Genomic DNA, 72,089 nt, shown 5'->3' with positions numbered 1-72,089 from the left:
GTAAAAGCAGGTTATATACAGTGTGTCCCACAAAAATGCTACCACACTCTAGATGCGTATCACATTAAAATGACAATATAAGCTTTACATATTAACAGCCGTCAATTCCAGTTCATTTTCTACAAATGGATATTATTTGTTTGATATGGTCCAAAGATAACAAAGATAAAAGGTGGTTCATGAACCACAAGTCTCGCCTGATTTTGCGATCAATAAAATATGAAATGTGATCTTTTGACTCTAGATGACCTTTGACCCCATCTTCCTAAACAACATGGTATTACCCAAGGATCATTTGTACCAAGTGTGAACATGACTTACGCAGAAAAACATTGTAAATCAAATCGAGAGCAATTTGAATAGAAACTTGACCTTTTGATCCCTAGATGACCTTTGACCCCATCATCCCAACAACACACATCTGCTTTTATCCAAGGATCATTTGTACCAAGTGTGAACATAACTGATCCAGAAAAAAATGAGAACAATTTGAACAAAACTAGACTTTTTTTTACCCTTAGATGATCTTTGATCCAATCATCCTCAACAACAAACATGTGGTGCTTATAATCATTTGAACCAAGTGTGATCCAAATTTGTGCAGAAATAAAGAATGGGAATTAGTGGCACAAAAATTTCAAAAAGGATGGACATGACCTTATATCATTTGACCTGTTGACCTCGAGATGACCTTTGTCCCCATTATCCTCATGGATGTGCTGTATTACCCAAGGATCATCTAAGTTAGAGCATAACTGATGCAAAAATAAATATCATCAAATTGAAGAAAAACTTGACCTTTTGATCCCTAGATGACATTTGATGCCATCTTCATCAACAAGACAAGCACTTGCTCAGCCAAGAACGACACCTCTCACCAACAGACCAGTCGACTCCACAAGTTTTGTCCACACACCATCAAAATGCTCCGTCAGCGAGCTTCGTGAACAAGCTTCTCATCCACAGACCAATCACAATCTCTGACGACCAGCTCGCTCAATGCTATGTTACCGACACCTCCTGTATATTCAAGCCAATGGTGGAACCTTCAAATACACTGCCAGGTCGATTACTGTTTTCTTAATAAATCCACCATTTTGTGGACTGTTGAAATTTGTTTTACATTATGGAAGCTGTGATCAATCCTTGTACATAAAGTACAAACGTACATGTATAAGGTGCAATATTTGTTGAAAAACAAGATAAAAGGAAGGCTCCAATGAAATGTCTGCAAGCCCCACGGAGCCAGCCCGCTACACTCCCGGTCAAATTGTTTGGGTTTTTGCGGGTGTTCAAAGAGTAGCTTTAGCTTAATTTCAAGTGATTTACGAGTCAGATTGCATGTAATATGGCTTGTGGGTTTAATCCTAGTACATCTTGACTCATACCAATATTCAAATTAATTGCATCATGTGTTCATTATTATTCACATACAGTGTATTAGATTAGTTTGTCCTTAAGGCCATATGTACACCTGGCCCTTCATGTAAATGTTAGTAGTGATACATTTGTGTGTGTTTTTACATGTATTTATCGAAAAACAGGCCGAGCCCAAGTCTGCGCAATGTTGCAAAAGTTTGGTATCCGGTCGAACCTCAACAGACACCTTAGAATTCATCAGGAGAAGGCTTTTAAGTGTGAGGAAAGCAAGGACTCGAAAGGCATGCAAAATCCCATAACTACCCTGTAATCCCACTGTACAAACAAGGAGAAGCTCATCTGGCAAATACTCCAGAGGGTGAACGTATCTGGAACATTCCAGTGAAAGAGAAGACAGCAGCAGTTAATTACTTGAGGAGGTCCCCTTTGACTGCATAGAATGAGGAAAAATAAAAGTGCAGGACTCAATGGAGATCTAGGTATCACAGGCCTAATTCATTCCCCATAGACTCGTGTGTTAAATTGGCACTTTAAAATATTCATAAAAAATAAGGATGAAATTCGGGGGTCAAATGTTTACTACCAGTGGATAGGATATATATCTGGCAATCCATATCTGACCAGAAAAGGGTCCCTCGACCAGCTCATTTTTAAAATAAATTGGCGTGTTTGAAGACATCGTCGGGGGGAGCAGATTCATCACCTCAAACAGCAAAATAGCCCTAATCCTTCCGCCAGTCAAAATATAGTCCAAAATTGGTGATATTTCTTCCCAATTTGGGAAAAGGAAGTTCAGTAATTACCAAAAATAGAATCAGTGTTAGATGGACAATCATATGCATACACTTTGTCAATCAGCCATATCAAAAAAAAATAAAATAGAAATTGGGTTGGCTCGAATGAATATCTATGGCCTGCCACTAGTGATTAGGCCCGTGCAGCCTGTAGGTATCACAGGCCTAATTCATTCCCCATAGACTCGTGTGTTAAATTGGCACTTTAAAAAATTCATAGAAAATAAGGATGAAATTCGGGGGTCGAATGTTTACTACCAGTGGATAGGATATATATCTGGCAATCCATATCTGACCAGAAAAGGGTCCCTCGACCAGCTCATTTTAAAAATAAATTGGCGTGTTTGAAGACATCGTCGGGGGGAGCAGATTCATCACCTCAAACAGCAAAATAGACCTAATCCTTCCGCCAGTCAAAATATAGTCCAAAATTGGTGATATTTCTTCCCAATTTGGGAAAAGGAAGTTCAGTAATTACCAAAAATAGAATCAGTGTTAGATGGACAATCATATGCATACACTTTGTCAATCAGCCTTATCAAAATAAAAAAAATAGCAATGGGTTGGCTAGAATGAATATATATGGCCTGCCACTAGTGATTAGGCCCGTGCAGCCTCTATGGAGATTGCAGCAAGTAACAACATTTGGAAAGCTTACAGGTCAAACATTTTAAGTGGATGCTCGAGAACAGTGTACATGTAGGTTATGCCATCTGGCTTGTCGACCAATTCATCCAGCATGGAGAGCACATTAATCAGTCAGACCTCCGCTGGCAAAGGAACAGCTGTTGATGCTCATCAATAGTTTTCCCCTCCTTGTCAAGGAACTTGAGACGGAAAAAATAAGGCTCTGTGTTTTTTATAAATACATGTATAAAATTATGTATCAGCTATTTACTCTAAACTTAAGACTTTTATTTTCAAGTTCTATGCATTGTAGATAATGTGATCCAGGAATCAGATATCTCTGCATCATTATCCTCCCAGCTGACCACTGCGGATCTTGGGGGGGGGGGTATTCTGAAAAGTCTCATAACTTTCCACATAAGTTCCCCATTTAATGGAGCGCTAATGGACCTCCAATTTTGTATTCTGAAAACTCTATTAGCGTTCAATTAACTCCCTTTAGAGCATACAACTACTGAACAGAATTGGCCAGTCAGATGCGCTCTTACGACATATAATTTACACGCAGTGTTTCTTCACTTGCTTTCATCGCTGCGCTCTGCTGCAGCTGCTAGCTGAACTGCACCGCAAGTTTGATACAAAGAATTTTTATTGAAAATAATGCTTAAAATTAGAATTTGACGTGTCCAAAGGACACACATGCCCCCGCTTAACGCAATCAGAAATTCATTCAATGTGATTGAACTTAATATCGTGCAGAAACCAATATGCATATATATAATGAATAAATTTAGACCTTTGACCTAAAGACTCAACCTTTCAATAATAATCTCTGACAGAAGATATGACAGTCAGGTCATTTGATGTGACCTGACTGTATTTTGGTGTCAGCTACCCAGACACCAATCATTTTTAATAGCCGGTAAATATTTTTTGAGTTATTGCACGGAAACCAAATGGGGGAACGGACAGACGGAAGAACGGACGGGGGCAACTCTGGACTTCGTCTGCGGGGGCATAAAAAGAGATGCTTAGAGGTTAATGTTGTTATAGTTCTATTGTCTTGTCACTTTCTCATTTTTCTTGTAGCCAGGGGTGTGAGTGGTCACAAATAAAAAGATCTGAAAAAAGCTGAAACTTGTAGAAAAAGTCTAAAATAGAAAGAGCTCCCATACTTTTTGTACAGAGGAAAGCCAAAAATAAGCTGAAATTAAGCTGAAAATCAAAACGAAAAAAATCTGAAATCAGATAAAAATCTGAACTCTCACACCCCTGCTTGTAGCCTACCTATGTTGCTTTTTATTCCTTTTTTTTAACATGTTCTAATTTTCTCATCCACCTGTTTGAATCTATAATTTTGTAGCTTTCGTTTTTTTATATTTGCCTTGAGGAAGACTCTTCTCAATATGACATTAATTTTTACCTTAACAGGCTCCAAGACCATATTCAGGCCATGCATTGAGTTCTACCCCCCCCCCCCCCCCACCTTCCTCCTCCAATTTCTGGTACAGGGATACCACCGATGCTCCCATTCTATGCTACCAAGTTTTTCTTCAGGCGATCAGTGGGTGTACTCCACCTGAAGATTCCATGCCCTAATGCCAAGTGCCCTGCTTCCCCTGACACCTTCCTCACCAAGAGTGGTTTCAGCACCATCGCAAGACAGGTTTTTCTATGCTTAATTCTTTGTATATTTGTACATACATGTATATAAACTTTAAGTCTTTCAATGTGTTCAATATTTTTGTGGGCGACATGCCAGACATCTTTATTGTTTTTTACAGGTGTGTTCATTGAGCAGAGAGACTGCAGTGCTTCAACTGCATAAAGGAGCACCACAAGACAGGGAGAAGCAAGCTTCAATACAGATGGATTGTGTACAATCCTGATGAACCTTTCAGGAAGTGAGCCGTAGACAAGGAACTCGCCCTTTTTCTTTGGGACAGGTGACATGCCCTGTCCATGATCAAGATTCATCGTATCAAGGAGGGGCATGATGCCTGGTATGCCACGAGGAGAGGAGTTAACCAGACAGTGCTCCAGAGTATGCAGCCAAGTGCATCCACCTCTCAGAAGGGTATCATGGACTTCTTGCAGCCAGAAGGCACCTACACTCCACCCATCCCCCAGTCCCTTTTGGCCCAGTTCAAGAGGGCAAATGCACCTGCGCCAAAGATCATGTACATCAACTGTTGCAAGTGAGTTCTGTTTCCTAGTTATTACATTGACAATCGTAATAATAATAATGACAAAGTACAAGCATTACATTTGTACAGGCACAAATATGTGAAATCTCCATACACTTTTCAAACTTTCAAATGATATACAATGTATATGTATGTGAACGTGTGCTATTCTCATTCAAATACAAAGAAGTTACTTGTTTCTACATATTATGTTTCCAAGATGGTGGCGGGAATGGACGGATGAGGGAATGCTGTTGAGGCTGGATATATGCCATTGTTGGGACTGTGTGGTGCAGAGCCATGCCAAATACTCTCCCTTTATGTGGGCTTTGGCTGGTGCCATTTTAGCCTATATTTATGACCTGACCAAGCTCATCAATGCTCAGGAGAAGGACCCTCTATTCGCTGGTCTATCTCATGATCAGATGATAAGCCACCTCAAGGTGGTGTTGAGGTGACTTCTTCTTCACACAATTTTCAATTAAAGCATGATATACCATTTGAGTATAATTAAACAAGGTGATGAAGAAAAGAAAAAGAACTGCAAAGAAAAATAAACCTCTTAAAAGTGGAGCATTGTGGCCCAGTGGATACGTCTTCTGACTTTGAAACAGAGGGTCGTGGGTTCGATTCCTAGCAATGGCATAATTTCCTTCGGCAAGAAATTTATCCATATTCATTCCAATGTCCCAATGAACAAGTGCAGGTCATATGTCATTGTTATTGTAGCTCAAAAAGTATATTATTATAATTGAAGTATTGTTAATGCTGATATTGTTTCATTGTTATGTTAAAATATGTTGACTTAGAGCTAAGGCTGTATTGTATTTAACAATTAATATTAATCTTATTATTGCATTGCATAACTTTACCATGTAAAGCATATTGAAATGTATATAATGCACTATGTAAATTATCATAATTTTTATTATTATTTATTTACCCCTCCTTTTTTCATTTTTCAGTGAAGGAAGGGCAGCAGCTTGCTGATGAGGAGGAAGACTACCCGGAGGTTACTTCTGTCGATGACAAAGATGATGAGGGCATCAAGGATGATGCAAAAGTCGATTCCATAGATGAGATGTATTTGAAATATTCGTCTCCGGTCAAGAGCGATGAGTGACATGCACCCCTACACAGGCAGATGTTCTAATGGGGCGCAAGCACCTGCATCTTCCAGGATACGAGGAAGTGGAGCAGCTTGCTCTCCTTCTTATCAAACTTGCAGACCATGACCACATATCATCCCAACCGAACTCTTGTCTTCAGATAGCCAATGCTGTTGATGAACACAACAAACCTGCTTGATCTTTTGTCAAGAAGTACGAGTCGAATTTGGGCTACACGTACATGTATACCCTGTTCAGTAGATGTCTGGGTGAGGAATCTCCTGAGAAAAGCAATGCCCAAAAAACTAAATTTGGGTGGATGAGGTATGCCCAAGCTGCCACCATTACAGATGAGTCCCATCTCCTGTAAGTTGTAATTAAGATGCTAAGGAATCGACCCACAGTCAGCACTAAACCTGTATGTCATCCCCGTCAAAGACTGCCCTGAAGATCAAGAAAAAGTACAAACACATTGTTGATCAGGTTAGGGATGAGAGTTTGTTGGCTGATGCTAAGCTTTCTCTCCTCAACATCAATAGCAAGTCAATAACAAAATTTCTGAACATTGAAGACAAGAGGTCCAACTACATGTACCTTGCGGTCGTCCCCAAGTCAGCATTATGTCATCCCCGTCAAAGATTGCCCTGAAGATCAAGGGACAGTACAAACGCATTGTTGATCAGGGGCCCATAACAAAAAGCTTAGCAATGATCGTAGAAAATTTTTCTACGATTGATTGCATTGACTACATTGTACAATCAATCGAGAAAATCAAGTGTACAATTAATCGCTGACCTTTGTGTTAAGGGACCCAGGTTAGGGATGACAGTTTGTTGGCTGATGCTCACATTCTTCTTCCCAATATCAAGTCAATAACAACATTGCTGAACATTAAAGACAAGACGTCCAACTACCTTACCGTCGTCCCCAAGGCACAGAGTCATCTTAGTATAGTAGCCACCAATCATCTTCTAGATGCAATCACTCTCCCTTCTACCCTAACAGATTCCGTACTCCAGAGTACCCCTGCAGTGTGATATGCGTAAAACACAGAACAAGCGTCAATTAGACTTTGATGTAGTTGATACTGCAGAGCAGCCTGGCACATCGACGCCATTGCCCACACTGCGACCAAAACCCTTGAATTTACAGGTGTATGCATATCTTGGTAGTCATGCCATCCCAGCCTTCTGCAGCAACAATTTCCTTTCCTTCCACCTCTGCACCATTCACCACACCTCCTCCCCCACCTCCACCAAGGCCCATCCGTATCAACCTCATCAGATCAAAGAAACCGTTTACAGCATGTGGTGTGTTTAATTGTGGTGGTAAAAGGAAACGCTACATGCCTTCAAAAGAAAAATTGTGTGATAACTCTCAGAAGATATTTACCTTTTTTCCGGTGACCCGTAGATCAGTAATGATGGGATTCTTCAAAGAAGTTGTTGATGCTTAACAAGCAAAAAAGCAAACTAGAAATTTGACGTTTCCAAAGGACACAGATGCTCCCCCCCCCCTTAACGCGACCAGAAATTCATTCAATGATTGAACTTAATATCATGCAGAAAACAATATGCATATATATAATGAACAAATTTAGACCTTTGAACCAACTCGCATATATAATGAGCTGTGACATTTGGACTCCGAATTCGAACTTAGCCTGTATTTTGGTGTCATCTACCTACACACCCAATTTTTTTTAATCTGTTGAATATTTCATAAGTTATCATGCGAGAACCAAATTCCATATTTAATGAGATGTGACCTGCGGACTCCGAATACGAACTTAGCCTGTATATTGGTGTCATCTACCTACACACCCAAATGTTTTTTAAATCTGTTGAATATTTGATAATTTATCATGCGGAAATGAACTTGCATATTCAATGAACTGTGACCTTTGACCTGTGGACTCCAAATTCGAACTTAGCCTATATTTTAGTGTCATCTACCTACACATCCAATTTTTTTTATAAATCTGTTGAAGTTATCATGCGGAAACCTGACTTCAGAGGGGAGATGAAAACATGTCAGTGTGACCTTGAACTTTTGACCTCAAACTCAATAGGCTTCCTGGGATCCATGCTAGTATCATACACCTGGGGTGGTATTCTGAAAATTGTCTTAGATTTTCTTGTAAGTCAGCAAGATAACAGCTCGCTAAAATTCTCTTTAATCGGTATTCTGAAAATTGTCTTAATAATAATAATAATAAACAGTTCTTGTATAGCGCATATCACGATTATGAATAATGTCTCTATGCGCTTCCAAAGGACTTGGATATTATTACCCCAGCTGTAGCTTGGCAGCCGTAATTACTAAGATTACAGCGCACACGCATTTCAAGGAATAAATTCCTGCCAGGTACCCATTCACCTCACCTGGGTTGAGTGCAGCACAATGTGGATAAATTTCTTGCCGAAGGAAATTACGCCATGGCTGGGATTCGAACCCACAACCCTCTGTTTCAAAGTCCGGAGACTAATCCACTGGGCCACAACGCTCCACATTATCTCTCTAAGGACGTCCCCTATTATATCTCTGACACGCCCAATATTTAATCATTAAGCTTGTTATATGCTTAGGTCAACCAATAGAAGCGTCTCTTCTGAAAAAATAATGAAGCGCATTGTTGACATGAGGCGTAATTTCCTTGCGCCCCCGACGCTTATGCCTGTACGCTTCTGTGTCAAAAATACACGAGGCTCTTCTCAAAGACATATTTTCTCTAAAAAGATTCATCGTCTCGAACACCAATTTTTAATTGCTGAAAAGTCTACCAATCCGTCGTTATGTCTTTGGAATGTCTCCTTTTAAAAAACATGATGTTCTTGCGGGATGCAGCAAGAAATAATCATTGCAGACGGACAAATATCGCATGTAACAATAAGTTACAATAGCCCCCTACCTCTTGTAAATTTTCTTGTATTTTGCAAGGAAGTTAACAGAATGCAAAGATAAGAGAATTTTCAGAATACCTTTTATCTAGTATTATCTTATCTTGCGCAAAGGGATATTTATGCGCCGTTTTTAACTTTACACATAATTCTAGCTCTGACATCATACGCGCTCAGCGAAAGTTACAAGAATATTTACAAAAGATACAAGAATATTTCTCTTAAGACAATTTTCAGAATACGGCCCCAGTGTTGTAGTGCCTTGATGTTCGGCCTTGGCCTTAAGGCCTCCTTTTTCAAAGCCTTGGCCTTGAACATTCAAGCCTTTGCCTTGAGAGGGCCTTGGCCTTGAGGATTTTGAGTCTTGAAATTTCAAGGCATTTTCAAGGCTTTTTCAAGGCATTTTGAATTTTGTACTTTCATTTGTTTTTATATAAGTAATTACAAATGTTTAAATTTTTCTGTATATTTAATGACACGAGTGGTCAATTCTACCAGTCAACAATGGCAGTAGCAGCAGCAGTAGTAAGTGTTATACAAATGCATATTATTATTATTATTACATGCTTGTGTGTTTGATTGTTCATGAAAGCGTCGTGACTGTGGTACTCCGTTCTAGCATTCATTGACTCGGTGTTTAAGACGCAAATTAACATACGAGAAGACACACTGGCAGACAACACTTTCCTGTCTATAGGCCGGAAAGGGCGCCTGACCAATCTACATTTCAAATATGAGTGCTCAACTGGGCCCGGTTAGTACTCCCGGGGGCATCTCACCCAACACAAAAATTGATGCAGATATAACGAAATGAGAGCATTTGAACAAAATATTACCTGGGATTGAGAGGATTTCTGATGAGAGCTGAAAGAAAGGTTATATCTCTGTTTGATGGACCTTATCGCATAATAGCCGGTTGTGTTAAATAAAGTTAGTCTACAATTATAAACAATATTATTGGGTAATTTTCACATTATACTCATTATAGACGGGTCAATATACGACCAAAAATAGCCTTACCCGGAACAAATTGCAACAAATGATTTTTCAACGGTATTTTGTACTATTTGACCCCATGAATAACATACTAAAAATCTACCAAAATCCGCATCCGGGAAAGTGGTTATTTTCATGATGGCATCCAAGATGGCCGCCATTAACTGAAAATGGATACAAATCATCATACAACTGACACATTATCCACCCTAGAATACTATTTCGGTTCATATTCCATGGTCTGGGGGTACACAAATTGATTTAGGCTAAAATGCATTATAAGCCCCCAGTGTACCAGGCAAATCCAAGATGGCGCACGAAATGGCTGCCGTAGACTGAAAATCCACAATTCATCTAAATTTGTTTTCTATTCAATGGTTTTAAGGGTTAAATAGTACATTGAAACAAGTTACAAGGATAGCCAGTGGTCTGGTGTGTCCAAAAATCCAAGATGGCTTCCAAAAATGGAGTTTAAAATGGCTGTTGATAATTAAAATGGACATAGTTCATTTCATATCCGCCTGGGACATAATGATTTTGGTGTCTCGACCATGATTTCAATGGTCAAATAAGACATTGGGATAAGTTACAAGGACAGGTAGTGGTCCAGTATGTTAAAAAATCCAAGATGGCTTCCAAAAATGGAGTCGAAAATTGCTGTTGCTACTTAAAAAAACCCGACATAGTTTGCTCAATGTCCAGAAATATGATTTTTGTGTCTATACAATGGTTAAATGGGTCAAATAATTTGGGACAAGTTACAAGGAAAGTCATTGGTCTGGTATGAGCAAAAATCCTCGATGGATTCTAAAAATTGATTCTGAAATGGCTGCTAATACTTAAAGCGGACAAAGCTCATTTCATTCTGGCCTGGGATATGTGATTTTGATGTGTAAACCACTGGTTTCAAGGGTCAAATAATATATTAGGATAAGTTACAAGGACAGTTAATGGTCTGGTTTGTCCAAAAATCGAAGATGGCGTCCAAAAATTGGTTTTAAAAATATGCTGCTGATACTTAAAGCGGACAAAGCTCCTTTCATATCGGCCTGGAAATTTGATTTTGGTGTCTAAACCACTAGTTTCAAGGATCAATTAATACATTAGGGCAAGTTACAAGGACAGTCAGTGGCCTGGTCGGTCAAAAAATCTAAGTTGGCTTCCAAAAATTGATTCTAAATTGACTGCTGCTACTTAAAGCGGACATAGCTTATTTCATATCGGCATGGGAGATGCGATTTGGGTGTCTAAACCACTGGTGTAAGGGCCAAAATAATACATTAGGACAGGTTTTAAGGCCAGTCAGTGGTCTGGTATGACCAAAAATCCAGTATGGCTTCCAAAACTTGATTCTAAAATGGCTGTTGATACTTAAAAGTGGCATAGCTCATTTTAAATCCGCTGTGAGATATGATTTCGGTGTCTAAACTATGGTTTCAAGGGTCAAATTATATATTAGGACAAGACAATGGCAGTCAGTGGTCTAGTATGTCCAAAATTACAAGATGGCTTCCAAAAATGGAGTAAAGATATGTATGATGTTACTTATAAAAGGACATAGTCTGTTTAATATCTGTCTTGGGAATATGAGTTTGGTGTTAAGAGCATGGTTTAAAAGGGTCAAGTAATACACTAGGGTAAGTTACAAGACCAGTCAGTTGTCTGTATGTTAAAAAACCCAAGATTACTTCAAAAAAATGGGGTGTAAATTGACTGTTGCTACTTAAAAGTATGCATAGTGTATTATAAATACACCTTGGAGGTATGATTTTGCTGTCTATACTAGAGTTTACAGGGTCAAGCAATACATTCGGTTAACTCTTGACATGCCATACACACTACTAACCCAACGCCACAGTGCTAATCCGATGCTAATCCCCTGTGCCAGCCACAAACCCCCCCCCCCCCCCGTGCCACATTGATTTTGGGATCGCGATTCGTATTCACTCCTTTCAATAGTCATGATTACAATTGCTTGTAACTCTCTAACGATTAGTTTATCCACAAAATATTGTGTAGTAAAGTTGTAGGAAATTTCATACCTCTTATAATTAGGGTGTCTGAAGCCACACTGAAAAGTGTCAGCATAAGACAGGCTGATTTAGGGGAAAATGTGGCACATTTTTTTCGGGAAGTTCAGGCTACTAGAAAAATGTGATCTGAATTGATTATTAACTTGTGTTTGGCATGTATGGAAAGAGAAAATTCAGGGGCTTCTTTTGACAGTAAGGACAAGTTTATATGATCATTTGAATTAAGGATTTAGAGATAAATTGCAAACCCTTATTTTTGTGTGTGTTGAGATTGCCATTTCCCCATGCGTTTTCTATGGGAAAATGAAATGTCTGTTTTGCACAATTTGTTCACTTTGTCGCAATTTTTCATTGTGATCTGGTTTCCAAATCTTTATAAAAATCATACCATCAGAAAGAGCATAAAAACCCTATTGGACTCTTTATGGACAAGTTTTTGGCATTAATAATAAATTCATAACAGCTCTCGGAAGCCCAAAATTTGGATTTGTGTGTGTCCATTTCTTAACTACACAGTCTATGGCAGAGAAATGCTGAAAATTGACCTAATTTCATTCTTCTTTTTAGTAGCCAATAATCAGATTTTTTTCTAAAATGTTACATTTTTGTCAGTCTGAAGGTCATTTCTCTTCAAATTCACAAAGAAAATGTGATATTTTCTTGAAATAAGAAAAATAATATTTTTCTCCAGACACCCTATTATAATGGTGTCCTCATTATATGGATTGGTTATTATCTTTACCGCTAAAATATGAGTTGTATCAAGTAGTTCCATTTTGTGGAGTGTTTTGTATGGATAAAAAAACCTAGGTCTCTTCCCTCTCGGAGGCGGAGCCATATCTTGTAAAAAATGTAGAAATACTCAAAAAAGTCGAATGTAAACCGCATGAGTAAGTTGATCTGTCAGAAAGCAGAGTTCGCACTGCACACAATAGTGCTAATTACGGCGTGCATGCGATGCGCAATACAATGCAAAACGGCGTAACAATGATTGTAATTCCGAATGTGCGCAGTCATGCACGAAGCAGGCGAGGGTAGGAAACAATGCAAGCACAAAGCAATCAATAGTAGGCGTGCGAGCATGAGTGTGGCATGTTATAGTAGGATACGTAACGTGCACGAAGCACTCAATGAGTTAAGTTGAAAGGACAGTCAGGTGTCAGGTATGTCCAAAAATCAAATATGGCTTTAAAAATGGGGGTCTTAAATGACTGCTGTTACTTAAAAGTGGACGTAGAACATTATGAATACACCTTGGGGATATTATTTTGGTGTCTACACTAGGGTTTCAAGGGCCAAACAATACTTTGGGACTGGTTACCATGATATGCAGCTATCCATTTTGCCTTAAAATCCAAGTTGGCTTAAAAAATGGGTTCTAAAGTGACTACTGTTACATAAAATATCTACCTGTTAGAAATAATCTTGGTGCCTACACTTAAATGCATGGGGACAAGTTATCATATTGTTTCATGAGTTGGTAACAGCACCCATTTTGATGAAATTTTAGAATCCATCATGGATTATTTGACAAAATGGAGTACTAACCATCCTTGTTACTTGTTTGAATGTATTATTTGACCCTTCATACCACAATTTGGACACCAACATTATTTCTTGCAGATGAATATTGTAGAACTCTGACCACTATTGAATGATATAAGTCGTTTCAGATTCCTTTTTAAAAAACCCTCTTGTGTTTTAGGCGAACTGGACAACTGCATATCAATGTAACCAGTCCAAACGTATTATTTTAACCATGAAACCATAGTGTGGACACCGAAATCATATCTCCTAGGTGGATTTTAAATGAACTATGTCCATTTTTAAAGTAACTGCAGTCATTTTAGACTCCGATTTTTTGAAGTTTTCTTAGATTTTCGACATACTGGACCACTGACTGTCCTTGTAACTAATTTTCTGCCTTTTGAAACCATGATATAGGCAACAAAATCATATGCCCTGGGGCCCGGCGGCTGCCCCTTGACGAATAAAACATGAACTATGTCCATTTTTAAATACCATCGCAGCTAAATGATACTATTTTTTAAGCCACCGTGGACTTTTGGACATACTTGACCACCAATCGTCCTTGTAACTTATCCCAATTTATTATTTGACCAATTTAACCATGGTATAGGCACAAAAATCATATTCCTGGATATTGAACAAACTATATTGGGTTTTTTTTTAAGTGACAACAGCATATTTTACTCCATTTTTGGAAGCCATCTTGGATTTTTGAACAGGTGGATGTGATAGGAGCTATGTCCATTTTAAGGATTAACAGCCATTTTAAACTCAATTTTTGGAAGCCATCTTGAATTTTTGGACACACCAGACCACTGGCTGTCCTTGTAACTTGTCTGACGTACTACTTCATCATTAAAACAATCGGATGGACACCAAATTAAAGCCACTTAAGTAAGTAATAGATGAATTGTGGATTTTTTAGACTACGGCAGCAATTTTGGGCGACATCTTGGATTTTCCTGGTACCCTGGAGTGCTAATATTCACTCTAATTTGTATGAATAAATTCTTTTACCCATTGGACCATGGAATATGAACCCAAATAGGATTCTAGGGTGGATAATGAGTGAGTTATATCCATTTTTAGTGAATGGCGGCCATCTTGGACGCCATCTTGAAAATAACCACTTTCCCGGATGCGGATTTTGGTAGATTTTTAGTATGTTATTCCTCAGGTCAAATAGTACAAAATACCGTTGAAAAATCATTTGTTGCAATTTATTCCGGGTCAAACCATATATTGACCCGTCTATTAAAGAGTTTTTTAAATTTGTGGGACACACTGCATACTCTGTCTGTCACATTGAAAATGCATTTTATTTTAATTATTTATTTTTCTGTTTTAGCCCAAACAATTTAACCCTGTACTTGAGCCAAAGGAGCAAAGAGACAGGAATCTTATCTTTTTATTCTCTAATGAGCAGTGCTTCTTTAATTCAGGTTACCATCGATGACTATAGGTAATTCAAATAGTTTTTCCAGGGCAGTGATCTTTCTCTGTTATGCCTGAATAGGTCCCTTTTGTTCCCCTTTTGTCCAAGGCAGGGATCCAATCTTTTTGACCAGCTGCTTGGGATTTTTCTGGGCAAGACTATGTGTTCAGTAGCTTTCCATTAGCTTATTGACACACACCATTTCCAGACTTTGGTGAGCACACATATCTGTGCAGTTTTTCTCGAGCCAGCCAGAAGAGAATTTATTACAGTATACTTACCTGTCAAAAGCTTAATTTACTTCCGAGCAACTATATTTTTCGTGATATTTGAGCTGCTAAACTTTACTACCTGCATGAGGTAAGAATACAGGTCATTAAAACCAATTTTAAGCCCGTTTTGCTGAAGTCATCGGTTAGTGTAAAAAATGACTTTTCACTTTCTTTTTTTTTTAGAAAAATGACATGACATGTCAGATATATTGTGAAAGTTTTGTGAAAGATGAACATGTATTTTCCTACATTGGTATAAACTTATATAATTCTGAAAAGATATTTTGAAGCTGATGCTAGTAGGTAGTCATCAAATGTTTGAACAGTGGAATGAATAAATGTTTGTAATCATGATAGTAAAGTCAGAGAAGTTTGAATTTGGATGTTTGTGTTATTGAATATTGATAAGATATTTGCAAGTGAAAAAAGAAAATATTGTTTTAGATTTAAGAATACATTGTAAAAAAGTTATCGGTTTATTTCAATTTATAGATGGTACAGAGGTGGGACATGTTTCCCTGCAGACTAATGGCCACTGGAGCCGAGAGTAGCCGAAAGTCACCGAAGGACGTCGAGATTCGCCGCTAGTCACCGAGAGTAACCGAACCCAAGTTCGCAAGTCATACGGTCGGCTATGGTGACATATACAATATGATTGTTTGATGTTGAATTGAAGACATGTTTGATAGAACAATGAACGCTGAAAAGACTTATATATTTTCTGATGGACAAAAAGTTCAGCGATTTGGATACTGATTTTTTTGTATATAGTAAGAGTTTTAAATTGATATTGTTCATTTTGTTTTAGTCCTTGACTGATGTTGAATATTGAAGTTTATTTTTTTTTTCATGATGGATCAGTATAGGATCCTACGGTGATGTTTGTTCTGAGATGAGTTAAATGATGAGACAGATAAACAAGGCAAAAGCGATTTTGTGTCTCGCCCACTTCTGAAAAAACCCAGAAATATTGTGATTTGCGAGGGCAAGCAACAGAATTGTATCAAAACTTCATTGTTAAAAGACTGGGATAGAGTAACACTTGTCACAAGAGTCTTGCACATAAACTTTAATGTTGACCTCAAAATGAACTTTGACTATACCATGTGACCTCCCAACACAATAGCATGCAGGTCCCCCAATTCCATCAACCATCCAAGTTTGGTTGAAAAGTGACTTACGGTTGTGGAGTTAGGTGTCATAAGAGAGTCTTGCATGTAAACATTAACGTTGACCTGAAAATGACCTTTGACCTTACCATGTGACCTCAGACTGCAGCATAACATGCAGGTCCCCCAAGTCCATCTACCATCCAAGTATGGTTGAAAAGTGACTTACGGTTGTGGAGTTATGTGTCATAAGGTTTGTGACGGACGGACAATATTTGGATCCCTAAGTCTCGCCTTCACCTCTGGTGGGCGAGACAATGATGATAATAAAGATAAGAAAATAGTTTTAGGAAGACGTTGATGATACAAGAAACGAAGTTGATGTTATATTTAAAGTTATGATGTTCGATTGTAAAAAGGTAAACTGGATTATGCGGAGTTAAGTAAAAATGAAATTATATATACATGTACATGTATATATCGATATGTGGTTAGTGTCTAAGTTATTCTGAATATTGAGTATATTATATTTCAATGTGATTTAGTTGGTTATGAGTGGATCAGTACAGGATCCTGTACTGATTGTGATATGGAAGAGATTGTGATATGGAAAAACAAACAAAGATCTTTTATATGACGTAGTGGAAATAGCAAAATTAAACATTGAAATAGGTCGATCAAAGGATTATGTAGTTGTGAAGAATTATATTTATTTTGGGTGTCTCGAGACAGGATTAATTTGAAGTGGGAACAATATTGTTGAGAACTTACAATGTATTTTGTTTTCTCATGGTCTTCATTGGAAAGAAACATTTCTAATTTTGTAAACAAATTAAATTCCACTGAAATAAATTGTAAATAGTTTGATGTTGAATGGCACAAGTTTGGCTGAGTTTTATTTGAGTATATCCATGTGACACTGTCAAGGTGCCATAAATGCCATTTCAAAAACTTAAACTTAGTTTAAGATTTGATGTTGATGCCACCACCGCCGTCGCCACCACCGCCGTCGCCACCACCGAGGCCGCCGTCGGCGCCTATAGTCCTGCTTTGCTATGCAGGCAACAACAAAAAACAGGAAAAAGAAAAAAAAAGGAAGAAAGGGAAAGACAGTAAAGAAAAGGAGGAAAAGGGGAAAAGGGAAAGAGGAAAACAAAAATAACAAGTGGAATGCCTCTGGCTGTCTCACCTGCATCACGTGATTCAATATAGCAGCAGTGCTGACTTTGAAATCTACTATAAAATAATTATTCACAAAAAAACACCATTCATATAATGATACAATACTACGTTCATTGACATTTGACCTTGATCATGTGACCTCAATTTGTCAGTCAGTGATACACTATATCACTTTGAAAGTGATATGACAGCAATCTAATAATTACCTCTAAAATGGCCAAAGTTCAATGACCATAAATGACCTTTGACTTTGGTCATGTGACCTGAAACTCGCACAAGATGTTCAGTGATACTTGGTTACTCTTATGTCCACGTTTTATGAACTAGACCAATACACTTACAGAGATATGATGGTAATTCAACAAATACCCCAACATGGCCAAAGTTCATTGAGCTTAAATGACCTTTGACCTTGGTCATGTGACCTGAAACTCGGACGGGATGTTCAAAGATACTTGATTACTCTTATGGCCAAGTTTCATGAATCAGATCCATGAACTCTCAAAGTTATGGTAATTCAACAGATACCCCATTATGGCCAAAGTTCATTGACCTTTGACGTTGGTCATGTGACCTGAAACTCACACACAGGATGTTCAGTGATACGTGATTACTATGTCCAAGTTTCATGAATCAAATTCATAAACTTTCAAAGTTATGATGGTAATTCAACAGATACCCCCAATTTGGCCAAAGTTCATTGACCCTAAATAACCTTTGACCTTGGTCATGTGACGTGAAACTCAAATAGGATGTTCAGTAATACTTGATTAACCTTATGTCCAAGTTTCATGAACTAGGTCCATATATTTTATAAGTTATGATATTTCAAAAACTTAACCTTAGGTTAAGATTTTGATGTTGATTCCCCCAACATGGTCTAAGTTCATTGACCCTAAATGACCTTTGACCTTGGTCAAGTGACCTGAAACTCAGGCAGGATGTTCAGTAATACTTGATTAACCTTATGGCCAAGTTTCATGAACTAGGTTCATAAACTTTCTAAGTTATGCTGTCATTTGTACAGAGAAAATCTAGGCCCCTAAAACCGAAATTACAAGCATGTAGCTCTTTTGCGATCTTCTCCGATCCTTAGTAAAATATATTTAAGGATACCAATGTCAAGCAATTGTGTTGGTCTTTCCAACCATGTATTTTTCTAGCAATGAATATGTTGTAAGGCTGGGGAACTAAGCGTGAAAATTATAGTAAACTTTTATGTCAATTTTCTCTGAAATGGGTTTGCACCTTCGTGTGTGAGATATGACGGTGAACAGATGACTGCTGATGAAATTAATGAGATGTGTAAAAACTTTATTATATACCAGCAATTCGATTAAAATTAGCGCCATCTAGCGGCCATCTGTAAGGTTTAAAATGGCTTTAGAATCACAAGGTTCTGAGAGATGGAAAGGTTTGGGCCATTGCCCCCAAAAGTTTACATCCAAAAACAAAAAAGAAAAGGAGGAAAGAAAAGCAAAGAAAAAGTGTAAGATATGATACAAATATTTTCTGAATATCATGTCAAAATCTGACTCAAAGTTAGATTCTAATGAAAAGGTGATTTTTTTCTTGATCGCTTCGCTCGCTCGGGACTTATATCAAAAAAACTTTGTGCCACACGCACCATACTGTGCTCCTCTTTTTTTCCCCTCGCTAATGCTACTGCTGCATATAGTTTCGCCTATAATGCTCGTGAACAATTTTAAAAATCCTGTTCACAGTGGCGTACAGACCAAGAAAAAAAGATAAAAAGAAAGAGAGAAGGGTGAAATCTTATATTGTTTTGTGAAAAATCTATCACAAAATTGGATTTTTGCAACAAAAAAGTCAATTTTTTTTGCTCGCTCGCATTTTTATTTTTTATATACACTGCCCAATGCACCATATCTGGCCCCCTCAAATGTTTTGCCTCATTACATCGCGGCCTGTTCATGACCGGGATAATTTGGCTCTTGCTCCCCCCCCCCTGGCAACCGACCCTGTTATGCCCCTGCATGGTATTAAGAAAGAGGTTATAACCCCGTCATTCTTCATTTTCATGGTAAAATTTATACGCACATGTCAGAGTTCAGGATATTGTTAGTGTCCTCAGCTCCATGTTTGGTAATATATCTACATGTAAGCCACAGCTTGGGTTTGTGAGTTGCTGAACAAATAGCCATCTCCTTGAAATGTTCCATGAACATGTTGACTACCACTGGGGACAGGGGAGACCGCATGGCAGCCACCTCTATTTGCTAGTAGGTAGGAAGGAATTCCTTGAATGCTCGATGCGCCCGATCAGGGTAGCCTTGCTAAAGCCGGGGTAATAGTATGCAGCGCTTAGAAACATTTGTATTAAGGGCTATATAAATGCTGCATAATATTATTATTATCATTGTAGAATGTACCTCTCCATCTGAAGGATGTGGAATTGAGGCAAATCTTAAGCGGGTCATGAGACAACTGTGTTCTGTAGGAGAAACTTTCAAATTTCAATCTCTCAAGATTGATACCGCATGCATCCTTGACTAGCACACTAGTGAACAATGACTCAACATCAAAGTTGATATTCATTGCTAGAGACAGTCATCTGACAAACCTGCTCAATGAAATGCTTAGAGTTTCTTACGTGGGGTACACCCTGACCAACAAGAAGTTGTAAGATGCCAGTCAAATTGTCGGCATTCATCCGAACTGTCGTATAAGTCACTTTTGGTCCAAAAATTGATTTTGAGATTTTTGCTGAAAATAAAAACATTTCCTATTCTATTCATAACTAAGTTTCTAGGCAGCAATTTTTTTCAGTTTCTGAGAAATGAGGGTATTTTCATGGCGATGCCATACAAATTGTTGATAAAATGCACAAATGCCATTGAAAATGTGTACTCTAGAACAGCAAACAACAGCTGCACGCACTTAATATGCAAATGCGCGGGCAGCCAAACCGTCGTATCGGCACTGCATTGACTTTGCACGTGAAAAAGCGATGCAACGTTTCAGAGTTTTTGTATCCCTGAGGCATTTTTGTACAGGGGAATTCTAAACTGCTAAACCGAAATTACAAGCATATAGCTCTTTTCTTATATTTTCTCTGATTATAGGTTTTACCAATGTCAAGCAATTTTTTTAGTCTTTCCAGCCATGTATTTTTCTGGCAATGAATATGTTGTCAGGCTAGGGAGCTACTAAGTGTGAAATTTATAGTAAACTTTCAAGCCGATTTTTTCTGAAATGGGTTTGCACCATCGCAGGTGTGATACGATGGTGCGGATGACCGCCGAGAAAATGTTGAGACAGTATACATGTACATGTATGTAAAGAACCTGTGGTTGACACAATAGACGTGAGCAGAGTATCTGGTTTATGAATCTTTGGTGGGGCACAGACCCGATGAGCTCTGGAGTTGTGGGTAAAGTGGTCTGGTAAAGGCATCCTTTCTCTGGAGTAAAAGAAGCTTATCGTTCTGGGGTCTTTAGGGAGTTTCCTATAGGTTCCCGAGTTCAGTAGGTTTTGAACTTTCGTCTCATAATTCAGTCTGTCCATGACCACGGTAGAATTACCTTTGTCTGCCTTGAGAATATGAAAATTTTTCTTCTCAGAAACTAGCAAGGCCTGACTTCTCAGTTTTAGTGAGGTTTGGCCGAGGTGGGTTAAACGATGTCAGTACTTGCAAGATCAAGATGTGAACTGTATCTGATTGAAACTGGGTAAAGTGTCTGATACTAGGTTAAATCTTCTGAATGAATCCTTTTTGGTTATTGCCTGGGAGCCATAGCAAAATTAAGTCCCAGTGAAACAGCTGGTGCTCTTAATAGTCAACTGACATTGATAGTGAATGATGTTGACTGAGGTTAACATTTTTGTTTTGCTGCAAGTTGTGTGTAGACTGGCAGTTGTGTCTAGGCTGGCATCTGGTGAAATGGGAAGGATGGATCAGTTTCTAAAACTTCCTCATATGTGTGGTCTCTGTTGTCTTGAAAACAAAGTGGGTGGAAGGTTCAATGAAACTACTGATGTAAACCCGGTTGTCGTCCGAGAGCTTTGAATTTTAGGTATTCTCCCGATGTTTCGAAACACTACTGAAGCTGTCTGAGCTGGTTACGCACATGATCCTCTCTCTGATGAAGCTCCGAGAAGCATGTCTGAGAACTTGCTCTGCTCGTCTGGAATGGATGGGGGCATGTATCACCAATCCGAGATGGATAACCCCTGAATCCCTGCGCCTTTGAGAAAGGTGAGGTGGTTAACATGTGGGCAAGTCCAAGAAAAGGTCACCCTGGAAGGCAAAATTTCATCTTAAATTTTTAGAAGTTATATTTGGTGGGGTAAGAAAGCCCAAATGTTGAATTGTAAAATTCCATTAAGAAAAATTTGATATGCAAATGTATGCTAATTTGGGGCACCTAATTTGCATTATTGGTAAAATGGGCATTACGTATGGGACACTTATAAAAACTTCACCTTATATTCCACCTTATATGTTTGTCATTTTGCCTCCGACGAAGATTCTGCTAGGATCGAAAGCTTAGGCCCCTTTTGACTTTCTAATTTACTCCATTGGCTCTCTTTTATTAGATAAGCAGTTTTCAGCAGGTGGGACAAGGACCCCTTATTAAACATCTTAATACTTTTTTGGGGAAAAGTGTTGCCATCTATTAATATTAGGAGTGGGCTATACATGGGTCAAAAATACTTTTTTTGTAATTTCTATATGACAACAGTTTTTTTTTATTCCTTGTAATGTATCTCAACATGAAATGACAATATTTTTTGTCTCGGGTCCGAGAAAAAAGTGTGCCGGGCCAAAATCCAAAATGGCCGCCAAAACCCCCCAAAATCACAGTTTTGGCCACAATTTTTTTATTTGGTGGTCAATTTCTCTGGTTTTGGTGTCTATTCATATGTTTTTTGGGGCAGGCAATTTGTTTTTCCTATAATTAGTACTTTTAAACCATTATTTGTAGAGTTAAAAGGTAATTATACCTAAATTTTCCCATTTTTGTAGCCTTTTTTCAGCCAAAAAGTAGGTTTTATCATCCTGGGGTTCTGGGATATTAGATGGTACGAGATCAACAATAGCAAGCAGCTTCATATAGCTATATTGCTTTTATTCCTCCACTTTGGGTTTTACGGATATTTGTGAAATATATCTTATTTAAAAAAAAATGTCAATTATCCATAGGGGCTATACAGTATACATATGTACAATGTACTGTACATACATACTGCACTGCATAAATGCATTGGCCACCATGACAGATAACAAGGCTTGTATAAACTATAGTGTCATAGAAGTGAGCCCTCAGGTTTAGAATTAGATGCCTCAGAAATTGAAGATATGTTTTGTCTCAGAAATTGAAGATATGTTTTGTCAAATATGCTAATTCAGGGGGCGGAGAGAGGTAATTTACACTGTAGCTATTCTGGGCCCCGTTGCATAAAAATTTACCATTACCCGGTATGTTAACTTAACTTAATGGTAACTTGCATGCAATCCTTTATTCTGATTGGCTGTTGATCAGCGTTACCATGATACTAGTAGTTACCTGACCCCATAAACATAGGCCAGTTAGACACCAGAACCAGGTTTTAAAAAAAGCCTCCAAATGAAGAAGATATGGCTAAAAATGTGATGTACGTATATATACATGTATGTGATATTTACATGTAAGTTTAATTTACGTTACTGGTTTCACCATGTACATCAGCTGACAAGGAATCAAATTCACAATCTAATTCTAAACCTTTGAAGCTCATTTCTATGATACTATAGTTTATATACAGGCCTTGTCATATGCCATGGTGGTCAATGCACGGATATATGCAGTGTAGTATATACAGTGCATTGTACACCGTATAGCCCCTATGGATAAATGACATTTTCTTTTATTTGATAAGATATATTTCACAAATATTCGTAAAACCCAAAGTGGAGGAATAAAAGCAATATAGCTACATGAAGCTGCTTGCTATTGTTGACCTCGTACCATCTAATATCCCAGAACCCCAGGATGATAAAACCCACTTTTTGGCTGAAAAAAGGTTACAAAAATGGGAAAATTTAGGTATAATTACCTTTTAACTCTACAAATAATGGTTTAAAAGTACTAATTATAGGAAAAACAAATTGCCTGCCCCAAAAAACATATGAATAGACACCAAAACCAGAGAAAATGACCACCAAATAAAAAAGTTGTGGCCAAAACTGTGATTTTGGGGGGTTTTGGCGGCCATTTTGGATTTTGGCCCGGCACACTTTTTTCTCGGACCCGAGACAAAAAATATTGTCATTTCATGTTGAGATAAGGTAAAAGGAACACAAAAAAACTGTTCCCACAGTAAAACCAAAAATCACCCATTTATAGCCCACTCCTATTAATATGCAAATTATGTAGGTCTTGTCCAAGGATGGAATGTCCCATACTGTAAGTAACATTTTGAGGATTTAAAAAAAAAGTTATTTCTCAAAATACATGTACAATACTTGTATTGTTGCATCTCTGGGAAGGTCTAATTTATTACATGTAATTATGAAGATGTTATACCACAAAAAGTTTCAAAAATTATAGTTTACTTTTCAATTAAAAGTTAATTATGATGGGACAACATGTTACGTATGGGACATATACATACAATGTCAATGGGGAGGTTTGTGTACAAAGTGAATAGAGGAAGACAAATGTCAAAAGTGACTTTTTACCCTTTTTTAGTTTCTAAAGGCTGATTTGTGATGAATACTGAGAAATGAAAACAATTGAATTGAAAAAAATGTGAAATGGAATTCATGAAACCATGAAAAACAAGAAAAAAAATGTTACTTGAAATGGCTAATTTTCCTTTCAGTCATATCAAATATGTCTCAATAGAACATTTAAAAAGAAAAAAACTCTTTTGTTATTTCCATGATTTTAATTTTTTTAATATTCAAAATTATGGGGAAAATTGTGAACATTCTCTATATTGACAAAATGTCCATACATAACTGTCCCATAGGTAAAATGTCATTAATTTGTTTAATTAGAGTCTGTAATTAGAGGGTTTTGGCTTATGAAATGAAACTTGCCTTAGATACACAGGAGTGTTGTGACTTTTATCACACTCAGTTACAAGTTGTCAAATGAAATACTTTCAGAGAATTCTCAACTTGAAAAAATGTTTCAAAAGTTGTCTTGTTTCTGCATCCAATACGTACAGCACATCTTTTCTCTCTATTAAGGTCAAGGTTATATGTCACTATTTTTTGCATGATTATTCTTCTCCTAGATATCTACCATTATGAGGGTATTCAAATCTAATCAGAGTAATTTAACACTATTGTTCAGGTCATTAAAGCCTTTGAAATGTCCCATATGTAACGCGCAAATTCTTGGACTTGCCCATATCTTTGCTTCCTTGTTCCTGTTGCACTGGAGTCTTCTGGTATGCTGGAATGCCTGCTCCCCGCTTCTTCATGTAGCAACCAATCGGGTAAAATGTGGATGAAAATACAGAGTATCTCCTGACCCCCTTATTGGAAAAGCTGGACCCTGCCGGCCCCTTCCTAACCTAACATTAGCATCAGATGACAAAAACTGTCATGTATTAAAACAAGTGGAATGCCTCTGGCCGTCTCACCTGCATCACGCGATTCAATATAGCAGCAGTGCTGATTTTGAAAACTACTATAACTCGCACAAGATGTTCAGTGATACTTGGTTACTCTTATTTCCACGTTTTATGAACTAGACCAATACACTTATAGAGATATGATGGCAATTCAACAAATACCCCCAACGTGGCCAAAGTTCTTTGACCTTACATGACCTTTGACCTTGATCATGTGACCTGAAACTCGCACAGGATGTTCAGTGATACTTGATTACTATTATGTCCAAGTTTTATGAACTAGACCAACACACTTTCAAATTTATGGCTGTAATTCAACAAATACCCCAATTTGGCCAAAGTTCATTGACCCTAAATGACCTTTGACCTTGATCATGTGACCTGAAACTTGCACAGGATGTTCAGTAATACTTGATTACTATTATGTCCAAGTTTCATGAATCAGATCCATAAACTTTCAAAGTTATGATGGTAATTCAACAGATACCCCCAATTTGGCCAAAGTTCATTGACCCTAAATGACCTTTGACCTTGGTCATGTGATGTGAAACTCATGCAGGATATTCAGTGATACTTGATTAACCTTATGTATAAGTTTCATGAACTAGGTCCATATATTTTCTAAGTTATGATGACATTTCAAAAACTTAACCTTAGGTTAAGATTTTGATGTTGATTCCCCCAACATGGTCTAAGTTCATTGACCCTAAATGACCTTTGACCTTGGTCATGTGACATGAAACTCAGGCAGGATGTTCAGTAATACTTGATTAACCTTATGGCCAAGTTTCATGAACTAGGTCCATATACTTTCTAAGTTATGCTGTCATTTCAAAAACTTAACCTCAGGTTAAGATTTGGTGTTGACGCCGCCGTCGCCGCCGCCGCCACCGCCGCCGCCGCCGCCGTCGCCGTCGCCGTCGGAAAAGCGGCGCCTATAGTCTCACTCTGCTATGCAGGTGAGACAAAAATGAAACAATATTACACAAACTAAAAATGGCACCAGAATAATATCAAAATCTATTCATCTTGCCTTTATCAAGAGCAAAGGCAAAAGAGAACCGAAGCTCAAACTATTAATTAAACATAAAAAAGTGTTAAGTACCGCAAAATAGGAAAATAGCCTTAAAAACAGCCATGCTGAAGCTTTTCTCATTGGAATAAAGTTGTATGAATGACCACAACGCTAAAGCGAACAATATGTAATAGAACCGAAAGAGAAAATGGATGCTAAACGACATGCTGTGATTGGCTGTCAAGATTAACAATTTAGGCTTAGTAACAGCTGTAAATTGAAGCAAAGCAACTAACATAACGCTAGGGTTCTTGCAGGGGTGTGAGTGGTCACAAATAAAAAGATCTGAAAAAGCTGACGAGTGTTGAAAAAGTCTGAAAAAGAAAGAGCTCCCATACTTTTTGCACAGAGGAAAGCCAAAAATAAGCTGAAATTAAGCTGAAAATAAAAACAAAAAAATCTGAAATCAGATAAAAATGTGAACTCTTACACCCCTGGGTTCTTGCGAACTCCTTCTGGCCGCCGGCATAGAAGGAGACTTTCATTGTCTGTTTTTAAGGCTATTTTACGAAGTAGTAAATACCTTGTAAAATTCCAGCATTCTCCTCTAGCGATTCTCCCTGCTGTAAGCCAATCCATTAATATTAAGTTACTATCCTCACTCACATCAAAGCTCTGTCAAAACACCAATATTAGTCAGGTCAATATAAGTTGACCCCCAAACAAATTGCAAAAAAAAGTGTTTTCAACTGTTTCTGTATCATTTGACCTCAGGGATACCATACTAAAAACCTACCAAAACCTGCATCCAGGAAAGTGGTTATTTTCAAGATGGTGTCAAAAATGGCTGCCATATTCTAAACAGTGGCTTTAATTTGGATCCTATTCAATGGTAAGGGTCAAGTAGTACCTTGGGACAAATACAAGGACATTCAGTGGTCTGGTCCAAAAATCCCAAATTTCTTCAAAAAATGGCATCAATAAAAATTCTGCTACTTAAAACCCAACACAGTTTGTTCAATATCCATACGATATTTGTGTCTAAACCATGGTTTAACCACGTTACAAAGACAGATGGCTTTCAAAAATAGAGTCTAAAAATGACTGTTACTTAAAAATGGTCACAGTTCATAATAGAAATCCACCTTGGAGATACGATTTTGGTGTCAACACTTTTGTATTAGTTAGTAAGGATCCAAAAATACCTCTGGTGACAATGATATGCAGTTGTCCATTTTGTCTAAAAATCCAAGAGGGCTTTCAAAATGGCATCTAAAAAGACTTTAGTCATTCAAAAACGTTAAAAGTTCATAAATGTACAATATCATACTTTGAGAAATAATTTTGGTGTTTACACTGTGAAGGGTAAAATAATGCTTTGGGACAAGCAACAGGGATGGTCATACATGTATTTTCATTTTGTCAAAACATCCAAGGTTGATTTGTATAAGAGAAAAATCCAACAAGCATAACACTGAAAATTTCATCAAAATTGGATGTAAAACAAGGCATAAGCGATTTTGTGTCTCGCCAACTTATGAAAATAACCATAAATATCATGATTTGCGAGGGCACGCAACAGAATTGTATCAATATTGTGAAATAAATGGAATGGAATAACATTTGTCACAAGAGTCTTGCACGTACGTTAATGTTGAACTCAAAATGTACTTTGACCTTACCATATGTGACCTCCAAACACAATAACATGCAGGTCTCCTAAGTACATCATCAACCCAAGTTTGGGTGAAAAGTGACTTACGGTTGCGGAGTTATGTGTCATACGAGAGTCTTGCATGTAAACTTTAAACGTTGACCTGAAAATGACCTTTGACCTAAACATGTGACCTCTGACTGCTGCATAACATGGAGGTCCCCTAAGCACATCTACCATCCAAGTTTGGTTGAAAAGTGACTTACGGTTGCGGTGTTATGTGTCATAGTGTGTGTGATGGACGGACAGACGACATTTGGATCCCTAAGTCTCGCCTTTACCTCTGGTGGGTGAGACAATTAAAAAGTTATGACATTTTAAAGTTTCGCCTAATTTCATAAAACGGTTGTATGCACATCCTAGTCAGTATGCAATTGAGGAGACTGATGGCGTCATCCACTCACTATTTCTTTTGTATTTATTACATTAATATTCTAATTTTCTGCTCATTGTCAAGTGAAAAAACAATTAATTTCTCCATAAACATGTGGAATTAGCATTGTTTAGTACTACATGTACTTGTATATATTGTTCATTCAAGTTGGTCCTTATTGTCAAATCTTTAAAAAAAGGAAATATTGTATAATTCAAACAATAGAAAACAAAAGAAATAGTGATTGAGGGACATAATTGTGCATATTACTGTTTTGTGAAAAATAAGCGCAAAGTTTAAAATGTCATAACTTTCTTATTTTACATCCGATTTTTGAAGAAATTTTCAGAGTTATGTTAGTTTGATTTTAGTCTATTATTCAAATCAACATTTTTCTGTAATGGACTTGACCTTTAAGTAACTGCAGTCATTTTAGACCCCATTTTCGGAAGCCATTTTGGATTTTTAGGCACACTAGACCACTGACTGTCCTTGTAACTTGTCCCAAAGTATTTCCTGACCCTTGAAACCATAGTACATGTACATCTAAATCATTTGTCATGATCTGTGACGTCAATGATGGAATAGTGCACTATTCCATCATTAATGTCACGGAATAGCAATTTTTCTTCAGTGGGCGTTCATTTTCAACTAACCCGATCCAAAATAAAAGTAGACTTTCCATAAAAGTTTACAAAAATCAACAAAATTTCAGGAATTCAAGTGTCACAGATCCTTAACTTTTTGATGCATAATGTATAGAAATGTCAATTATTGAACCAAGAACTTGTTTGAAAATGTAACAATAATTGTAAATAAGGCTGTAAAGTATTGGAAAAAGCATGCCACCAAGTGAGATTCTTATCCCTCTTGAGCAGCCTAACATCAGGTGCACCTTTTATCAAACTTCATCAGCCGAACATCAGGTGCTCTTTTTATCAAACTTTATCAGCCGAACCTCAGGTGCGCTTTTTATCTAACTTCATCAGCCGAACCTCGGGTGCGTTTTTTATCAAACTTCATCAGCCGAACATCAGGTGCGCTTTTTATCTAACTTCATCAGCCGAACATCGGGTGCGTTTTTTATCAAACTTCATCAGCCGAACATCAGGTGCGTTTTTTATCTAACTTCATCAGCCGAACATCAGGTGCGTTTTTTATCAAACTTCATCAGCCGAACATCAGGTGCGCTTTTTATCTAACTTTTGCAGCCTAACAATGATATAAAATGAACTATGTCCATTTGTGAGCTCAGCCATATTCCTTTTTTAGAAGACACGTTGGATTTTTGAACATATTTGATTTAATGATTTAAACCAACTTTATCTTTTACATGTATGTAGAAACTCACCTGTGTCTGCTTGTATCTAGCTTTAGCAAAGCATGTGACAGGATCTTGTAATACAGCTAGTGTGCTTCCACTCTCTGCAATGCCTTCTAAAATCTGTACACTCACTTGTTCATCTTCACTATGATAAACCTGGTATGACAAAAAACAGTGTACATGTATAAACTCTTCATGTGTTGACCAGTAAACCCTCCCCCCCCCCCTCCTTGTGTGGTCATTATTGTAGCAGCTAGCATTGAACCATTCTACATGTATGTGGTTGAGGACTATAACTTTTATCTAAACATTTTGAAAGGAAATGTCTAGTAAAAAAAATTGTAGAGGATTTTATTGGCTTTCTTATAATGCATTACTTATAATAATAATAATGATAAGATAGGCAGGCCTATACCCAGGGAAGCAACTTCAGTTCTGAAAACTGTTCTCCCAGCGGGCCCTGCTATTATTATAACCCCGGATTTAGCTGGGCTGCCTAGAGGCTCAAAGCATTCAAGGAATTTCTTCCTACCGGTTACCCATTCACCTCACCTGGGTTGAGTGCAGCAGTGTGGATAAATTTCTTGAAGGAAATTATGCCATGGTTTGGATTCGAACCCACGACCCACTGTTTCAAAGTCAGAAGACTAATCCACTGAGCCACAACGCTCCACACTTACTGGATTACTTATGTAATAAAGCGTAGCAGGCCTAAAGTGTTTTTTTTTTCATTTTTTCTTTTTACCTTTCCAACACAAAATTTGGCACTTTTTTGTTCTTGTATCAGTGGCATAATTTGAATTTTTTTTGGTATTCATAACAAAATCATGATAATCTGATATGAATTGCCCACACAAGATAGTACACCTAAAAAAACATACACTTTTGAAATGACTGCCAAACAAAAAATATATCACTTTCAGGGAAAGACCTATACAGTGCGTCCCACAAAAAACGAAACCGAGATTTATCAATGATTTATCATAACTTAATCAAAAATACAATAGACAAATGACCTACCATTGTAAAGCTTAGAATCTCCTCTTTCATCTGAAATATATCTCGTTCACGCACGAGTGAGGAAGAACAATTTGAAGAGGGGATACCAAAAAGTCATTTGGCAGGCTGTATCTGGGTTTCAAAAAGAAAACCACATTTTAAAAATTTCCATATAGATCTGCTCTTTAATTTGATACCTCAATTACAGAAAATGGTCAAGAAATAACAATGTTCTGGTTATTTGAAATAAGGCTTGAATTTCAATAATTTCATAAAATGAAGAGGTTCTACAGGCTAGCGTTCAAACTCACTTGACACTCCATTTTGTTGACGATCTGCCATGCATTAAGTCTTGTGTTAACCATGCGATAGCTTCTGTGGGAAACCGGTTAAAACACGTTTATTTAATGAAATTATGGAAATACAAGCACTGTTTCGAGGGAACATTTTTTTACTTCTTGACCATTTTTTGTGATTAAGGTATAAAAAAAAGAGCTTTTTAGGCATGTGATTTCTTTTTGAAATTCAGATAGCCCCGCCAAATGAGTTTTTGGTATCCTTTCTTCAAATTGTTTTTGCTCACTCATGCGTGAATGGGGAATAATCTAAGTAATATCAGATGAAAGAGGAGATTCTAAGCTTTACATTGGTAGGTCATTTGTCTATTGTATTTGTGATTAAGTTATGATAAATCATCGCTTAATCTCGGTTTTGTTTTTTTCTGGGACGCACTGTTTATATGGAAAACCAATAAAGTCAACTTTCAAATGACACCAAAAAGTTGGGAAACTATTCATGCTTGAGTGAACATTACCCACTTCAAGAAACTAAGGGTAACAAAATAAGGCTGGGCCGGAATTACTGTAGCCTTCCAATTTCTTTTAGATTTCAAGAGGCGAATCCTTTGGAACTTGCAAAGTTGTGATAAATTAATGATCAATCACTATCAATTTTGGTTGTTTGAGCAAATTTCATGAATTGAAATTTTATGCATGAGAGAACATGAATTCCAATTTTCAGTGCAGCATTTTTACTTTTTCATGTTAATCTCAGCAGTGGGTTCATGAGATGAGAGTCTAGTCCAGATTGGACCTTGGTGTTTGGAAGTTCCCTTTCTCAAAGTTAACATAGAGGACACATGTCTCCCAATCTCTAATCAGCGCCAATCCACTCATCTTCCCTCCTCAGTGGGGAGGGAAGATCTACCATCCAAGTTTGGTTGAAAAGTGACTTACAGTTGCGGAGTAAGGTGTCATAAAAGAGTCTTGCATGTAAACTTTAACGTTGACCTGAAAATGACCTTTGACCTTACCATGTGACCGCCAACTGCAGCATAACATGCAGGTCCCCCAAGTCCATCTACCATCCAAGTTTGGTTGAAAAGTTACTTACGGTTGAGGAGTTATGTGTCATGTGTTCCCAAGGTTTGTGACGAACGGACGACAGACGATAATTGGATCCCTAAGTCTCGCCTCCACCTCTGGTGGGTGAGACAAAAAGTGAGCTAGATAAGATATTTTTATAGAGTAGCAATTTTTTTGTCAGTACTTTTGCACCTGATGTGAGAGTGCCCCGATAGAATTAAATTTTCATGCAAAGTTGCAAAGTTTAGGCTATCATGTAATTGTAAACCATATTTTCATTTCACATCCTCCATATATTCATAAACACTTGTAACACTTCATGTTTCATGTAGAATCTTTCCCATGTTTAGATGAAGAAGACTATTTACATATCAAGAAGCTTTGTTTTGTATGAAACTTTGAATGTGGTGTACGGTCCCCCCCCCCCTCCATAATAAATGTACATGTAATATACAGTGTCAGGCCCTACGCTCACCCCCCCCCCCCCCCCAATAATGTAGTACATGTACCTACCTTTGTAGAAGCCTGTGTAGTAATCATGGCACAGCATTGATCCTTTATTCTGGCTTGTATTTTTATATTGTCACCAGACACAATTCCACCCCCGTAATTAATGGCATAGACCCATTGGCAATTTGAAGCACTAGCATGAGCGGGAAGCATCAATTTCACCTGTAGGGGGTGTACAACACATAAAACAAGACTCATCAATTTTCTTTGAATGAAAAAAAATATATATACTCCACTGGAAGAGCAGATACATACATGTAAATAGGGCCAAGTTGAACCATGGACCTACAAAGAGATGGACATTCATTGGATAGTTAGTGGTAAATGAATGAAAATTCTTCTTCTTCTTCTGGAAATAGTACAGGCCACCGTCTGGTGTATTGTTGTACTGGTGAAGTGCAGTGTGCAAGTGTATATGTACATCATCCAATAAAAAATTGCTTATAGCGTGCAAGTAAAAATAATCACTGTTAGTAACAGAGCTGGGTGTTTTGTACCTCTTGTTTAAAGAGTGGAAAGAGAGGTACAATTAACCATGTTTTGGGGGAGGGAGTTCCGAAGGCTTATTGAATCTGGAAAGAAGCAACTCTGGTAGACAAGTGTTCTGGCAGAGGGAAAAATGATCTTTTGAGAATGACCTCTATGCAAGGATGCGGATGGAGGAAGGTAGGTGGAATGTCAATGAGTGAGTGAAAAAATAATATAGGTTCATGTGCTTGTTTTTCTACTCGACTTCAAAGTTGCCGTATTTGAATGATGTGAAAGTTGCGCAATCCTGAAAATTATGCCTCTCTTAGACTTCACAAATTCACCAAAAGAGTTTAAATCATCTTTATTCTATCAATATCGCATCAAACTTTCAGGATATGTAACTAATTGGATACCAAAGTAGGAGAATATTTTTTAATTGGCAAAACTATATCTATTTGGAGTCAGAAGCACCCTCATTTGACAAGACTGGTGAATAAACTTCCAAAAAACAAATCTTTAAAAAAAGTGAATTTACTCAAAAATTAAAAAAAGTAGTTTAAGCTGCATTCAAAATCCATGTCATTTTCATCAAATTCGTCAAAATTGTAGAGGAATGCATAGCGAAGGTGTAGGGAAGTTATAAATATGTGGTCCATGTGCTCATTTTTAAACTATCAGTGTCCAAATTGTTGCCAATTGGCTTGAAAATCGCCTAAAATGCACCGAAAACAGGCAAAAGTCTAATAACACTGTCTAAAATGCGAATGGTTCCGTAGTTCTGCTCTCAACACTCAAAATCCATGTCATTTTCATCCTACTCTCTAGATTTGTAGGGACTTTATTAAGACGTTGAAACATTAAAAAAATAGGGTCCATGTGCTCGTATTTAACCTATCAGTGTCTAAATTGTTGCAAGTTGGCTTGAAACAGCCACAAAATCCACCGAAAAAGTGCAAAAGTCTGATAATACCGTCCAAAATGTCTAAAATACGAATGGTTCTGTAGTTCTGTTCCCAAACATTCAAAATCCATGTCATTTTCCTCATACTCTCTGGATTTGTAAAGGAATATATTCTGAAGACGTTAAATTATTAAAAATTTTAGGTCCATGAGCTCGTTTTTAAACTATCAGTGTCCAAAGTGTTGCAAGATGGCTCGAAACAGTCTAAAATGTGCCTATAACGGGCAATTCTAATGCCGTAAAAAATGTCTAAAATACAAATGCATGGTTCCTTAGTTCTGCTCCCAAACATCCAAAATCGCTGTCATTTTCATTATAGATTTGTAGAGGAATATATTCTCAAGACGTAAAAACATTAAAAGTATAGGGTCCATGTGCTCGTTTTCAAATTATCAGTGTCCAAAGTATTGCGAGTTGGCTTGAAACAGCCCAAAATGCGCCAAAAACAAGCGAAAGTCTGATAACACCGTCTAAAATGCAAACGGTTCCATAGTCTTGCTCCCAAACATTGAAAATCCATGTCATTTTCATCATACTTTCCACATATATAGATACTTTAGCACCGGAATATTTCAAATATACAAGAATTAACATGGGTCCATGTTGATGACCTCGACTTGTTAAATGATTTGTCGCCCTCATGCGGCAGATGATTAATGATACGTTCAAACCGGCAAGATTGAATTGTTGATTGTTTTTAATTTGATGAAATTGCTGATATAAAGGGATTTGTTGTAACGAAAGGGCACAGAGGTCAGTATAATATATGATTTAATGATTGCTTTCAATTAATAAGTGTTGTGTATTAAGGATTACAAAGATTAAGAAGGATATATAAACCAAATGATTGTAGGAGATGACACGTACGCAAATACATGTAATGTACGAGTAGGAATTTCATGCATAGTTGTGTTATGAAATGTACAGAATGAATGCACTTGTAATCTAAGATATGGTGTGAGACGTACAATTATGTGAGAAAGATAGGTTTATTACTGACCACAGATATCAATTCAATTTCAATTTCAATTTATTTCATTCATAAAAACACACAAATATACATAGTAATAAACAAAATATCAATATAAGAATGTGGAGACAGCTTAGAAGAACCAAGTCTTATACAGTGCTGCCACCAAAATGTAAGCACAAACATTTTAAAATGGACATTTTAAAATAATAACTAGAAAATAAGGATGATAAATAAAAATACAAATTATTAATATTCCAAGACAAACCCTACACGATACTTGAACAAACAAAGCCTGATAATTTTATAAGTAATATTTTTTTAAATAATTGAGTGATACACTTAATTTAATGTCATCAGTTAATGCATTCCAAATTTTAGGACCCTTAAAGAATATAGAATTGATACCAATATTGGTTCTCTCAAATGGCAAGTGAAAATCTAAAGGCTTTCGCATATTATACAAGTAAAAGTCAGAATTCAATTTGAAAAATGTTGAAAGACTAGATGGTATAATTTTATTAAAAACTAAAAACATGTAAACTGCAATATTAAAATCATTCATATAAAAAATATTCAATAACTTCAATTCTTTGAAAATTGGTTTAGAATGGGCAAGATAATTGGCATGAAAAACTATTCTTATGGCTTTCTTTTGTAATAAGAATAATCTCATCATTGAATAATTTCTAGAATTGGCCCATACAATATTGCAATAGTTTAAATGAGGTGAAATAATAGCATTGTAAATCATCAATAAAATTTTACGTGGGAAATGCTTCAACCTATAAAGTACGCCAATGCATTTTGAAACTTTGTTACAAACTTGATTGATGTGCTCATGCCATAACAGTTTATCATTCACAATCACCCCAAGAAAATTGATAGACGTAGCAACATTTATTTTAGTACCATTCATTTCAATAATAATGTTATTGTAATTAATTTTCTTATTGGTGAATATCATACATTGAGTTTTATTTACATTTAAAATCAATCTATTTACAACAAGCCACTGAGATAGTTTGCACAACTCATTATTGAAGTTAACCATTAAATTGTTAATATTTGTGTCAGACATAAAAACACTTGTATCATCAGCATACAAGATAAAATGTAATTTCTCAGAAATATTGCATTGATCATTTATATAAATAAGAAATAATAAAGGTCCCAGGATGGACCCCTGAGGCACTCCGCATCCTACTGTATCTAATTTGGATTTAACATTATTAATAAAAACATATTGTTTACGATTAAATAAATAACTTTCAAATAAATCTAAGAGGACACCACGAATACCATAATTTTGTAACTTATATAAAAGAATATTATGATCTAAAGTGTCAAATGCCTTACTCAAATCCAAAAATAATCCAAATAATATTTCTTTATAATTAAAAGCAGTTGAGACTTTACAAACTAAATCAGCTAATGCAGAGGATGTGGAGTGCCCGGGACGGAATCCATACTGGGATTTAACAATAATGTCATATTTATCCAGAAAATATAAGAGGCGATTGTATATACATTTTTCAAGCATTTTTGAGAAAACAGGTAACACAGATATAGGTCTATAGTTTGAAACATTAGCCGGAGATCCATTTTTAAAAACCGGAACAACTTTGCCAATCTTTAATTGATCCGGAAAAACACCAATAGATAAAACAGAGTTAAATATATTGCACAGAGGATAGCAGATGATTAACTTTTTTAACAATTGAAATATTTATTTCATCAAAACCTGCACTAGACTGATTATCAAAGCTAGAAGTGATTTTTATTATTTTGCCGGGGGTGATGGGATTAAAAAATGCAGTATGAATATTTCGTTTTAAGTACTGTGTAAAATTATTGCCAGAGGTATTGCACTGCATATTATTAGTTAATGAGGAGCCAATCTCAATAAAATATTTATTAAATGTTTGTGCTTTTATGAAATCGTCAGTAATAATTTCATCATGAACATTGATATTTTCAATAATGTTTACTTTTCTTTTATTACCCAGAGCTTTGTTAATAATTTTCCAAGTTCTTTTTAAATTCGCCTTTACTTCAAAAAATTGATTTTCAAAATATTCCCTGTTAACACGTTTTATTTCACTATTAACTTTATTACGGAATGATTTATACGTTCGTTCTCTATACTCCGTTGGATTTCTAATATATTTTTTATATAATAGAAACTTTTTATGACACATTTTGCGCAAGTCTAGATTAAACCATGGCTTATCTTTCCTAGATTTGTTTTTCATTTCGACCTTTGAAAACATTCATTATAGACTTGCATGAATTGATGCAAAAAATTATTATAACTAATATTTGGATCCTCATCAACTGTGTGCCAGACGACATTCTCCAATTTATTTGTGAAATCAACAATATTATGATCATTAAGGACACGTTTAGTTAATTTAATTTTTTTATTAGGTATAATAACCTTTGAGTGTATACAAAATATGGGGAAATGGTTGCTAACATCAACAAGGAAAATTCCACATGACACATCATTTAAATCATTAGTGAAAATATTATCAATCAACGTTACAGATTGATGCGTAACTCTGGTTGGATAATGAATAGTGGGATAAACAGACTTAGTCATAAAAGCATCCAAAAAATCACTAACATTTGAGCAAGAATCGGCATTATACAAATTAAGATTAAAATCTCCAATAAAATATAATAATTTATTTTCACTATTTACATTTTCTAAAAGAATATTCAAGGATTCGATAAAATATTTTTTGGGCAAGACTTTATTTCTATACAAATACATTCAATAGATTCAGAAAAAATATTATATTCATTTCTATGTACAAAGTTAAAATCATTTCGAATAAAAGCTCCCACACCACCCCCTCTACGTCCTGTGCGGGAAAGACCTATAAATGAATAACCGTCAATTTTATAATCAGAATCATTTTGTTTAAGCCAAGTTTCGGTGATACCAATAGCACAAAGTCTAAATCAATGCAATTTAAAAACGATGTTAAACCATCAATGTTTTTCTTTAAACTTCTGCTATTTATATGCAAACATGAAAATCTATTTTTGAAATTAATAAAAGACTCACAATCTTTTAGACATGTGTTGAATTCATTTGGCAAATAATAATTTTGATTGGGGCCATTAAAAGAATCACTACCATCAATTGGAGACAACAATTCATTGATCCTCGATAAATCAATATTTTGTAAACATTGTTGATATAAAATGCAGTCAGGCATGTAAGTTAAAACAACATAAAAATAACAAAACAAACAACAAATAGAAATGAGTTAACACATATACAATTATAGTTGGGAGGTAAAAAAGCAACCAAAACCAAACCAAACCACCAGGGATCTGTTCAAAATATTATTTTGTAGAACAATTTATATCAAAATGTTCAAGTATATTCGAAAAAATACAATTGAAGAGTCAATACGAGTTTAAAACAACAAATAAACAAACAAAAAACTCAGTCTCATTTGGCAAGAAGCAAGCAGATTACAATTTGTTCAGATCACTTTGTCTTCTGATTAGTTGTCTGTCAAGTTTTTCGCCCTCATTGTTTACGATGGCGAAGACACGACCATCAGATGTCCAAGAAGATGTGACTTTTGGGTGGCGAGAGGTCTGAGTTAGGAGGTCGGCATTCTTTTTCGTCAAATCTTCTACTACCACCACGCCGGACCCTTTCAACTTTCTCCGATGCTTCATCATCTGTTGCTTTGATTTAAAAGATGTGAATTTGACGATGATGGCAGGAGATTTCGAACTACTGTGCAATTTGTCCCTAGAAGTCTGACGACTCGGGAGTCGGTGGGAACGGTCGATGTCGACGGCATTCATCTGGACTCCAATCCTCTTTGCGACATCAACCACAACAGCATCGGTGTCCTCCTCAGGTGTCACCTTGACTCCGAGAATGCGTATGTTGTTTCGACGCGAGTATTGCTCGATGTGATCCAGCCTGTTTGAGAGTTCGTTCACCTTATCTGCACTGGCTTCAACCTTGGATTTGACGTCATGGAGCTCGTGAAGCTTGACGTCGATCGCCACTTCAAGATCGTGGAGGGCAGCAATCTTTTCATCCAGAGCAACACGCAAACGAGACTCCATTTTCAGAAGATCATCGCTGATCTTTTGCCGCTCAGTCGCCATGGCTGAAGCCACAGCCTTTTGAACTATCATCTCAAGATGATGTGGGCTAAGAGCTCGGTCAGTGTTTGACAACTTTCCGGGTGGTGTGAACGAGCGTTTCTTATTGGGAAACCCCGTTGTTATATGAAAGGATTTTGAAGAATGAGTAGATTCAAGATAATTTAGACAAATACGAAGATTACCTCACAGTGATTTGTAATCACGACTTACATGAAAGGGCATAGGTGGGACAATGTGTTATCATTTTCTTAAAGTATCACCCTTAAGGTATCATTCTAATATGATTCTTTAACGTATGAGGTTTGTGACTTGCATAACAAATGAGTATATGATTATTACAGAGCATGCAGTATGTTGGGTCTAATTAGCCAAGATTATGGGGTTGTGATTGATTCATCATAGATATTGCTTATTTGGGTAACTGTTTTGGAGCATGATTGCACAGTTTGAGACTAGATTCATAAATAATCTAGTTAATCGTCCCTCTTTTAAGTCTAACAGCACTCTCAGTTCTTACCATTTGCTCGAAAGATAATAAAAACTCAACCTTAAAAAATGTCAAATTTCAGTTACAAATTTGAGAAGTACAATAAATGCTGCACTTTATTCAAAACCCATGTCATTTTCACCAAACTTTGCAACATTGTAGAGGAGGGTGTATCTATTAGGTGCAAACATTAACAAATATGGGTTCATGTGCTTGTTTTCAATCTATCAGCACTTTTATTAGAGCAAATGTGCTTTTTAAAACACCCCAGAACACGCCAAAAGCTTTGTATCTATGTGAGGAAAGTTCCAAACTACACTATCATTTATTCAAACTCGGGGTCATATTCGTTACACTTTGCAGCACTACTAAGTATTTTGAAATTGTAGAGGAATAAAAAAAAATGGTCCATGGAACAATTCCAGTTTATTAGCTTCATCTGCAGTTAGTGCAGATAAGGAGAAAAATCAGCTCATACCTACATACAGCTGATTAATTAATGTCCTGTTCATTCATTGTGACATCAGCACGCAGAGTGTAAAATATGCGCAGATCATGATGCTCTTCTCTCTTCTTTTAGGTTCTGATACTTCTTTTTTTTTTCTTTTCCACATGGGTGACGGAAGTGAGGGGATTCGCTTTTGTCCTTCCCCTTTTGTTGGCATGTATGAAGAGTTAAATGTAGATGCGTTGGAAATTTGGAATGTATGTGTGTGATATTTTGCCGGGGCCACGGGCAGGTTTTGAAAGTGGTGGGGGGGGGGGGGGCTGACCATGCAAACAATCATAATCAGATGGTCATTTTAAGTTTTCGTACATGGTTTTGGAAAAAGGTGCAGGGGCTGAAGCCCTGCAGACCCCCCCCCCCCCCCCCCCGTTTCTGCGGCCCCTATTTTGGTGGTTCATGCTGTTCTGCAAACTAATGTGGCAGTCTGTAGTGTGTAAGTGCCAGGATGATTTGGAGAATGAAGTTGTCATCTTTGTAACCAGTGGCATAGTTTTCTAGGGCACAAGAGACATGCATTCACATAGCTCTTTAAAACAAAGTTTTAAACTAAAATTAAGATGGGGGAGTAATTATAAAGAATGGTTATCTCGATGGACCCCTTCTCTCATTATTTATTCATGGCCTTGGAAGTATCAATTTCTTGATGCCAGTGCCCCCTTGATCGCAGGAATCATGCTATGCCAATGGTTGTGATGCACACATTAAAACAGAACCTCTGAGGAAAAGTGACACATAAAATAAAGCCTCTGATTAAGCTGAACGTTTGTTTAACATACATGTAAGTTTATTAAAATACATGTATTACATACATGTAGGAACAATAACTTATGGTGTTGAAACACAGATAACAATGACACATCTTCCCCCCTACCTGGATGCATTAACGTATGGCCACTCAACACAAGAATATAATTTCTATTTTATAGGACTCATCATTCTTCATTTTTGTGCATGAAAGGAAATATGACATCTCTTGTGCCCCCCCCCCCCCTGCCCCAAGGGAAATTTCTTAAACATTTTCATTATCCGTCTCTGATATTTTCAAACACTTAAAAAATCATTCATAGTATCCCGTAATTAGTAACAAACTGGAATAAAATTATTAGAAATGGTTTTTTGACTGATTTGAGTATGTATGGGTGTCAACATTTACCAAGAAAAAGTTAGGAGTATGGGTTGGGGAAAGTGCTTTTTGTCAAGGTCAAAGGTCAATGACCCTTTTAAATATACTGTATCATGGATCTCCCAGATAAATTATTACAGGTTGGTGATCTTGGTGTCAAAATGCACAGATTCTTACAAGAAGATCAAATGAAATCAAATCAAGTACCTACATGTACAATGCTCATTCACTAATGAAATTCAGGGTCAAAGCATTTCAAAGCTCAATGACCTTTTTTTTACATTGTATACCATATACGGTATAATGGTATCTCTGAGATGAAAAGGTGCAGGTTGGTGATCTAGGTGTCAAAATGCAGAGGTTCTTACAGGAAGATCAAATAAAATAGAATTAAGTACCCAGAATGCACATTAGACAATAACATTCAAGATAAAAGCCTTTCAAAGGTCAATGACTTTTTTTACATTATGTATCGTACTGTATAATAGTATCTCTGAGATGAAACAGCACAGGTTGGTGATCGTTGTATCAAAATGCACAGATTCTTACAGGAAGGTCTAACAAGATAAAGTTAATCACCTAGAATGCATATTAATCCATAAAGTTAAAGGTCAAAGGTCAATGACCTTTTTACATAGGCTATATATCGTATAAAGGTATCTCTGAGATAAAACGCTGCATGTTGGTGATTTTTATGTCAAAAAGCAATTTTTGCAAGAAGATTAAAAGGCTCAAAATAATCATACAGAATAATCCAATATCCAAAGTCAAGGTCAAAAGTTGATAAATATTTATATATGGGTCATTCCATGGGGTTGGGGCAAAAATTGTGACATCAGGGTCAAAAAATAGAAATGTAATATATGAAAAGTTTTTTTTCTTATATGTTTCATGGGACAATTCTTCAACTAAATCCACTTACAGGCATTTCATACCACCCTGCATATTTGAGTAAATTGCGAAACAAGATTTGACAAAATACCACCGTTACACGGACATCATTTATCATCCTTACTTAGACTATACTCTCCCACTGTCAAAATAAAAGGGTTGATCTCAATTCCTCTTAATTAATATTTTGCTAACAACATTTTTAGTCACTTTATTCCATATTTTCCAACATGGCATATATATTTTGAAAGATTTAGCATCAATAAATGGAACTTGATGCTCTGTGTGTATACCAGTGCCATGTTCTGTGTCGTTCTTTTTTCTCACCAGTCAAGAAAATTCAATTTATGATGGCATGTAGAACTAAATAGTTGACAGAAGTCATGCCTCAACAGAATGGAATATTCTTTTTGGAAAAACTCAACTACTCTTTCTGGCCTAACCTTCTATTTTTGGTGTTACCACCGTTACATGGACATCATGTCTCTGTAACAGAGGTATAATTTGAAGCATTGTAAGTTAAGGTCCATTAATGGTCATCACATACCAAATTACACTTTCTGCCTTAAATTATTTGCACAAGATCAATTGATTATATTAGAAAAAAAACATTTTGCATGTCAAATTCTTTGCAAATAAAAGAAATTTAAATTAGAGTTTAAACAAAGAAAAATGTACAAAATTATTGACAAATTATGTGTCGTTCTTTTTTCTCACCAGTCAAGAAAATTCAATTTATGATGGCATGTAGAACTAAATAGTTGAGAGAAGTCATGCCTCAACAGAATGGAATATTCTCTTTGGAAAAACTCAACTACTCTCTCTGGCCTAACCTTCTATTTTTGTTTGGTGTTACCACCGTTACATGGACATCATGTCTCTGTAACAGAGGTATAATTTGAAGCATTGTAAGTTAAGATCCATTAATGGTCATCACATACCAAATTACACTTTCTGCCTTAAATTATTTGCACAAGATCAATTGATTATATTAGAAAAAAAACATTTTGCATGTCAAATTCTTTGCAAATAAAAGAAATTTAAATTAGAGTTTAAACAAAGAAAAATGTACAAAATTATTGACATTATATTTAAAATCATACTAATCCTCAAGGTTCCACTTCCATCTGTCTCTGGAAACATTTATGTTTCTGTCTAAAGGGGAAAAAACGAAACAGTGCTATCTTAAGATCTCCAAATCTTTTATTACTTTGAAATATCTCCTTCAAGATATTACTTTCAAATGTAGATACCTCTGTTACACGAACATCATGTCCTTGTAATGGTCATATTGAATAGCATTACTTGAATATTTGACATATTTTTCTAGTATCAACACACTTAATGCAAGTTAACTCGTCTTACTCAAGTGTAGAAATACAACATCTACAAGCAAGCTTCTGTAATTCATATCAATGAACAGGTAAAATGTTTTTTTTATTCATACACAATTATAAAAATTTTTGATACCATTGATACAATATTCAGGTGAAAAATATGTAGGGAAAAGGTTATAGTTTAGTTCTTCTAAGCTATGGTTTTTCAAGACAAAACAAGACAAAGTTGGCATAGACATGGACAATGCATTTATACCTTACACATATAAACTTGTTCAATTTGTTAACTCTAATTTGTTTTACCTCAGTTACATGGACATCATGTCCTCAAAATGGTAGTGTAGAAGTGACATTAATTAAAATACAATCATGTCATCACTGGAACTTACATACATTAGATAAAACATTAAGTTCCAACATGCGAAAAGGACAATTGTAAAGTACTTAGTGGACAAATTTAATTTAAAAAACTCACCACCTTTATATCTTCTGTTTTTTTAACAGAGTTGTAAGCGAGAAAGTAAAATGTACTAAGCTATTCTAATGTTCAAAAATAAAACTGCAAGAACTCTTTGGTAAACTTCTTACTGGCAAATGCAAAAAATGTTTTACACTGTACACTAAACCTGACTATTAAAATTAACATGCAATATTTCTCTCTGCATTCAGGTTACAAGTTTATGAACTTCAAGAAGACTGGTGACCCAAAAAGAAAGTTTGGAAGAGGATTCTGTCAATGTCACAAAGTGGATGGAGGTAGAATTGTGCCTCGCCATCAGGCCAGGAGTACAGGTCACCAGATTGACACTTCATGTACTGAAGATATACATTTTCACCTTGAACAGAGGCTACCTGTAGTTGAGAAAAATAGTATTTGGAAGTTTGACTATATTTTTTAAGCAATAAGCAAATATTTTTTATATTATATCAAATCATTTACTTATTTATGTCTTGACATTTTCTCATTAAAGGGGGTGGATTACTAGGGACAATGAATCTGATCTGTTCTTGCAAAATACACAGGAACCTTCACTTTGTATTTTTTCATAGCAAATAGAATTCATCATTTCATAGTTCATAAATTAAATATAAAGTTACGTTTTATAGAAGGTTTTTGTATTTGTGTTGTTGTGTTCTACTTTGTTTTCACAATACAATTACTTGCCCATTACCTTTTCAAAAATTATCTGTACTTCAATTTCATTTCTCAATGGATTTATTTCATCTAATTTTATTCTGCATTCTAATCAAGGGTGGTTATCTAGACAATTCCATTTAGTTTTTTATGACCATCCTATTTAATTTTCATCGCTGAAGTTTAATTGTTCAAGCAATTACATAATATATGTATGTTTTATTGGAATTAAATGAATTAATGGAATTCAAATCTGCAATTTACCTTCTGATACAGCAAATAAACTCTTGTGAAACAAACTTGATTGTGTGACATTTTCTTTTGTTCACTTGTACATATTTTAAAAATCTCATTATATTGCAATAAAACAAAATAACATTGAAAACAATCACAAAGGCTTTTGCTTTCTGATAAAACGAACCCCCCCCCCCTCTCCTTACAATTGAATATATAGAAATCAAAATACAAAATATTGAAAAAATATTGAGAGAAAAAAAGAATGTGCTGAAAAGTATAACATTCAACAAGATGAAAAGTTTTGGGAAGGTTAGGCCTAGAGCCAAGAATTAGTAATTGGATTATGTCCATGCTTCATCATACACAAAGCACATGTACTATGTGTAGGGGGTAGTAACAGAAAAATTATTTAGCCCCCCCACCCCCCTTCTTTCGGATTGGGATCAGCTGACAAGCAAAAAAAAAAAAAAAAAAAAAAAAATTAGAGAAAAAAAGAATGTGCTGAAAAGTATAACATTCAACAAGATGAAAAGTTTTGGGAAGGTTAGGCCTAGAGCCAAGAATTACTAGTAATTGGATTATGTCCATGCTTCATCATACACAAAGCACATGTACTATGTGTAAGGGGTAGTAACAGAAAAATTATTTAGCCCCCCCCCCACCCCCCTTCTTTCGGATTGGGATCAGCTGACATGCAAAAAAAAAAAAAAAAAAAAAAAAAAAAAAAAAAAATGGGGGGGGGGGGGGCCTGCCTCCCCCGTGGCGCTGCCACTGGTTCTAATCTAAACTCTCATTTTTTGGGGGAAATTTAAATTTGATCATCAGGTCTTTGATACCCATATTACGTAGAATCAGTAGGAGCCAATTTAAACAAGGCGAGAAAGCCGCGAGATTTTGTACCAAATCTGAGATGTCAGCAGGATCATCGGTGATAGAGCAGTTTTGAGTATCCATTGGCCTATTTAAATAACATATTTCGGTGTTTAAAAAAATCAACTAAATTGCGATTGAATCATGTCAGCTAACATTCAAAACATGTTTGCACGGAATCACAGTAATAAAAACATTATTTCTTTGGGGCCGTTTAGCAAATCTGGAACAAACACGGCGATGTCTCAATCACATATTTCACTTACACGAAAAGATACATGTGGGACTGTAGTAAAAGATTATGGAAAATTAGCGAGATTTTTCAAACTTAAAAACACTTTCTGCATGATAATATAGTTTCACATTTTTAAGATAAGGTTTAACTGATTTAAAAATACGAGTATCGGGATAAATCTCCGTACTTACGTCGCTTTGAAAGGGAAAACATCGTGGAGATCCAATCCACCGTTACAAGGACATTGCAGGAAGATTCCCAATTGCAATGCTGCAAAACACCCGATAACATAGCCGTTCATGTGCACGTGGATTTCGGCTAACATCCCGTCCGTCTGATACAACGACGGTCTCTTCTCCGGTCTCTCCTTTTTACATACGCGATGAAATGTGATCCACCGTTACAAATTTGGCCCGGACATCGCCCAAAACATCGGCGACCCTCGATTAATTTACATGACATTAACATTGGTTTTCAAAGCTAATCTTTTGATGAAAAGTTGCTTACTGCCTGCCCTTTATTTCTGACACATAACTTTGGAAAGAATGCTTTCTGAATTTTAGTTATTTACCACTTTACCGCCGTTACAGAAAAAAATAAACGCGGACATCGCATGTAACGGTGGTATGCGATGTTGTAGGAATGATTTATGATATGAAGCCTCTTTTCATTTGCTATCCCATTACTGTTTTGTTATTAAACAAATGTTGCTTTATCAATCATGGCCATGTGAATTTGACTAAGTTTATCTTTTAATTAGATATCTTCAACTGAAAATGACCATTTTGGATGTCACACTTGGTACCCCAAAAAAGAGTCTGGACATCATCATTTAAAGTCTCACCATCAAAAATACTTGAGGTTCAACATTTTTATTTCTGCATCAAGTAATTGCTTACATAACTGCCTTCCAACAAAACCACATTGCAACATCCAAACGCCAAACACATTTTCAGGATAAAGCCAACAATTCATAGGGAACACAAAAAAGTGCTGTTGCCCCAACCCCGTGGAATGACCCATATATCCATGCATGATTCCCCCCCCCCAAAAAAAAAATATATTAATCCATTATATTCACATTTTATTTGTGAATAATAGAAAGAAAGACAACTATTTGTAATGAAAACTTGGAAGTTTAATAATTTCACTCTGAAATAAGGATAAAAAATGGCCATGAAAAATACATTTAGGATTTAAAGGTCAATCAACTATGTCAATAACGTCAGGGAATTTAAGTAAATAGGTCGATATAACGTGATTGTGGCATGTAAGTATAGTGATTCTGATGGGAAAAAGACTGACCTGCGTGAAAAATGAACACAAATTTAATAGTTGAATCCTTGACCAATGATGTCAAAATACAAGTTCGAGGTGAAATTGGATCAAATAGCACTTTTTCTTATAATATATTGTAATGCATTGACAAAAGTGTAAAAAAAATCATGTGTGATATAATTTGAAATGGTGACAATGGTGAAGTTACCTAAAGTAGCAGCATTTAGATATGCATTTTATAAATCTAAATCAAGGTACTAATTTCTCTGTAGCAATAGGTCACTAACCTAAAATGCTACAATCAATACTATAAAACTATAACTTAATCTGTAAATGGAAGGGATAGGCCTAACTCTTATGGCAAGCATCATCTGAGAACATTTTCATATAGCCAGGGACAATGATAAAGAATTAAAATAAGACAATCATTAGAGCTGTAGCTTTTGTCATAATAGTAAATGAAGTTTAAGTATCTCAACTTCAGCAAAGAGTAATTGAACTCTTGAAAGCCTTTTGACATTTTCAAGACTTTCATCTGGCCCATTCAATGAAAGCCTTACGTTCTGTCAAGGGATATCAGACCAGGATCTATATTATTACTGATATGTTGCACAGCTTGATTCTCAAGAACTGGAAGTGGTGCTGTAGGAGTTTTGTTAGGCCGATGGATGTGTACTTGTAAGCTATTATCTCCTGTTGAATTTCATTGTTATATGCCTTATTTGTGCATGATAACAATCAGTTGTTCTGGACCAAATACATGATCCTTGTACAAAACTGATACCTAGTAGAAATAGCATCATGGGTGACGTACGGCAGACAGCAGATATGAAGTTTTGTCCTGCAGCATTAGCATCTCAAGAGATTCTGGCAGCTCGCAATGAACTGATGAAAGGTAATTAATAATAATACGGGAATTCATCTTTGTTGAAGTTGATATGCCATTTACTACATGTTTGACAGAAGCTGCAGCTCCAATGATGGCCTTCATTTCATCTTCATCATCATCCCTCTGCTGTTTGGAAATGCTCTCAGATGATGCTAGCTGTGACATGAGAGTTAGACCTATCCTATTCATTTTCAGAAGATTAAGCTACATGTAATAGTTTATAGTATTTATTATAGCATTGAGGTGAGTGGCCTATCGCTGGAGAGAAAAGACACGACAACCTTGATTTAGATATAATGATGCATTAAATGCTGCTACTTAAGATAAAAATCATTTCAAATTATATACTTGATTTCATTTATTTTTTTCATTGCTTTTGGCAATGCATCGCAGTATATGAAAAAGTGTTATTTGGTTATCAACTTTTTTTAAACTTAATTTCCACTGATATTGTGGAAAGGGCTCATTGACCTCTGACTCCTAAATTCATTCTCCATGGCCTTCATTATTTCAGACTGTAATTATGAAACCCCTGTTTTCATTACAAATTAGCCATTGTTATTTACATTATTCAGAAATAAAATATGAACACAAAGGAAATTTTTTTTGGTTATTTTTATGTCATACAGATTATATATTTCCTCTGATCTTGGATTTCAAGGGTGAAAGTTTATTCTTTATACTTATTTTAGCGTTGTTTAATCTTCTTGTACAAGTCTTTGCATTTTGGCACCAAGATCACCAACCTGCGGTGTTGTGAAAGTTGATTGAAAAACATATGATTTCTCATTTGATATTGATATGAAATATTGCAGAAACATTATTTAATATATTTCCATGATGATATAACATTTATCTCTGGTTATGTTTTATAAAAACCTTTGGTCAAATGATTGTATATAGCACAGTGCATATGGCGTTAACAATATTGCTTGTGCTAGGCTTTTATTGACATAGCGCCAGCTAGTGTTCTCTCTAGGACAGTGTTTTCCATTGCACCAATCACTGTATGTAAACATGGAAGAACTGACAGGTTTGAGGTGACACAATCATCCAAGTTCCAGTGAATCCTGGAAACCTGGTTATTAATTTTGATACAATAAGGAGGCAAAGAGGTTTGTGTCTCATAGGAAGTCTTTATTTTATGAAATGATAAATGTTAAAGATAAAAATAAGTTGGATTATTTTGGGTTCTAAATCCAGCTACTGTGCATGTAGATTACATAACAATTAAACATTCACACATGTGTTATAAGATTGTGTAAGCAAGAAATAAGGTCAAGTCTATAGCTTATACATTGGATCCTCACATTTGAAGATGAAATTAAATGATATTGTGATGAATAGGAGTTTCATGTATGTTCACTGAATTTGATATAAGTAGTTTACTGATATAAGATAATTCAGGTTTTGTTTTGTGGAATTATAAATGACCAGAAAGGTTACACTGTATATGTAGGTCAGCTGAAAGTCAAGATATGGTAGCTTCATATTTAAAACACAAAGATACACCTGAAGTTATTGATAGTATAGTGGCAACTCTAATTGTTGCGTATAAAATCAACGTGTCAATATACATATATTTTATTTTATTTTATTTATTTATTTATTTTCTTTTTATTGAATCAATATAATCAAAAAACATTTTAAAAAAATATATCAGTGATTTTAACAATAATAATAATCAACAACAACAAAAATAAAACATGACAACGCAATGTATACGAAAAAGCAGCTTATATCCATGTACAGATATACAAATACATATTACAACCTTAATATGACAGTCATCTTGTAAACTTCTATACGCTGAAAACGTAACATGATAATAAATTAAATTCCCATTTTCTTAGGGGATTCACTTTTAACATTATTATATTCCAGGTTATTATTACAGGCAGTGTAAGTATTGTAGCTTTCAAAAGACGGTGATTTATTTTGGAATTCACAAGTATAAATATAATCAATAAAAGTCAGTGAGTGGAAAGAGAGGAGGGCTAAACCATTTTTGGGGTTATTTACAAATCATGCAGACAGTGGTCCAAATATCCGGCACGGACAGACAGACCATTGTGATATGAGCCCAATTTTGGTGACCTTCGTCGGGAAAGGAAAAATATACTAGCAACATCTTAAAGTCACATAAGGCTTCAAAAGTAATATAAGCATATTATTTTGCAAATAAAAAAAAACAATTGAGTGATCATAATATAAATTTCCATTTCTGAAAAATGAATAGCTAACTTGTTGTTCTTTTTGGCAATACTGTATTCCAGGTCCTTATTACTGACAATGTATGCTTTGTAGCCTTCAAAAGATGGCACTTTACTTTGAAATTTGCATATGTAAATATAATATTTAAGCAAAAGAAACAGATAAGTAAGAAATTTATCGTTGTCAAAGCCAAATTTTTTTTCAAAAACAGTAGGATTGAAAGAATGTTTTGTCCTCGCCTTAATAATTTTAATAGTCTCCTCCCAGATAGGCTGAACCACTGGACACTCACTAAACAAATGAATATAAGTTTCTGGGGTAATATTACAAAAGGCACAATTTGGAGAATCTTTCCTCTTTATTTTGTACAGAAACTCATTCAAAGCTATTGCTTTATGAAAAAATTTAAAATAAAATGAACGAATACGTGTGGAAATGGTAGATTTAAAATTATTTACATGGATTTTTTCCCAATTCTCTTGATCCGAGGCAGAAAAATCTCTCCAAAAGTTTATTTTCCTTTCAGGGATACAAGAATCTAATATAACATTGTATGCATATTTTGGGATTTTCTTTGAACTAATTTGCTTTAATTTCATCAAATATCATATTGGGAGTTAAACCTGAAAACACCAACCAATCTTCTGGAATATTTTTCATTAAAAAATTGTACTTTCTCCTATCCCGCATATTAATATCAAAATCTAACACAAGTTCTTCAAATAGTTTACTGCCTGAATGGGGATGATTAAGTAAATCCGATATAAACATAATTCCCTTGTCTAACCAATCTTGATAGAAAAAATATTGTTTTGATTTTGAATTAATGTTTTTATTATACCAAATACATTGACATTCACCAATAGATGAAAAAGGGATATCCGACTCAATTTTTACAAATTTTTCTCTAAATAAATACCATGTTTGGAGCGATTCTGCCAACTGACATGAAGATAATTTATCAAGAACACTTACAGGTGCACATGTTTCCCATAATATATCCTTCTTAGAAGTAAAAAGATTTAAGAGACAAATTTTGATTGTCTTCCATACACTTTCATAATTATCATCTAATAACAATTTTACCCATAACATTTTTTGTGCCAGAGAGAAACTATAGGGATCAATCATGCTTAAACCACCAAAAGAAAAATCATTACACATAAATCGCCTTTGGACCCTATCGCTGCCTTTATTCCAAATAAACTTAAACAGTAATGTGTTCAATTGTTCAAAAAATGATTTGGGTAATTTGATACAAAGTACAGAGAAAAAATAAAGGAGCTGTGGCAGCAATAGGGTCTTTATCACACAGATCTTCCTGATAAGAGATAAATTTCTTACACGCCAGCAGTTTAAAGAGCTTTCAATAGATTTGAGTTTAACTTTGTGGTTAAGTTCATACAATTGTTTTGTATTCAATGAAAAATGAATTCCCAAAGTTTTAAAAGTAAATTTATTCCACTTTAATCCATTCTCCGAAAACGGCTGAGAAAGAGAACCCTCTTTTGAGCCAATCCATATGGCTTCTGATTTGGATATATTAAGTAAAAAAAAACCTATTAAAAAGGAAGTATATACAAAAGGGCGCAGCTGCGCAAAGGTGGGGGCAAAGCCTCAAATCAAAAAACGGCTTTGCAAAAAACAGCAAGTCCAAACCTTTGGACAGGGGCTAACGAATATGAATCTATAGAGTATCTGGCAGGTTTAAGGCCTACGTTAAAAAATCAGCACAGTCTATAAAATATAAGTAGGAGTGGGCTATACATGGGTCAAAAATACTTTTTTTGTAATTTCAATATGACAACAGTTTTTTTTTATTCCTTGTAATGTATCTCAACATGAAATAGCAATATTTTTTGTCTCGGGTCCGAGAAAAAAGTGTGCCGGGCCAAAATCCAAAATGGCCGCCAAAACCCCCCCAAATCACAGAGAAAATGACCACCAAATAAAAAAATTGTGGCCAAAACTGTGATTTTGGGGGGTTTTGGCGGCCATTTTGGATTTTGGCCCGGCACACTTTTTTCTCGGACCCGAGACAAAAAATATTGTCATTTCATGTTGAGATGAGGTAAAAGGAACACAAAAAAACTGTTGCCACAGTAAAACCAAAAATCACCCATTTATAGCCAACTCCTAATATAAGCTAAAAAACACAAAGACAAAACACAAATGCCACATAAGCATGAAGGGGCACTACCCCACTACTACTCTCTCAAAAACACTAAGACATAAAAATAAGCAAGAGTGGCCAAATGATAAATACATAAGGTTGGCATTAAAAACAACCCAACAAAAATACATGTAATTTCTCGTTTTCTAAAAAATGATTGATCAAGAAAGTGAAATAAACGTGTCAAATAGTCAGAGTCACAGTTACTGAACAAAGTGCAACTTCCCATCTCCTGATCTGAAAGCAAGACGGTCAGGAAAGAGGAAGAATGGTCTCTTATTTTCCTCTTTCAACTGCTTGAACTTCCCCATTTTTTCCTTCCTCATGTTAATGACCCTCTTGGAGTAGTCATCGCTCACAAATATCTTGCTTCCATTGAAACGCTCTGCCTTGAATTTAGCTGCACATGCCTTGTGAACTTTCTCTTTGTTGGAGTAGGAGGAAAATGCTGCATGGATGATACGCGGAGACCTCTTCTCGTTCTGATGATCAGCTCTGGGAAGCGGTGTATTCGGAGTACGATGGCAACGCTCAATAACAAAGTCACCAGCAGCCAGACCAACGAAGGTTGTCAGCATATTTTGCATAGCAGCCTGGCAATTCTCTCTAGGGCTTTCTGGGATGCCGTGAAACACCAGATTACACCTACGGCTCCTATTTTCCAAGTCATCAAGTTTAATTTCAAGATTCGATCTCTCCTTCTTTAAAACTTGGATTTCATTCTCCAAAGTGTCATTTTGAAGTGAACAGGCTGAGACAAATTCATCATGCTCCTTTAGTTTAAGACACACTTCATCCAACCTTTTCGCAATCTTTTCATCTAGACGCTTCTCAAAACCCTCAAAGAAACGTAGAAACCAGCTCGGGGGGCCGTCAACTACATCTGCATATTTGTCAAATTCACCAGTAAAGTCCAGCGGGCGTTGCAATAGAAGCCTCGCCCGACTCTCCCCGGACACGTACTCCTTCGACTGCTACTCGTTTGGGTGCCGGTTTGGAGGGAGAGTTTTGTCCTTCCGAGCAGGATTGCCTTTTCTGATCCATCTTTTTCCTTTTTCTTAACACCAAAGAATGAAAAGAATACTTCAAAAAGAAGTACTTACTCGTCCATTACACAGTTTTAGGCCAAAAACCGTCAGATTAGGTTGAGCAAAATTAGAAACGATTCATCAGCGTCGAGGGCGCTCTCCTTCCATACATATATTTTATTTATCAGATTATAAGCACATTTCACAATAATTGTTTAGTTTGTTGCTTGAAGAAAGAGTGAATTATCAGATGATCACACATATAAGTGTATACAATGTATTTATGATGCTTTTATGTATGTTTCATTGATACAGTTTTCACAGAGCTTTTGGAGCTACATGTATATCAAAGTTTGAAGATGATTAATCGAAATGAGATGAATCAAGAATAAAGTCTCGAAGCTCCCGTAGAAGCCTTTGTCTGTGTTTCATTCGTGTACTTTGAATGCTGTCACATGCGGCGTTTTATCTCAGTGATACCATTATTATCTAATGTTAAAAAGGACATTGACCTTTGTCCTTGAATGTTATGGGTGAATGTGCATTCTCGATGCTTAATTTTATTCTATCTTCCTGTAAGAATCTGCGTGTTTTGACCCCAAGAACACCAACCTGCGCCGTTTTATCTCAGAGATACAATTATATAATATGATATATATAGTATAAAAGGTCATTGACCTTTGGCCTTAAATTTTATGCGTGAATGTGCATTCTAGGTACTTAATTTTATTTTATTTGATCTTCTGGTAAGAATCTGTGCAGTTTGACACCATGATCACCAACCTGTGCTTTTTCATCTCAGAGATACCATTATACGGTATGGTATATAATGTAAAAAAGGTCATTGACCTTTGAAAGGCTTTGGCCTTGAATTTCATCGGTGAATGTGCATTCTAGGTAATTAATTTTATTCTATTTGATATTCTGGTAAGAATTTGTGCATTTTGACACCATTATCACCAACCTGCACCTTTCCATCTCAGAGATACATTATACAGTATATATGAAAAAAAAACCACATTCCCCAACCTATATTCCTCCTAACTTTTTTTTAGGTAAATGTTTACACCCATACCTACTCAAATCAGTCAAAAAACCATTTCCAATAATTTTATTCCAGATTGGCTGGCTCTTTTGGGGTCTAACTTAGGGATACTATCAGTTGTAAACTTCTTCTTGACTGGACCCATGGACCCCCCCCCCCGCTAAATAATTCCACGTCATGTGCATTATGTAATAGTGCTGTACAGGGAATTTATATTCCCCCCAAATGAAACCGATTGTGTAATTATGATGCCTATTCATCATTAATTTGAAGTTTATTTCGATCGGAGTTCGAGTCTTACTCGTCTGCTTGTGCTGAGATAATTTATGCACGATGAATTCATGAATGGAGTCATCGCCATCGAATGCTTATGCATAGTACTGAACTTTAAATCAAACCAGAAAATTGACACAATCAATGTACCATAAACCTTGCTTTCATGAATAATATTATATCATGACCATTATTTAATAAACAATAATGTGCTTTAATATGAATTTAGAGCGTGATGTGAAACATTTGTATTTCATTTCGATTGTTTATGGGCGGACATCACAGCAGTCACGATCGACATGGGTGAGTGCCACGGTGGTGAGTGCACTTGTCTAAAAAAAATTATCACGTCAGGATTGATTCTCGAACATTGTCAATATGCATAAACTCTTCTAACGATCGTAATTTCAACATATAACATTTTACATGACAAAACACAGAAACTTACGTTTGATGTTTTTCCATCAATTTGAAGCTCTCCCCCCCCCCCCCCCCCCCCGTATGTTGCGCCACTGGTCACAATACAGATGGGGGAGGGATAGGAAAATAGCTCGCTGCTACAGCAGGAAGGGGTGGCAGGGGTATCGCAAACAGCAAAAAAATTCCATGAAAATACAATTCGATATGCTACGAAAGCTACAGTGGCCAACCTTTGAAGAGAGAAGAGCCTAGTTCAAGGTGGTGATGGTTTATCGCTTGGTAAACACAATTGTTGATGTACCAACGCCAACGGTACAGTACTTCAACCAGGCTGCTACTTCCACCTCGCTTCGTGGTCATCAGATGAGGCTACATGTCCCACATGCTCTCACTGTTACTTATCAGAAATCTTTTATTCCTGATGCCATTAGACTGTGGAATATTCTCCCTGCCATTACAGTTAACTGCACTTTAGTAGCCAGCTTCAAGGCTGAGGTGCAGAAAATCCAATTGCGCTAAGACTGCGCTGATTCTTTTTAACCGCACGTAGAATTAGCCTGGAGGCGTCTGGGGAGTAAAAGTCATCTACTCTACGTAGGCTTACTCCCCACTGACGCCTGGTTCGCTTACACATTGGTCTATACACACCGTAGGTTTTCCCATGGTGAAAGTAGACCTAAATTATAAGTTTTGGTTAGGATTTTTACCCCAAACTAACGTACATGGGCCAAAACTAAGTTTTCCCCAAAAATTTAATATGTTTGTATATATTCCTTCAATAAATAGTAGTTAATATGAAAAATAATTAAGAGCACGAGCGTTGACTTACCAAGTCTGTTTTGGTCGCCATCTTGATGACGACAGACTTGGTAAGTCAACGCTCGTGCTCTTAAAGGGATCGTTTAACTTTGTGAGCAGCTGATTAAAAAAATTCTCAAACTGAGTTGAAACGTGCGTATGAGTGCCTGTATTTGTCCTCAAAAACCCTGAAACAGACCACAATATAGAGTGAAAAACTCTAATTTAGATTCAAGTAGCAATTTACTAGCCTGATTTTGAGAACCATCTAATACTTAGGTGTCTGGAGAAAAATATTATTTTTCTTATTTCAAGAAAATATCACATTTTCTTTGTGAATTTGAAGAGAAATGACCTTCAGACTGACAGAAATGTAACATTTTTGAAAAAAAATCCGATTATTGGCTGCAAAAAAGAAGAATGAAATTAGGTCAATTTTCAGCATTTCTCTGCCATAGACTGTGTAGTTAAGAAATGGACACACACAAATCCAAATTTTTAGCTTCCGAGAGCTGTTATAAATTTATTATTAATGCCAAAAACTTGTCCATAAAGAGTCCAATAGGATTTTTTATGCTCTTTCTGATGGTATGATTTTTATAAAGATTTGGAAACCAGATCACAATGAAAAATTGCGACAAAGTGAAAAAATTGTGCAAAACAGAAATTTCATTTTCCCATAGAAAACACATGGGGAAATGGCAATCTCAACACACACAAAAATAAGGGTTTGCAATTTATCTCTAAATCCTTATTTAAAATGATCATATAAACTTGTCCTTACTGTCAAAAGAAGCCCCTGAATTTTCTCTTTCCATACATGTCAAACACAAGTTAATAATCAATTCAGATCACATTTTTCTAGTAGACTGAACTTCCCGAAAAAAATGTGCCATATTTTCTCCTATATCAGCCTGTCTTATGCTGACACTTTTCAGTGTGGCTTCAGACACCCTACTGAGTACTAGTAGACGGGTTCAGCATATGACCAGTTTTCTCCAATTCAAAATGTCCGTTGGTTATTTTGACTGCCTTCTGTTGTGTGCATCTCCTATACACACACTATTAGCTGCACTGTACATTCAGTGTATACCTTTTACACACTGTATGTAGGTCATGCTGTGTTCATCTAGAATTAATGTGTTGTGGTGCACAGATTCACTGTATACACATAGTCTTCTTCTTCTTCTTCTTCTTCTCTATAAGTACAGGCCACCGTCTGGTGTATTGTCGTACTGTTGTGCAGGTGCAATGTGTGTAGTGTCTCAAATGAGGGGTCTAAAATAAATCATCCGTAGAAAGTTAACGGAGCTGGATTTTCTGTACCTCCCTTTTGAAACTTGGAAGAGAGGTACATGAGACGGCGACCTGTGGAAGAGCGTTCCATAGCCTGGTTGCGTCAGGAAAGTAGCTTTTTTGCAGTGTCTGTGTCCTAGCAAATGGTACTTGTAATTTCTGGTTATGACCTCTTTGTGAGGAATGGAGAGATGGGATCAGAGTCGCCTCGGGGACGGATATTAACGAGTTCTTAATGCAGAACATCATCGCAACCTTTGCCTGGGCTCTCCTTTCTTGCATTGTCATTGAAACCAACTCCCAATTATTTCAAACTATGGTTTAGGCCTACATCTCCAAGGTTTTAAAATTGATCCTGTAAATATAATACTTTGAAACTTTTGGGTTGGTATTTTTACACTATAAGCCTAATGTTTAGCCCATTTTCAGGAACCAAAAGGATAATTTTTTTAATCAGAACAAAGTGATATGATCACTTTAATTATTTTTCATATTAACTACTATTTATTGAAGGAATATATACAAACATATTAAATTTGGGGGGAAAACTTAGTTTTGGCCCATGTACGTAAGTTTGGGGTCAAAATCCTAACCAAAAGTCAAAACTTATAATTTAGGTCTACTTTCACCGTGGGAAAACCTACGGTGTGTAAACTATAGACCAATGCGTAAGCGAACCAGGCGTCAGTAGGGAGTAAGCCTACATAGAGCATGTAGAGTATATGAGTTATGACTTTTACTCCCCAGACGCCTCCAGGCTACGTAGAATAGATCTTCCACAGCACTGTACATACTTCTGCACAATTGTACTAGGCCTACAAGTAGGATGCTACACCAACCTGGTGGACTGTACTTTAACGGATGATGATGAATTTCCAACAAAAGACACAGCACGTGGGACTGTTAAAGTTGAATTAAGAAGACGATTCCAAATATTGAGATATTTACATTAATAGCAACCTTACAACCCCCCAAACACTAAGAGGTGATTCAACCCCCCATTTTCTTTTTTCAAAATAGTGAATTTGAACGATTTATCCCTACCCATTTTCCCTGAGTTCGCTCCTGCAATGCCTACCGAGACGGGTGTTCTTTGAGTGTGACGTCACCGGGGGGTATTCGGTCCCGGTGTAAACAAGGCAGTGCCGCTTTGTGTACTATGCACGTACGCCTTCATATGGAATAACTGCAGTTGAAGTTGTATCTGCGAGCCATAGAACTTGCAAAGAGGAAATGATTAAAATATTTGTGGCCGTACTATTATTCAAAATATGTAAATTCCCTCAGAATGATACCATAGACCCTAAAGGAATAATTTCAAGGTGAATAATATGAAATTTGATCGAGGTCTTCTCACCAGTCGATAACGTAGCAGACGTGTTATTATGACATATTTATCCGCGTGTGACGCGGCTCTTGCAAAAAAACACAGTTGGTTGCGGAATTGCTTTGTGCCGACCGGCCGCCCGCTCCGGCGCAGCTAGCTGTCGAGCTACCGTACCGCATACCTTTCTTGTTGTCTTCAACCATAGATATATCTCTCTGTCTTCAACTCACTTGCGAATTGCGTTTGTATGTGTGACGGTGACCCCTAGCGTAATAGAAAACAACTCAGAAGGCCGAGAAAGAATAATACGTTTGGTTCAAGATTGTTCTGTGGAATGAGCTATGAGTGGAAATGATCCAGAGGATATAAAAGTGGAGTCAAAGACAAAAGAAAAGAAGAAAAAACGCCAGGGGATCGCTGCACGGCCATGAACTAAGTCGACATACCAGACCATAACAGTACACTCAATGCCTGGGTGTTGTGTGTACTAGTATTATGCGTTCAGCGCGCGCTGAGCGAGAGCTGAGCTCGCCGCCGGAATTACTTTCCAGCTATTCACTTGATTGAACATCGTGATAAAATAAATGAGAAATAGTGAAAATATAATTCAATAACTCACTGCTTGCTATCTTACATCATGATTGAAGAGTTCATGATGGTTATTCATACTGTTTTTTATACAGGGAAAGTAAAGATTTGTACATATCAGTCCTATTTGTTTGATTTGAGTTGCTTTGAAAAAAAATTGTAAAATATCTTTCTCTCTCTGCATAGCATTTCTGTATGACATTCAGGCACCTCTTATACTAAATTCCCCCCGGTGACGTCACACTCCGAGTGGCTTTTCTGTACACTCGTCTCTCGGGCTCTGACAGGTGGCTAATTTCATAGACTTTCAAAGCAAAATATCGAGAAGGGAGAGGATTTCTGTGACATGCTATCTGTTTGAACAACTTATATATACTAGGCCTATATATTGTGTGTAGAACCTATATTTATGGAAACTCACCCCCTTCTTAATTCAACTTTAATGGAATCTACACCAAATTCCAAAATGAGTATACTGGTAACGTATATTTTTATAGGCCTATATTATATATTTGACTCCGTTGAGTGCCGGTTTCTTTAATTTTAATTTAAAAGGAGCACTTATTTAACAAATCATTGGTTTCAGCACCCTTAATTTCCCATGAGGCGCCCCACGGAAATGAAAAACTAGAGACATTTTCCTTGCCCGTCCCATTAGGCCTACTCTCCTCTATTCTACTACTACTACTAGTCTTGCCTATATTGGTAAGCCAGAGTCTTGGCTGCCGGCTGTGAACCTGGCCAGCGCAGCCAATGCAGTGGCAGCAGGCGCGGCAGGAACAAACTTCCAAAGGCAAGGCCAAGGACAAAGTGAAGTCTCAAACTTCAAGTTCAAACTCAAAAGAAGTCATCAACTTGAACTTACCGGATATGTAAAATATAAATCTGCAGCATTTGTTTTGTAGTGGCCAAAGTTGTCCGGCTGATTCATACCACCTCGCCGTTCAAAGTAAATTTTGGCGTTAGCCATATCTTAATTCCTCACGATCGCCGGCCAGGATGCGTATTTTTTATTTACAAGTAACGGTACACCACGTCCACTGCATATGTCGACCAGGCTGAAGCCAGCGCACAAACCCAGCGCACAGAATATATTGAAGCAAGCCAGCGCACAAACCCAGCGCACAGAGCTATCGCGATACAAACCACCCTACATATTAGTAGACCGGCCAAAAATCAAAAAGTGCTCTAGATAAGGATTCGACGGCAAAATTTGTTAATGCTTGGCATCCCAGCTAAAAGTCTTGCAAAAATACCCAGGAATAGCGTACGGCCGGATGCCAAGCGCAATTTTGCGTGAAAGTGTCATTTTTAGCGTAAAAACTGAAAGAATGTTGAAAATCACGCATTTTGATATTTTGACGGATTATCATCATATTTTTGATTATCTTTGATATGGAATTATTTTTATTCAGAGTTTCAAATTATAAGTCTCATAAATATGCATTTCAAATTTGAATATTAAACACACACACATGGCACAGGGAAACATAAAACCGCGATTTCCTCAAAATAAAAGTTTGTGAAAACTATCAATAGTTTGAAGTTTTTTTACGCAGCTTAAATTCTTCGATTTAACTGCGTTTATCCATCGAATGTATAGTAAATGTCCTAATGTCACAAATATTAAAATAATTTTCAAGTAAGATGGAAGATATCTCACGTTATGTTATCCGAAAGGAGACAATGTGCATTTTACCAGGTGCGCATTTTGAAAGAAAAAATGAAAATACCGTACATTATGTACATAATTACATGTATAAGTACATACTAAAGCGAGTTTTTAATTACATGTATAAGTGCATTCTAAAGCGAGTTTTTAATTGGATAGCACAATTTGTCAATTCTTTGCATCCCAGCTAAAAGTCTTGCGGAAATCCTGAGGAATAACGTACGGGCGGATGCCAAGTGCACTTTTGCGTGAAAGTATCATTTTTTGCGTAAATTTTGAAAGACTGTTGAAAATCACGCATTTTGATATTTTGACGGATTATCATCATATTTTTGGTTATCTTTGATATGGAATTATTTTTATTCAGAGTTTTAAATTATAAATCTAGTAAATATGCATTTCAATTTGGAATATTACACACACATATATGGCAATATAAAATATAAAATCGTGATTTACTAAAAATAATAGTTTGTGAAAAGTATCAATAGTATAATGTTTGTGTTCCGCATCTCAATTTCGTCAATTTTAGCGCTAACCGAATAAATACATAACAATTGTTGTCATGGCACATATTGTGAAAACAAATTTTGAAATAAGATGCAAGATATGTCATTTTATGTTATATATGCGAAAGATAACAATGTACATTTATCGGATGCGCATTTCTGATAAAATACAAACAGCGCACAATATTACATTCTATACTGCACATACTAATATTAATCAGTGCGATACTCGTCATGATATTATATAGGATTATGTTTACTTTTGTAGAGTTCGATCTTCTTGCTATTTCCGCGAATTAATTGGTGCTGAACGTAAATCTACCTGTGGCGATATTCATAAATAGGTCTGATATTTAATTTTCCGTTACCATGGTAACATTAATTTTGTAGGAATATCTATATCCAAAATCATAGAAACAGTAGCGTACATAGGATTTTTCACAGGGGGGGGGCTAAACCGTCGGTCAAAAAATTTGACAAGCAAAAAAAAGGTCTTCAAGCTCGTCGGGGGGGGGGGGCATGGATACGTCTTTTGCATGGGTTGGGACTCGTCAGGGGGGGGGGCAGACTGCCCCCTCTGCCCCCCCCCCCCCCCCCCGTAGGTACGCTAGTGCATAGAAAATATACATTTATGAATAAAACGATCGAATTAGCATTTTTAAACTACTCTGTCAATCTACATTTTACTTCAATTATTGGATTATCAAAGTCTAAAAAAATATGGCCGTTGCCACGGCAATACCTATTTTTTGTCTCGCCTGCATGCATAGCAGAGCGGGACTAAAGGAGCCACTTTACCGGCGGAGGCGACGGTAGTTTTGATATAACAGCGTCATATCAACCTTGAAATCTGAACCAAGGTTACTTTTTCGAAATTTCGTTATAACTTTGAACGTACATGTATATAGAAAAAAAATAATGACACTTATAACAGTATTCAGGTATTACTGATCGTCTTGCACAAGTTTTAGATCACATGATTAAGGTCAAAGGTCATTTAGAGTCACTGAACTTTGGCCATATGGGGGTATTTTTTCTTAATGTCATCATAACTTTTGAATTTTATTGATCCAGTTCATGATTAAACTTGAATATAAGGGTATATTAAAGTATCATGGATCATTTTGCACAAATTTCAGTTCACATGATCAAGGTTATACGTCATTTAGGTTCGATGAGCTTATTATTGGCACATGAATGGCGCTTTTGTGAATAATTATTAGTTTCAGTTGTTTCCAATGTTCTGCTGCTATAATTATTATGTGAAAATATGAATAATAAATGTTATTTGGTCTTTTGCATTGCAAGTTATAATTTTCATTCAATTCATTTTGCTTCATTACAGTTTTCGCGTTTGCTATTATCATAGGTCCATGCTGTTATATATCGTAGTCTAAGACGGGGGCCGGACAGCCCGACCCTGGGCAGCCCTGGACATACATGTGTGTATTGCCAATGCCAATTTGGGAAATGCAATCTATATATTACAATATCTGCGCTGAACGCTGGTAATTATAGCCTTTAGATTTGTTTGTCATAATGGTCGTGCGACTGCATTTCCCAACATGGCACTAAATGTGATGAAATGAGCTTTAAGAATTAAAATGTGAACTTAAAGAACTTACTCTTTTAGTATTTCAAACATCATTCTCCACAGATGAATACTCTTAGCTCATGCAAATGGTTATTGACCGATCTATTTTAATTTCTTGTCTAATGAACTGTTCAATTAACTGATCAAAGAGGCCGCAGTTGCATGAAACAACGCCTTCTACATTCTAAAATTGGGAAAATGAGCTACGGACACTGACATAAGCCTTTTGATAGAAGATGCATGGAAGTGAGGGGGAGGGGAAACTTGCCCCCCCCCCAAAAAAAAAAAAATCAAGAAAAGGCATAAAACAACAAAAGCAAAATAATAGAAAGCTTGTTGGGGAGGGGGTCATTTAGTTATTTATTTATTCTTTTATCTATATATTTATACATATTTATTTATTTATTATAACCTCAATTAAATATATAAATATTGTAATTTTAACTCACATTTTTGTTATTAATAAACACAAATTCTTCCCTAAATTAAGGCTTTTGCTTAAAAGACTTGGTCAGTGAGCTCACTCACCAGCAGCGTAGCTAGGATTTTGTCAGCAGAGGAGCACGGGGGCGGGGCTTGGTATTTTGCAGGGGGTACCAAAATAGATTGATTCATCAAGTATTTATTATTAAGTACATATTAGCTTTATTCTCACGAGCACGATTAAGTATCTGACAAGGCCCATCTGAATAATTCGAGCGCGAAGCGCAAGCATTTTTATAATATGCCATGAAATTTAGAGCTGAAAGTTAGAAAGTTACACAATTCGTAAGTGTAATCATGAACATTATTGTAATGTTAAAATTTCAGAAATTTTTAATATTCTGACGGGAAAACGGAGCATTTAATACATATTTTAAAAAAATGATATATAGGCTATTGATGCGAGCGCGAAACGCAATCTGATTTTTATATTCCAATCCGTAAACCGGACATTTTGATGACGTTTTGAAATAAAGAATGTTATGTATCTGTTTTTTAAAAAATCCAGCACAAGCCGAGCTGGCTTTTTTTTTTAATTAGAAACGAAACATTCAAAGGCGCGATAGCTCAATCGGTAGTGAGGGGGTTTCGGATTCCGGTAGCCTGGGTTCGATTCCCACTTGGCGCGCTAGTGCCAAGTAAGGCATTTAAATGGTAGTAAGGCATTTTAATCCTATAGGTCCCTCGGAGAGTACCTTAAGCCATCGGTCATCTGGTTGCTTGCTTAGAAGCATTCACGCTTTCTTAGCAAATGAGGTAAAACAAAAATCGTCAAACCATGAACAATGATCAGTATTTAATTATAGCATTTGATGCGAGCGCGAAGCGTGAACTGAAAATGTCGAATTAAACGAAAGATTTTAAACATGTTTTTAATGTAGAAAAAGATGAATATCTTACTTAACAAAAACGTTAGCGCAAAAGCGCGAGCTAAAATTGGGAGGGACTAAGAGCTAATAAAGATTGGACAAACAGTATTCACATTTATTTAATAATGGACTGGATGCGACTGGATTCTGAGAAGTTGACACTTCGAGCAAGGTTTTTTTTAAACAGATAGCAAGTTGTTTATCTCATATATTAATGCCAGCGCGAAGCTCGAGTCGAAAATTTATTTGCCACAATAAAATATAAACTCGAATCGCGAGCAGAATACTTTGGGTATATTACAGCGGCGTACCCAGGATTTTCCAAAGGGGGGGGGCAATTTTTTTGGAGGATATTTCGTCCGCGAAAAAAAATTACAAGCAAAAAAAAAAGGTTTTCAACCACAAATAAAGGATTTTGTACCAGAAAAAAAAATCGTCAGGGGGGGGGGCAGGGGTACGTCCCCTGCATGAGTTGTGACTCGTCGGGGGCAGTCTGTCCCCTCCCCTTTACGCTGGTGGTATATTATCTTGAAAACGGGATACTTTCAGCTCCATGTAATCCTTTCGGACACTACACATGACCTTAGGCAGTGGGGGGAGGGGGGAAGAGGCAGTTGCGGCCAGAAATTTTGTAACTCGTTTTAAGTATGTACTTATTCATGTAATTATGTTAATAATTTACACATATGGAAAAGTTTGGGGTGGAAATTCGCATTTGCTCAAAATGACCGGGTTCCGCGGGTCACCGACGCACAGTGGGCCAAGAGAGAGCAAAAGTGCGCCAAAACTGTTTTTTGTCATGAAACGAATTTTGTTTTTTTAATGTTCTAAGCAAAGATAAGAACCTGTAGAATGCCTCCGTACAATATTTCTCCATTAAATTGAATATTAGTTGCCCATTTGTATTCAATGTTACCGGAAAATGACTCTTTACGGCTACCGCATGTGTAAATGACACGTTTTAGATATTTCACTGTTTTAACAAAACGGATTGCTTAATTTATTTCTAATTCACGGTGCTCTTTGATGAATAATTGTTTTAAGCGATCAAAGATTTTAAAGATAAAATGATAATCCCTTCAGAGGCAATTTTGGACGAAACCATTTGACAATGGGGGTGTTTTAGCATTTTTTTTTTCATGAGCATTTCTTTTACAAATTGCTGCCGATTGCTGCGCTGTAGATACCATGGCGGTCTTTGTTATAGTTCATGCTTTACACTGATACCAAATTTAGCTGCATATACGTGCATTTTCTGGAGATATAACAAAATTTCCAACCACATGTTCGCCGTATTTATCACAAAAATCGGTCCAAGTTACTGTCCCATTATGCGCGTGCATGCCGAACGTTGCGGGTGACATTAAACATCAAACTCCCCGTCGCGTTCTGGGAGAGAGAGAGAGAGAGAGAGAGAGGGGGGGGGGGTGGTCTGGCTCAAGTGTCTGGCTCTTGTGACTGGTGTCTGCCTTTAAAATATTTTCGTTTAACATATGTAAAGGCAAGCTTTCATTTCCAATTCCACTAACTATATAATAATACATGTAACGCAATTTCATTTTGATGCCAAACTGTTCCATCCTGTGTTCCATATCTGAAATGCTGTCACACTGAGAAGATTAATTCTTAAGGTAAGATTCCCGGGTAAGATTATATATTTGGTTTGTTGTTCATAAAACAAGTAGAGGCTACTGTATATCGCTATAACACACATGACTAGAGATGTGATAGGTCTCTCGCAGTTTTCTGACAAAATATGAAAATGTGTATAGGACACAGATGGGATATACGTGGGCTCTATTACATGTATAAATTGCGTTATCATTATTAGTATTTATCCCCCAAAAGGGTTTGTAACTTCACATACACGTATGAATCCGTTTATCTCTTGGCTCATTCTAAATTTGTTATAATTGGTGGTATCGATCAAGAAGGAAGTGTATATTATCATTTCAATGATTGTTTGGTTTATGATTCTCATTGACTTTATATGTATTCCACAGGCTAATGGTAACAGGTGACGTATTGTGATTAGTAGCAAGTTTTTAAGAGTACAACAATCACAGTCTCTTCCCCCTGATGTTCAAAGTATGCTAAAAAGATCCTCTCACTAAAGACATAATAGTTGTTGAGATAGTAGAGAGAGACTCTGATTCGGAATAACTTTGTATACGCCGTTCTTGGTAGGCCTTGTAGGGCCTTGTACTGATTAACCTGCATAGGACCCGGCCTCTATTCACTGGAATCATTATTTTAAAGATTTCACTGTCCACTTCTGGTATCAATCCATTTTAATTCGTGTAGGTGTGGTTAATCATTGTACACAGGGAATAAAAATACTCCTTTTCATTTTTTTTTACAATTTCACTTTGAATTTTACAATTCCGGATTCATGGTAGGACGCCCTCTTTAAGCGATACTCAAGTCACCAATTGAATTATTTGTACCCCGAGCCCAGACTTTTCTGGTTTGGTTGCCTGTTTGTGTGTTTGCTGTTTGCTGATATGCTTAATTATTGCTGAAATTTATCTAAAACTAGTTTCTGAAAATTTGAAACTTATTGTAAAATTAGAAACATGTAATTTCTGCTCAAATGTTAACAGCCAATCAGAAAGCAGTGTTTTAACGACGTCATCAATATTTGAAAATACTTTTATTGAATTCTACGGGTGAAATATTTAATCATACAAATGTGTGAATAATGGGTTTTGGCGCACTTTGGGTTCATTCTGGCCCACTGTGCGACGTACGCCGCCCGCTTCATGAATTATTCATGAGCTCTCCGGTCCAATGCGCACGCCAGCTTACGAAACTACGATACGGACGCGTCCATTATGGAAAATGGGTAAATTATCGTAAAAACTACATGCATACAGAACACTGTAGGCTTGATGTTTATGGCATTTTCTTTCGTTTTTTTTTTATAGTGGGCAGATCTACATGTAAATACAAAAGTTGTTTATGTTGTTTCTGCATATTGTTATGTGAACGTCCTGTCAAGCTGGAATCCCCCCGTAGACACAAATGGTGCTATCCAACCTCTCTTTGTACAGTTATGAGAATGGGCGATCCTGAGCCGACATTGTAGAAAAAAGCACAATTCTCCTCGTTCTGTTCTTAACAATACATATAAATGAAAGTTTCAGACTCTTTGCAGTCTTATGTCACTAGATCAAAATCCAATTTAGCTAAATACCCGAAGTAAACCTCAAATGTTGTCTGATTTTCCGAGAATGTCAGGCCGCGCTACATGTAAAATCCACCATGATGAAACTCAGACGTCTTGATACGTCATGACCCGGTATGCTAATGAGGGCAGAGATCGCACTGACGGCTGATTGGGTGAACAAATGAAGGGGTCTTAGTTTTTCTTTATTTTCGTAGACAATTTTTAACCAATCAGCATCATTCTTACATGTATTGTAGAGAAATATATTCTGCACAGATTGGCGGGAAACCGGCTTTCGTACGATGTTTGGTTCATGAGATACAGTCTTTGACAGACCGTCCCACCTCGACACAGCGTGTGCAAACAGGGAAATTTACGTGTAATAATACACAAATCTGGTGTGGGAGAAGCTCAAACATGTGTTTTATAAACAGCAATTCCGTGGAGCCTGAATCTCTAATTTCTTTAAAATTTGGTATTATCATAAAAAAAGGTGTAGAAAATAAATTTCCACTCAACCGAGCTTCGTAGGAATTTTACTTTTGAGTCAATTCACATTTCGGCCCCATTACAACATAATTTCGTATCTAGAGTGCCATAGCTTCTGTACACGTACGCGCGTTCGGTCGCTGCATGCTCGGGAGCAAATGCGACTACTTTTCCATATGTATCTTCAATTTTACATTAAAAATGCCCCCCCCCCCCTCCCCGCTAAATTTTGCATGCCCCCTTTCGGAAAATATTTCTTCCATCTTACTTGAAAATTCTTTTAATATTTGTGACATTAGAAACGATCGATATTCAAAAGATGAACCAATTTAAATCGAAAAATTTAAGTTGTAAAAAAACTTAGAACTATTGATAGTGTTCACAAACTTCTATTTTGAGTAAATCACGATTTTTTATGTCATGTTGCCATATATGTGTGTGTAATATTCCAAATTGAAATGCATATTTAGTAGACTTATAATTTGAAACTCTGAATAAAAATAATTCCATATCAAAGATAATCAAAAATATGATGATAATCCGTCAAAATATCAAAATGCGTGATTTTCGACAGTCTTTCAGATTTCACGCTAAAAATGATACTTTCACGCAAAAGTTCACTTGGCATCCGCCCGTACGTTATTCCTCAGTATTTCCGCAAGAATTTGAGCTGGGATGCAAAGAATTGACAAATTGTGCTATCCAATTAAAAACTCGCTTTAGAATGCACTTATACATGTAATTAAAAACTCGCTTTAGTATGTACTTATACATGTAATTATGTACATAATGTACGGTATTTTCAATTTTTCTTTCAAAATGCGCACCTGGTAAAATGCACATTGTCTCCTTTCGGATAACATAAAATGAGATATATTCCATCTTACTTGAAAATTCTTTTAATATTTGTGGCATTAGGACATTTACTATACATTCGATGGATAAACGCATTTAAATCGAAGAATTTAAGTTGCGTAAAAAACTTTAAACTATTGATAGTTTTCACAAACTTTTATTTTGAGGAAATCGCGGTTTTATGTTTCCCTGTGCCAATGTGTGTGTGTAATATTCAAATTTGTAATGCATATTTATGAGACTTATAATTTGAAACTCTGAATAAAAATAATTGCATATCAAAGATAATCAAAAATATTAAAATAATCCGTCAAAATATCAAAATGCGTGATTTTCGACATTCTTTCAGATTTTACGCTACAAATGACACTTTCACGCAAAATTGCGCTTGGCATCCGGCCGTACGCTATTCCTGGGTATTTTTGCAAGACTATATTAGCTGGGATGCCAAGCATTAGCAAGCATTAACAAATTTTGCCGTCCAAAGTATAAAAAATCGTTTTGGCCGGTCTACTAACATCGTGTATTATATTTCTGTGCCTACATCGTGTGCGTAGTCTAATAGTTGCAGACCCTAAATACAGCTTAAATTCAAACGTCTCGAAGATTGCACGAAAATGGTATTTAATTAAAATAAATAAAATATACCGAGTTTTTTACCTGACTGCTAAGAAAGCACGAATGCCTGTGAGCAAGCAACCAGGGGACCAACTGCTTAAGGTCCTCTCCGAGGGACCTGGTAATGAGGAAATGCCTTACCAAAGGGCAGACATAGTTATATCCGAACTTACAGATGGCTGAAAATATGGAATTTCAATAATGCACTAATCCACAATATGATTGCTTCAAATATTAGTATATGACTGATTTGTATAACATCTGAATATATTAAGAATTAAAGGGACTGAGTATGTTTCTATATGACATGGCATGAGTGCAGCTGAAAGTAATTCAGATCAAGAAGAATCAAACAAATTTGGTAAAATGTAAACAACATCGGACAAGGATAACAGAGTTATGATATTCTAAAGATCCGCATTTCGGCCAGTTCTATATGCCTTAAATTTCTTCTTTAACATTCAATGGAGAAAAGTAATCTCTCCTGTATATTCCATCTTTTTGAATCATATAAATTTATGATTATTCAAATTTCCTCCCCCTAGAATAAAGAATATTGTATCAAACAAAATTTAATGCATTTGTTCATTAATTTATGGATATTATTTTAATATAAGAGACATTACATGATTTAAAAAACGACTTCGTGTAAGAACATTTTATAAGCGAAACGAAAGTTGGAACACGACATCATGATCACTTCAAATGGATAGTCATGACTGCGTGCATTTTACTTTCACAAAATACTACTGACTCTTTTGTAAATGATGTCTCTATTAGTATTATGATGAAAGAAGTTGCAACAACAAATAACTGAAGTATACTGAATCAGTTCCAACTGTTTTAGTCCCAGGTAAAAATAAAGTGGTAGAAAATCATATAATAAAATACAAAAGAACGAGGGGGGATATCCGATATGATATCATCAGCCCACCTAATGAATATTCATGAAGATATTGATATCTATATTAAATTCTCAATAAAAATTACATTACGACCTTGATGAACCCCCTGCGTTTCGGGGCATCTTAGACCCCGTCCCCCTTTTCTGTGCACCAATGTTCACCCCTAGATCGATGAAGTGATTAATAAAGATCAATTTGGTTGATTTTCAAGACATAGACTGATGATTTCGATTAGCGGCGAATTTATTACCAGACCAAAGTGGAATTGTTGGAATATACACGTACATAATATAGCACGCCATAATGGTTCCGGGACAGCCCGACCACCGGACAGCCCGACCCGCGCTGGACGGCAGCCCGACCCGCTGCCCTGGACAACTCGTCCCGGTCGAGTTGTCCAGGGTTGGCTCTGAATCGGACAACTCGACCACTTGAATTCTTCTTCAACATTTCATGAAATAATATTTCAAACTTTACTTCAAAAGTATTTTCCCGCATAATCCACGTTTCTACAATACATTCTCGACAGAAAATTTAACATTTCAGTGCATTTTGAGCTATTTTGAAAGAAAATAAAGCGAGTTCCCTTGCAACGAGATACCGGTATCTTGATAAATTGATAATCCGATACCGCCGGTGAGCTGTGTTCAAAGTCTGCAAATTTGAGTTGATTTTTCCGTCACTTGACATATTTTAATGATGAGGGTGTGCTATTTTGTATTTTCATATTCCATTTTCAAATTTCCTCTACTTATTTAAAGTTATTGCATTTCACAAAACTGATACTTAATGCAAACATTTGAGATAGTTCACCTGGAAAGGACACCTGATGCGGTGCTTCGCCTCGCCGGCCAGCTGGGCGACCGGCTGTGCTGTGAGGTACCGTGCTGTGATTGTGACTGAGTGTGGCACTCGGCTCAACTATATAGCTATGCGAGGTCAAACTTACTTATTTTAGTAAATTTTTCCGTCTCTTGACATATTCCAATGGCGAGAGTGTGCTATTTTTGTATTTTCACACTTCTTCCACTTATTAAAAAGGTTTTTTTAATGTCACTAAGCTGATTATAGGAGTATATAGGACAGTGAATTAAATGCGTGGTCGGAATGTGCTTCCCAAAACCATCCTTGACGCCCCTTTTTGGAGGCCTTCAGGCCAGGGGGGTGCTTCCAACCAACATATAAACAAATTAAGGAAATAGATTTGAAAATGTCTCAGTATGTAAGTTATGAAGTTTACAATTTTTTGTAGGAAAGTGTCTTTTTTACTCTTTATTGTTTATTTTTGTTCTTAAATAACTACCGCGGTATGACAAATTTTTATTGTTTTCTAAGTTTAGAGGAGCAGAATGGGGAAGCACAACTGACATAGATTGGGTAATTATAATTATCAAAATTGAAAAACTTAGTTTTGATATCAAAATGGAATAGTTTATTGAAAAAAGAAATGTATTCTGCCGAAATTCAAAAACTTAAATTTTTTTAATCAAAATCTAAAACTTGCCTTTTGTTATCGAAAAACATGTGTCTCATTTTTTACTTGTCGGTTTATACTGTCACAACTTTTTTTAATGCAACTTCCATTGGAAACAACGGGTCTTCTGGAGGATACCAGCACTTGGGCTGGTACCAACCACCTACACCCGGGATGAGGAGAAGAGGTTTCATACTCGACATGCGATGGTCTTTCCATTTCTTTCACGAGCAGAAATATACCGAGTTCCAATGACTTGGGCATCAGAGCGGCAGTCCCTTGATCGATGAGGTAAATACAGATTTTT

At 36.4% G+C, this 72,089-nt stretch overlaps 1 long non-coding RNA gene and 1 pseudogene across 1 annotated transcript; one reads left to right on the top strand and one right to left on the bottom strand.

Moving 5' to 3' along the window:
• Positions 1-4,763: 4,763 nt before the first annotated feature.
• Positions 4,764-9,401, top strand: LOC129274798 (uncharacterized; annotated as a pseudogene).
• Positions 9,402-26,718: 17,317 nt separating this feature from the next.
• LOC129274797 (uncharacterized) lies at positions 26,719-32,600 on the bottom strand. The gene is made up of 3 exons (XR_010295429.1): positions 32,446-32,600; positions 29,597-29,725; positions 26,719-26,833 (listed from the first exon to the last, which is right to left on the bottom strand). It is a non-coding gene; the product is annotated as an uncharacterized LOC129274797 (long non-coding RNA).
• Between the last annotated feature and the right edge of the window lie 39,489 nt (positions 32,601-72,089).

The sequence above is a fragment of the Lytechinus pictus genome, chromosome 13 (genome assembly GCF_037042905.1).
Source record: "Lytechinus pictus isolate F3 Inbred chromosome 13, Lp3.0, whole genome shotgun sequence".
In the NCBI taxonomy this organism is placed as follows: Eukaryota; Metazoa; Echinodermata; class Echinoidea; order Temnopleuroida; family Toxopneustidae; genus Lytechinus; species Lytechinus pictus.
The sequence above is the reverse complement of the archived record's forward strand: the minus strand, read 5'-3'. Positions and strand labels throughout refer to the sequence as shown.